General features: G+C 43.1%; 1 long non-coding RNA gene across 1 annotated transcript; it reads right to left on the reverse strand.

Moving 5' to 3' along the window:
* Positions 1–9,404: 9,404 nt before the first annotated feature.
* Positions 9,405–41,019, reverse strand: LOC122926737. Its single transcript, XR_006387705.1, has 4 exons — positions 40,898–41,019; positions 15,994–16,191; positions 13,217–13,508; positions 9,405–9,670 (listed from the first exon to the last, which is right to left on the reverse strand). It is a non-coding gene; the product is annotated as an uncharacterized LOC122926737 (long non-coding RNA).
* Positions 41,020–72,089: the final 31,070 nt, after the last annotated feature.

The raw sequence follows: 72,089 nt of genomic DNA on the forward strand, positions 1-72,089 counted from the left end.
TGGTGCTAATATTTAAAGTCTTCACAATTTTACGTTGAACATTTTTTTATGAAATTGTTCCATGTTGTAGATGCAGTTTTTCACAGACTGGTGAACCTTTACTCATCTTTACTGCTGAGAAGCCTGTCATGTGTCTTGGTTGCAAATTGCCCTTCCAGTAGTTTTTTTTTTTTTACTAGTCCCACTTACTTTTCAAACCTATTGTTGCACCCAACCCAAATTTTTTGAGATGTGTTGCTGCCATCATGTTCTAAATTAATTTGTTTGTTAATGAGTAAAAAATTTTCATGAAATGGTAAAATGTCTCACTTTCAGCGTCTGATATGTGTTAATTATAATATGAGTCTATGAGATTTTCAGATGATTTCTGTTTTTATTTACATTGTGTCCCAACTTTTTGGAATTGGGGTTGTCATATAAAGCTATACATGTGGCCCAAGCCTGGTACCACTTCATGGAGCTAGCACCATACAACGAGGACTTTCCCCAATGTGCCCCAATTATATCTTCTAACTGATCAATACCTAGACTGATGCCCAGAGCAAGGGAATTGGGGTGGGGTTGGTGTTGTGTGCAGCTACAGAGGATTAAGAATCTCTCTCCGGTAAGTGCAATGTCCTTCTGTGGTGACAAGGAACCTGCTTGTGGCAGCTGCAGGTAGCTAGTGTGTTTTAACATGGTATTTTAAGGTTGGACCTCTGTATCAGAAAATCAAAGCTCCAAACCCCTATAAATATATATTATGGAATTAAAATACGGTAGGTGTTGTGTTTCACATTCACAGTGTATTTTTAGACTGTTGCCTCTATTGCACTCTTTATTTTTGTGGCTATTTCACCTTGTGGAGCTTCTGATGTTTTTTGGGCCACTATTGATCACTATCCCCTCATGCTCCAACCCTTCATTCCAGGTGATTGCTTCTTGGGAATTTATATAAGAGAGACTTATGCTTCTTGTCATGAAACCTCAATATACAGGAGACAAAAAGTGAAATATCCGAGTCCCCCCTCCCCCCACAGTTTATCGCACCCTCTGGTACCAAACCTGAAGGCGGGGACATACAACCGATAAGTTCTCGGCCCGTCAGGAGACATTAGGGCTCTGAAGAACCTTTCAGTGTAAAGAGCTGTAATTCTCATCCTATTTTCTGCCTCTGAAATGTTTTCTATTCTTGGTCTCTGCTTCTCCTGGAGACTGCAGCACTGAGAATCAAAATGATATTTTCTAAAGGTTAAGAAGGGATTTTGTACTTATCTTTGGAGCTGCTGAATGGAAGCCGTACCCTTTTCAGCTTTCTGTTGCACATCAGAATCTTGAAGGTGTCATGAGTAGACAGAAGATCAGGATGAAGTATGGAACCTCAGAAGAGAGTGGATAGAGCCCAAAGGAGGCGGATTAACGGTAAACTGTGCTGAGAAGAATCCCACCAGCCTGGAGCCTTTACTTGGTAGTATTTGGGGTTCATTACAATGGGTAGCGTTCAACTATACCTTCTGGTTTCCCACATTAATCCCCTGCCTGAAGCTTTTACCAATTATATGACACGGGACAATTTGTGTCCTTCATGAGGACCATACAGCAGCATGTATTGGTTCCATAACTCCGACTCTTCACGTTACTCTTACATCTGGAGCTTTTATGTGGCATGATAAGGGGTACATGTGAATGCAAACTTTGGTGTTGGCATCTAAATTTTATGAGCTCAGTCCTGTGACATTTTTTTAGGCTGCATTTATGTAGGTCTGCATGTAACTTTTTTGCTGCAGTGTTTTCCTTTTCAGTTGTGAGCTTTATATCACCTGTTTCTCAATCTCCCTGTTTCTGCATCACAGTCAGTTTTTGGATTGATTAGGCTGGGTTCACACCTGAGCGTATTCAATAAGCGCTTTTTACAGGCATTTTTATCGGGCGTTTTTAATGGGCGGAAACAAGCAAACGCCCATTTAGGCGCGTTCCCGCTGAAGTCTATGGGCGGGAACGCACGACAATACGCCCCAAAGAATCTCCTGTACTTCTTGGGGCGTAGGGCGTTTTACAGCGCGTTCGTACGCGCTGTAAAACGCTCAGGTGTGAACCCAGCCTTACGGTATATCTCTCTACATGTTCTGTGTAGTGTTCATCATGAGTTCACCAGAGAAAATTTATTGGGGAACATGTATGTAAACTGTTTAAAACAAAATACCCCTTAGCAACCAATTACATTTCTTCTTTCATTTTTCAACAGCAGAATACCAAATAAAAGCTGCACTGTGATTGGTTGTTATGGGCAATATAGGATTGTTTATACAGTTTCATAAATCTCCCTGTATTTGTAGGACATGGAGAGGAGGCGTTCTACACCTTGTACTCCAATTGTCCCATCCATGTACTCCTAAAAGCCCCATTATAAAGCAGGGACCGAATTCCCCAGTGCCAGAGACCTCAAGCTCTTATTTAAAGCGATACTCTGTCCACGCCAACCTAATTTGCATGTGTGAAACAGACATGAAGTCCACACTGCGACAAGGATGTGACTCCTTCATTTTTACTCTCCGTTGTTGTTGCATAATACAGCAGGGGTTGGTAGAATATGGACTCTGAGTTTCCTTCTTTAACCTCCTCTTCAAAACAAACGTGTCCTAATAAATGTCATCAGTCTTTATAAAGAATAGAAAGAAATAACTATGGGGCACAGCTGATCTATTAGAGTGCAGGCCGCGGTATTAATATAAACCAAATAAAGCACAGAAGAACAGGAAACACCGCACATGGAAGGTGCACCTCTAAAAAATGTATGATTTATTAAGGACACACAAAGTTATAGACATCTAAAATCAATTGTATACAATTAACAAACCCATGTGTGGCCTATAGATCTGTCCACCACACAAACCTACTACCACCGCAAATAATTCATAGACACTGCCAGAGTAACAACAATATGCAAATAAGGCAACAAAAAGTACCAATACTCATCTAATATCAGGGCAGGCAGGTAGGCATGATGTGTAGGTAACGCAATATCCCCATGCGTATCGCCAGTAAGCTCTGGCTTCCTCAGGGGTCCATCATATCATTATAAAGAATAACTAGCAGAGCACTAAAAGCTGAACTATAAGGGTCCATTCACACATCCGCAAAATGGGTCCGCATCCGTTCCGCAATTTGGCGGAACAGGTGCGGACCCATTCATTTTCAATGGGGCCGGAATTTGCTGTCTGCATTTGCGGACCTGCACTTCCGTTGCGCAAAAAAATAGAACATGTCCTATTCTTGTCTGCAATTGCGGACAAGAAAAGGCATTTTCTATGAGAGTGCCAGCGATGTACTGTCCGCAAAATGCAGAACGCACATTGCCAGTGTCCACAAAACACGTGTGAATGGACCCTAATACAGTAGTTTAAGAGTGACCTTTCAAAAGCTAAAAATGGACATATTGATCTGAAACCTGAGTCATGCAGTACAATTCACTTTCTCGGTTCATGTTACTCTCTTTGGGATGATGATTGTGCCCTTCTAGAAATATATATATAGAGAGAGAGAGAGAGAGATTGTTGGTTATTTGGTGCCCTTTTGGAAATCTTAAAGAGATTTCAGGTCATTTTGTCTACAAGCCCAGTAGATGTAACCTTTTGGTAAATGTTGGATCAAGGCCCTGATTTTTGGAATGGCTATGGGCCACCATTAACCTCAGAGGCTCAGACCCCACAATCCCCAAAGGAATCTTTCATCAACTATCTAATGTATATGGCCACCGCAGCCTCTTGTAATTGGCTTTTGGTAAGAAGAGTCTGTAGCTGGTGCCATGATCTGTGATCAGAGGGTCATGTAATAATAAATCTGTGTGGGCTCTGTGCCTCTTCACATGGCACTGGAGTAAATGTCTTCTGGTGTATGATATTTGTCATGTTTGTGGTCAAGCTTAAAGGGGTTCTGCGGCTAAGCTCTGTTCACTTGAATAGAGCTTAGCCCCGCCCAGGCCATTGATACTAGTCGTGACTAGTCACTGGGCCTGCGGTAAAGAGTGAGAAGGCAGCGGCGCTCCTGGAGTGCCGCTGCCTTCCCAAACAGCTGATCGGCGGGGGTCCCGGGTGTCAGACCCCCGCCGATCAGATGCTGATGATCTATCCAGAGAATAGATCATCAGTTTAAACAAACTGCAGAACCCCTTTAAGTTCTGACGATGCCTATGATGTCGATTATGTATGGATGTCTGGCCTCGGCCCAGTCAGGATTGTCATGGACACGTCTAGTTGGTGAAGCTGCTATAGGCTGATCAACAAGAAGAGTAGAAATGCTGGACGTTAATAGAACTATGGAAGGAAATACGAGTGTGTACTTCTTCCCTTGTTTGCACTCATGTTGGAGGAACATGGTTGTGGGTGAGGTACAGGACAGTCTCTTCTGCCTATAAATCCTAATGTGAGGCATCATGGACCTTCTCAGCTGTCCGCCATCCCCATGGAAGTCTCTCTCCTTGTGTATGTACAGGACACTTCCTTGTAGCCTGTATTAAAAATACCTATCAACTTATAGGGATTAGTTTATCAAAGTTGGTGTAAAGTAAAACTGTCTTACTTGCCCATATCAACCAATCAGACTCCACCTTTCCTTTTTCAGAGTTTATTTGGAAAATGAAAGCTGGAATCTGATTGGTTGCTATGGGCAAGTAAGCCAGTTTAACTTTACACTAGTTTTGATAAATTCATTCCTATACGTTTATAGGTATTGTACTGTGGGATTGACCTCCCTTCAGTGACTGCACAGCTCCAGTTCACCCCTCTGCATATGTCTCACTGTTTTTTACTATGCGTACGTCTTATGCACTCTCTCTCCTCCTTCTTGCGTACATCTTGTGCTCTTCTCCTCTGCATATGTCTCGCAGTTTTTTCCTATGTGTACGTCTTATGCACTCTCTCTCCTCCTTCTTGCGTACATCTTGTGCTCTCTCCTCTGGATATGTCTCCCCCGCTATCTCTCCTTTGCATACGTCTCATGCTGTATCTTCTCTATGTACACCTCGTGCTGTCCTCTGCATATGTCTTTTTCTCATCCTTCCTTTTGATCTGCAGGATGGTTGGGTAGGAAATAATTCCCAAGCTGCCCTCTTTCCTCTACGTAAATCTTGTGCTCTCTTTCTTTTAGTCTTGGGCTCTCGTCTGCATGTCTCCCTCTCTCATCTGCATACATTCACCAGCTCTCTCTCCTCTACATATGTCTCTTTCTCCTGTTCATATATCCCATGTCGTCTCTCCTCTTTGTATGTCTGAGGCTCTCCTCTGTGTAAATCTTCTCCTTTTTGTCTTCTTTGTGTAGATCTTGCATGTCTCTTTTTCTCATCCTTCCTCTTAAAAGGCACTCTCTTATCCCCCTTTCCATCTCTTTTTCTTCCTCTCTCTCATTTTTTGTCTCCAGCAGGATTCTGGAGTAGGAGGAAATTTCCCAGCTGCCCTCTCTCAGGTTGACAAGCACAATTATTCTTGTTCATTGTAATTAAATGGTTTAATTAGGCAAACTTCTTGTCAGCGGGCTGCAGTCATTCTTCTGCATTTGGCGTTTCATGAGGAATGAGGTAAAGAAAACCACTCAGAGGAAAAAAGACACCTCCTGGTGCAGCCGACCCCTAGAGTGGATGTATTCTGGGATGCCCACCGGGGTAGCTTTCACTGCATCTCTTTTTTATCTTTAGGATGCCATGTTTTTCCATGTGCTTCCCTTTGACAGTAGATGTCAGTTTGGGAGTGTGGCTCAGGGTAGGTCCATACAATACAATGGAAAAGTCCACTGCGGATTATGCCGTGGATTCTTAAAAAAAAAAATAAAATGCATGAATTACATACCGGTAGTTTTTTGGGCTGTAAATTTACTTCTCTCCATAGCGAAGGGTGAAATCTGCGGTGGAGATTCACAGCATAAATTGACAAATCCACTTACAGGACGGTTTACACTGCAATTTTTACGCAGCGTTTGGATGAGATTTATTAAAATCTCAACCACTTTGCTGCTACAGTACAACGCTGAGGATTTGCCTGACATATCTGCTGCATGCAAAATTTTCTAGGTTTCATCTATCTATAATACATTTGTGCCAGGTTCATATGCTTCCATGTAATGACCTGGGTTACTGGCGGTGGTTTCTCTGCATAAGGGTCCATTCACACGTCCGTAGTGTATTGCGGCTCCGCAGTACACCCGGCTGGCACCCCCCATAGAACTGCCTATTCTTGTCCGCAATTGCGGATCTGCGGCCCGGGAGTCTGGGGCCGCGCTCCGGAAATGCGGATGCAGAGAGCACATAATGTGCTCTCCGCATCTCTTCCGGCCCCATAGAGAATGTATGGGTCAGCACCCATTCCTGATATTGCGGCACGGATGCAGACCCATTTGCAGACGTGTGAATGAACCCTAAGGGTATGTTCACATCTGCGGCAACCCGGATCTGGCAGGTTGTCTCGGCAGAGAACAGCCTGCCTGAGTTCTCCAGATCCATATAATGCCACTCACTGCTGAACCCCATAGACTATATTTTTTCTTGACACTCACTTTATAAATGGCTGGAGTTTAGCGAAAGTGGGCAGGGTCACCACAGTCCAACACGTTTACTAAAGTGTACACCATAAACTCCTTTCACTTCTATGAGAGTTACAAAAAAAGGCAAGTGTGCATGCTTAGAGTTGTAGTTTCACAGCAGCTGGAGTGCTCATGGTTGCTGATCCCTGCCATAGACTGTAATAGCACTTTCCAGCACGAGCGCCATCTTTCGGCTGTAAAAAAACCTGCTGAATGCAATGATTTTTGTCCTGTCAAAAGCTGGCATGTCACCGGAAAGCAGATGGATCCCATTATAGTCTATGGCAGGGATCAGCAACCATGAGCACTCCAGCTGCTGTGAAACTACAACTCTAAGCATGCACACTTGCCTTTTTTTTTACTTTCGCTAAACTCCAGCCATTTTTAAAGTGAGTGTCAAGAAAAAAATCTAAACCGAAAATGTTGCACTTTTATGCACAAAATGCAATTTTGTTTCTGGCCTGCTCATTTTATAAATGATCCCCAGTAGATTAAAGAAAAGCTTAATCATCATAATACTGGATCAGTATTCATCTCTGATTGTTGTCAGTGGATTGAAACATTCTTCTTACCTTCCAGAGGCTTTGAACACAGAGGCCCAGATTTACTAAAGTGTCTGTGCCTAAAATCTATCTAAAACCTGGTGGAAATGAGCACAATATGGTGGAGCCAGGGTTTCTAATCTTTTCTGACTTGTGCATGAAAGGGATATAAAGGGTCATTTACTAACCAGAAATATGCCTATATTAGGAGTATTTCTGGCTCACATTGCGACACAAAGGTCCATTGCGCCACAATCTGCGTCTTTCCCCGCTGGCGGGAAAGTGGATGGGCCGGTAGCGGATGGGTCTTATATACCATTTTCTTTACCTGGTTTAGGCGTGGAAAATTGTATAAATGTAAGACAGCTATGGTGGATCCGCAGTGGCGCCTCTACATAACTCCAGCGGATCCACCGCCAACTATAGGGGAATCTAAAACGCCAGTCTTGAAAAATGACCCCCTTTTAGTCAGAGAATAGTGGCTATCCCTGTAGGACACTTATCATCCATTTGGTACAGACCTAGACAGCCGGTCTAAAGGGACCCCATTTATAGGACTATTAAATCTTGGCCATAGTTCACACATATCTCAAGCACAGACCTTTTACGTAAATCCTTTTTGAAACAAGTTATTCGTCCGTATCCTGTACGACGTAGGACCTGCAGAATGCATTTCTGTAACAATGTTTGCTTCACTAACATTGTTACGACTGATGCTTATTGTGTTTATTTCCCTCTTCTCTTTTATTAGGCTGTTCATTAATATTTCAGTGGAAGCACCTATCATGCTTAGTGATGGCAATTACAGAATTACATTTCCTCAGTGCTGCAGTACCCTGCATTATAGTATCTTGTTGTATAGTGTGTTGTTCGGAAGTGGACTGTAGAAAGCGGTTAGAGTTTGTTTTACATACGAATCTCAAATTGCAAAAGAGCCGGGGTAATAATATCGCGGTGATGGTCAGGGGTGTCAAAATGGTGAATGTGGTCTTCCTAACATCACTCAATGTCAATCTGCAGTGCAACCAGCAAGTACGATTCGATCATTCAGAGCTGTCATAGGTGACATATACGAGGAAGTCTCTTACAGTCCCAAAGATAAAACTGCAGGGTTTCCATCCCTCTATAAGGACATCACTGCAGATGTTCTATATGGTCTAGGACAGGAGCATTACGTTTTATAGCGAATATAGGTTATCACATCTTTTATGCAGGCGCAGAAATCATTGTTTGTCGCCCGCCCTCGTGTCAACAGGGTATATACTTCCGTCATATGGAAACTGAATAGGGATGATGTCTGGCCTTGGAGTCGACAACCCCTGGGGTCTTAACTTGGGACACTTAACATAAAAAACTGTCTGCGGTTCTGCTGCTCAGCCGTTCCCAACTGCTTCTGGTCCCTTCAGACCAAGAAGTGGTCTGTTCTCATGACTGCTGCAGCCAGTCACAGGCCTCAGAAGTCACATCACTTGAACTACACATTACAACAGGTTACGAGTAGGAACCCAGGGGTTGTTAGCTCCAGATAATCCTTTTAAATGAGTGCCGATTGACAGGCTATCATTTCGAACCTCGTTCATTACAAGCAGGGAACCTGCCTATGTGAAAGGTCCTTTAAAGCAGTGGAAAAAACAATAGATCTGAGGAATGTCTGGCCTTCACAATTTATATCAGCATTTATAAGATAATGATATTGAGAGTTAGAATTTTTAAACAAAGTATGGACAAAATGGCCCAGATTTACTAATCCTATAGATGGCAGAAGCTTAGACGGTTTATCTAGACTTGCACCAGATTTATCACAGCGGCTCAAGCTGAACGATAAATGTGGTCATTTTGTCTAACTCTATACTAACTCTTTTGAGGGAGGGGACTTAACGTCCCACAGATTTTGGACTACATGTGTAGTACTGCAGATAAGGAGTACAGATTATTATTATTTTTTTCCTACTGCCCCCCCCCACCCCTTCCTGCTGTCAGCTCTCAAAGCTGCACTGACTGCCATGCTGTGCTGTGCTAACTTAATGGAGAGGGAGGACTTATGTGCACATGCACGGAAGTCTTGACATAGTGCTTCAACTGACCTCTGAGTGCTGAAAGCAGAAAAATGGGGGGCATTAGGAAAATAAAAATTTGTGATCTGGACTCCATATTTACAGTCGTACTACTGTAGATAATGGTCCAAAGCCAGGGTGACAGATTCCCTTTAAATTTAATATGCTGGTGTGTGCTGTGAGGGTGAGCCACTTCTCCATAACTGTCACAGCAGCAAGCAGTAAAGAGTTTTTGGAAGGTACTTACTGGTGGGTTGGAGTCGGTAAAAGGTATCGCTGTCATGGAAGTAGGTTTTTCTGGTGGTCCCCAGTGGTAAGCCGTCACGGAAAACAGGTGGTTCTGGTACCCTGACATATTTGTCAACACCGAGTCGAGTCGGTGCGGTGCGACTGTGGATCACATTTGTGACAGCTGGCATGAGGAGGTCTTAGATGGTACTGACTGAAGGGGTTGGAGTCAATAACAGATATCGGAAATTTTTCATGGTAGAAGTTTTTGGTGGTGGTCCCCGATGGGAAGAGGTCCTGAAAAACAGGTTTTGTAGAACCAAGATGTTGTGGTTCGATGACATATTTGTCAACACCGAGTCGATGCCATACGACAGGGGATCACATTTTTCAGTATTACAGAGTAGGGCTTTTCAAGAACTCCATGTTTAATTGCACTTCTCAAGAAGTTATATTTATGGAATTTTAATGTTAATTAGTTGGATGTTTATACCTGTTTGTTAATAAAGAAGCTGCCCTGTTGTGGCCTATATATTGCAGCAGCGTGTCCGTGTGTTTTTATTTGGTGGGGTAGGAGTTGGGGAGAGGTAGATTTGGAGTACAAGTGGAGGTAATCCTGACAACTATAGAATACCCTAGTCATGACTTCTTTGTACCTCCATGTTGACCACTCTGCAGTTGGTTTGGGTAAATCCATTAAAGAGTTTACATGGCTGCTGGTATAATGCTCTTCACGTACAACTATGAATTCTTTTTCCCATCTAATTGTTTTCGATCACGTGCTATAAATGTGGAAAGGCTGTTGACATTTCAGTTTTATTTGTCTGATTATGCCAGGAAAATGAAAAAGCATTGAGCGGAAAACCTATAATTACCCCAGAAGATTTTAATTAAAACAAAAACTCCTTCTCATATTTGTACTAAAAACTAAGAAATTAAGATTTCACTGTAAATATTGTTAACTGATCATAGGAAGATTGATGCTTTTCCATGGCAGTTGTAGGGGCTGTAGTCAGAGACAATATGGGTCAGTCGACTGGAATGGAACTACAGTTGTGGCCAAAAGTTTTGAGAATGACACAAATATTAGTTTTCACAAAGTTTGCTGCTAAACTGCTTTGAGATCTTTGTTTCAGTTGTTTCTGTGATGTAGTGAAATATATTTACACGCACTTCATACGTTTCAAAGGCTTTTATCGACAATTACATGACATTTATGCAAAGAGTCAGTATTTGCAGTGTTGGCCCTTCTTTTTCAGGACCTCTGCAATTCGACTGGGCATGCTCTCAATCAACTTCTGGGCCAATTCCTGACTGATAGCAACCCATTCTTTCATAATCACTTCTTGGAGTTTGTCAGAATTAGTGGGTTTTTGTTTGTCCACCCGCCTCTTGAGGATTGGCCACAAGTTCTCAATGGGATTAAGATATGGGGAGTTTCCAGGCTATGGACCCAAAATGTCAACGTTTTGGTCCCCGAGCCACTTAGTTATCACTTTTGCCTCATGGCACGGTGCTCCATCGTGCTGGAAAATGCATTGTTCTTCACCAAACTGTTGTTGGATTGTTGGAAGAAGTTACTGTTGGAGGGTGTTTTGGTACCATTCTTAATTCATGGCTGTGTTTTGGGGCAAAATTGTGAGTGAGACCACTCCCTTGGATGAGAAGCAACCCCACACATGAATGGTCTCAGGATGCTTTACTGTTGGCATGACACAGGACTGATGGTAGCGCTCACTTTTTCTTCTCCGTACAAGCCTTTTTCCTGATGCCCCAAACAATCGGAAAGAGGCTTCATCGGAGAATATGACTTTGCCCCAGTCCTCAGCAGTCCGTTCACCATATTTTCTGCAGAAGATCAATCTGTCCCTGATGGGTTTTTTGGGAGAGAAGTGGCTTCTTTGCTGCCCTTCTTGACACCAGGCCATCTTCCAAAAGTCTTCGCCTCACTGTGCGTGCAGATGCGCTCACACCTGCCTGCTGCCATTCCTGATGGTGGCACTCCGATCCCGCAGCTGAATCCTCTTTAGGAGACGATCCTGGCACTTGCTGGACTTTCTTGGACGCCCTGAAGCCTTCTTAACAAGAATTGAACCTCTTTCCTTGAAGTTCTTGATGATCCTATAAATTGTTGATTGAGGTGCAATCTTAGTAGCCACAATATCCTTGCCTGTGAAGCCATTTTTATGCAACGCATTAATGGCTGCACGCGTTTCTTTGCAGGTCACCATGGTTAACAATGGAAGAACAATGATTTCAAGCATCACCCTCCTTTTAACAGGTCAAGTCTGCCATTTTAACCCAATCAGCCTGACATAATGATCTCCAGCCTTGTGCTCGTCAACATTCTCACCTGAGTTAACAAGACGATTACTGAAATGATCTCAGCAGGTCCTTTAATGACAGCAATGAAATGCAGTGGAAAGTTTTTTTTTGGGATTAAGTAAATTTTCATGGCAAAGAAGGACTATGCAATTCATCTGATCACTCTTCATAACATTCTGGAGTATATGCAAATAGCTATTATAAAAACTTAAGCAAGAACTTTTTCCAATTTCCAATATTTATGTAATTCTAAACTTTTGGCCACGACTGTACACTCAACCTGAAGGTGGTTTTTATGTTGTCTGTTTGCTCTTGGGCCTTGTGCTGTGAGTGGAGAGGCTTGGGCTCAGTCACAGTGACTTTGTATTGTGTGCACTTATGGTATTTTCCTTATTTCCTATTTTGTGATATGTGAGCAGTACTATCAGTTGGTTACACTATTATACTTCAGACTGTGACACCATTGAATCGGTATGGGTATTGTAATTGTGGTTGGAGGTACTAAAGCTGACCAGTTCTCTAAAATACATAGACTACATGAAGGTCTGAGATGCTTCCTTTATGTGGGAATCAAAGGCTTGAAGTTCTGGAAGGTGTCATCCGTTCCCGGCAGGGACAATTCTGCTAGTGGATTGAGCCGAGTGTAACTGACATTTATGTAGGAGCTAGTGATGAGATCTTGTACCATTTTTGGGGTTCAGTTACCAGTCTTTAATCTTCCACACTTTCCCAGCACTTTTCAAGCTTTCATGTAACCTTGTTACATCCATCTTTGCTTCTAATCATTAGACAGACCACTTCAGACCCACAGTATCTTTACACAAAGACTAAGGCTGCTTTCACACTCGCGTTTGGTGCGAATCCGTGATGGATCTGCACAGACGGATCCGTTCAGATAATACAACCGTCTGTATCCGTTCAGAACGGATCAGTTTGTATTATCTTTAACATAGCCAAGACGGCTCCGTCTTGACCAACATTGAAAGTCAATGGAGGACGGATCCGTTTTCTATTGTGCCAGATTGTGTTATAGAAAACGGATCCGTCCCCATTGACTTACATTGTGTGTCAGGATGGATCTGTTTGGCTCAGTTTCATCAGATGGACAGAATAGTGTTTTTTGGTGTCTGCCTCCAAAGCATAATGGAGACGGAACAGAGGCAAACTAATGCATTCTGAGCAGATCATTTTCCATTCAGAAGGCATTAGGGCAAAACTGATCCATTTTCGACCGCCCTGAACGGATCTCACAAACGGAAAGCCAAAACGCCAGTGTGAAAGTAGCCTAAGCCTCAATATGTTGTGAAGAGGATGAGAATCTTCAAAACTTGTGACTTTGAAGTTTCTCTAGTAAATATGACAGCCACATCCCCTCCTTATGTGTCCTCACATTGCTGAGTGCTTTATACCTGTCTCACTACCCTCAGGGATTTAGTGTAAAGAATTGGGAATTGCCAGGAACATACAAAACCTTTCATCAAGGCTGCTGTGAGACTGAGAGGAATGCAGCATACGCACCTTTGTTCTTCCATCCTCACACATGGATTTACACTTTCATCAATGGAAGGTAATTACAGATGGTGACATGTGGGAGAATCTGAACTGGGATTTGTATGAAGTGCAGAGACCTGATCCTAGAATCCTTCTTAAATACATTAGGGTAGAACATGGCATCTAGGCAAGTGATGGCCAGATAGTGGCCACCATGAGCTGGCTATGTTGCCTAGTACCCAGCTTCCACAGGTTAGTGTTCAGGCAAAGGACTTTCTGTTTTGCTGGCCATTGTGACATCTTTACCATGTTGCATTACCTGTGAATAAATCAGAAATATGTTTTAGGATTCTAAGCTAAAAAAAAACACTATTCTCAATATAGAAAGGCTATAGCCCTTATAATTGGTAAAATTAGAATTCTAGATGTTTTTCTTCTGTTGTTTTTTTTTTTTTCTCTATCTTGAAACCTGAAATCTCTACATGTAAGACTGACCACTTTCTTCCAGGCTATAGCCTTGCCATTATAGAGAATGGTTTTATCTACAGGCTAATACATATTACTGGTTTCTTATAATCCTATACTGTTCCTGTGAATAAGCAAGTAATATGTATTAGCTTTCTAAGCATAGAAAACATCTCTTCTCAATATGGTATGGTTATAATGAGGAGTGTATATGATATGTACATACAGCTCTGCCCTCAGTTCTGATGTCTAGCCCTGTCAATCAAGGGGAGGGGGGTGTTCAGAGCACAGGGGTGTTACAAAAGCAGTGATCCGAGGATTCAGCCCAGTTTCCTGATACTACATTTGCATATGAATACGAATGTCTGGTTTAATAGCATTGATCGTGCTGACAGAGGCTCTTCAATGACTTACCCAGCCCCAATTGAATGGGATGTACTTTTTTTATTTTTTTTGTCAAGATCAACATTTAAAGGGGTTGTCTGCTTTATTCATATTGATGACCTATCCTCAGATCGCTAGGGTTCCGACTCCTGGCATCCCCACCTATCAGCTGTTTGAAGAGAAAGCAGCGCTGCCGTCTCTGCTCTGTTTACCTGCTCGCCGCAGCAATTGCAGTGGTGGGCACGTGTAATTACAAGTATGGCATCCCCATTGAGATACAGTAGTTAATAGGAAACGTGTTATGGGATTTGCATACTGAGCTGAGAGCTGGGCACAGATGGATAAGAATTCAGCATAGATTTAGGGATTTAGGTAGGGAGGGGGCACAGGAGCTTAGGGTGCTTTAATGTTAGGATGCTATTATTCAAATCCCTGCCTGAGAAGAACCTATATAAAACTTAGCTTATAATAGGTCCCCTGAAACAAGATAAACAAAATCACATAAGTATGCAATACAAGAAAGCCCCGAAATAAGTCTTAGTTCTAAAACAGTCTATACTTTCCAAAGTCCGAATTAAAGTAATAAACTGTAAAGATGATAATAAAATGATATTCAGGAAAAAACACTCAGTAAAGGCAGTATATTAGAGCAGGCAAAAAATAATCAGAACATAGATGTGACCGCCCTGTTCAATGAGTCAAGTGGCCTGTCCTACTCACGGTTTTTATGCTGATAAGGGCTGTATTACACCAATAGATTATCTGACCAATTTCTGTCCAATCAGTCCAATAGTTGGTGTGTTTAACAAAAGATCGGTGTGTGTAAACGGACATCTGACCAATGATTGATCAGAAAATCTGTCTGATAATCTGTTGATGTAATACAGCCCTAAAGGCGGTTTTACGCTGGCTGAGAAGCAGGCGATTGTCTGGAAAGAAGCGTTCCTTCCCGACAGTTTGCTGCTCGTTCAGTGAAGAAGATTCTCCTTCGCAGTCCTCATACAGCTGCTTTGTTTCTGGGCAGCAGATCTCTGTTTAGACAGCACAATCTACTGCCCCGAAACAATAATTGGTGTGCCTGCACTAACGACAGGACTACCTGATGAACGAGCGCTTTGCGACACTTTTATTCTACTTTCACATATGCGTTTGGTGCGGATCCGTCTTGTATCTGCACAGACGGATCCTCACTGATAATGCAAACACTTGTATCCGTTCAGAAAGGATCTGTTTGCATTATCATGAACAAAGTCAAAACGGATCCGTACTGAACACCATTGAAAGTCAATTGGGGACGGATCCGTTTTCAATTGCACCATATTGTGTCAGTGAAAACGGATCTGTCCCCATTGACTTACATTGTAAGCCAGGACAGATCCGTTTGGCTCTGCATCGTCAGGCAGACACCAAAACGCTGCAAGCAGCATTTTGCTGTCCGCCTCCAGAGCGGAATGGGGCGGAACGGAGCCAAACTGATGCATTCTGAACGGATCCTTATCCATTCAGAATGCATTGGGGCTAAACTGATCCGTTTTGGGCCGCTTGTGAAAGCCCTGAAACGGATCTCACAAGCGGACCCAGAAACACCAGTGTGAAAGTAGCCTCAGACGGGCAGATTGTTGGGGAGAATCGGGCCATCTAAATCCAACTTAAGGGTTCAAAAAACAGTAGAAGCCACTCTGAACTTGGGACTCTACTCGTACTTTTCCCTAATATGCCCCTGCATCTACCCATGCCTACAAGCAGAGCACCCGCCTCAAAAGGGGCGACCCTACTTCTCAGTGGCTAAAGTCACCTGTATGGTCCTAATAATTCTCTGATATCTTTGTAAAAGTCCCAGCCAGCGCATTTTCCCAGTTAAGATAGATAGTTCTTCAGGGGACCAAAGTATTGAGGATAATTATTGAAGACAAGAAGACGACATCCTGATAAGAGAAGCACACACATGTACTCACCGTAGCTGTTATTTATGCCCATAGAGCTCACATGTGTTCTGCCATAAAGTGTCCAGCCTGAAATGCGCGCCACTTCTGTAATCTCATTGGGCTGCTGTGAAGAGAGTTTCACGTGTTCCATCCTGAGTCCATGTATCTGTGACGTCACTTCTGGTCATGCATATTGGTTGGCTACCAGTTCCAGGCGCTGAATGTTGCCTAAGAGGTGTATCAAAATTATTTTTATGTCCTATCCCTAGCCCCACAATAGAAAAGCCATATCAACAAAAAACTAATATGCTAAAGTATAAAGTATAGGCTCGCATAGATGAATCGGGCGCAGCGGAGACGTCACTTCCACCCAAGAACTAGATGTGTTCCACATTGAAACACATACCTCAAATGGTCATATATCCCTTGTGTTCCAACCTGGAATGCACCAGTGATATTACATAGAACCATATAAGATAATATACCATATAAAAAGGGGTATATTTATAATTAATAATAATCTTATAATTAATATAGGAGGCATATTATACTAGAGACATGGTATATGACACCTAGATAATATTAGCCTCATCAAAATTAGAGAATGGTAACACTTTATCACACTAAAAAGGGGGGGGGGGGGGTATGCTTAACAAGTACACCTGTATATCATAACTTGTGCTGAGCAAACTTGTGTTTTAAATTCGGCGTCTAAAGTTCGGGTTCTGGTAATCGAAGAATCGGATTATGGATTCTAAATTCCGTTATGGTCCGTGGTAGCGGAATCAATAACGCGATTCTTCGATAACCCGAACTTAAAACACAAGTTCGCTCAACACTAATCATAACTTACTATATATGCCAAGAGGGAGGAGCATAATACTATAAATCAACAAGTGAAAACCCTGGGGATTGTATTACTTAAAGAAAAGTTATTCTTGCAGAAAAGCCTTCCTTATGTAGGGTACAAAAAGGGTACATCCAGTGGTGCCACTAAAAAGCAACACAAACAGATATAAAGTCAATAAACAGATTACATTCCAGCTCATCATATGATCCCACTGCGCGGAGCAGACCGGACAAGTCCTTGGTGCAAACACAGAAAAGAAGTTCCAGCATCCAGGGTTGTATATGTTGGCGTTATCTTTATTTGTCTTCGGTTAAAATACAGCTATACAGACATCAACTCCCTCCACCGCCCGATTAACATGTTTCGAACTTAGCAGTTCTTACTCATAACCCATAACACCACGCAACAAAAAAAAAACTTTTCGTCTGCTACAGGGCAAAAAACATTAGTCCTATACTAAATCGAGTGTGCAGATTACAAATCCGAAGTCAGAATTGTTGTAACACGTCACGAAATTTTGCTAAATGAATGAAGCATTTGGAAAGCATTGAATAATTTTGACCAAAACGAGTTTTACTCCAACAATTACCTGATCTACATCAAAGTTTGCGTAGTAAACAGTGTATGAAAATGTAATGGAATAACAAAATTTCAAAAAGCCTTGTTTTTCATTTTAAAAGTCTTACTTGAGCAAGGCCCAGTACTGTTAAAAGTGCTTCAGGCATCTGCTTTTGCTTTTGTGAACGGTCATATTTTCCAGTTGCAAAAACCAGCAGTTCCCCATCATGTTGGGATTCCAGCTGTCTTGATACCTGTTCTCCATTGCAGAAATATCTTTATGGAACTGCTCTCCAAGTTCGTCACTTACGTGTCCCAAATTGGGTGACACGTAAGTCAAGATAGGGATGTAAGGAATTTGGAAGCCAAGTTGTTCATATGCTGTAAGCATGTTGTCTACTAATTCAGCATAGTTTACAGCTTGTCTGTTCCCAAGAAAGTTCTGCACTACTAGCACAAATGCATCCCAAGCTGCAAGTTCCAGAGGGTTGAGTTTTGTTCTGAATGCGTCATCATGCATTGCTTTGTTGAATTTGGGGCCAATGAAAATTCCGGCCTTTATTTTAGCATCAGTTTTCAGTGTGCTAAATGTCTCCTTCAAATACTGGAAGCCATTTCCATCACGATCAAGGGCAATTACAAAATGTTTCATTAAACCACGTTTAATGTGACGTGGTGGAAGATAAACTTGAAGTGGGCCGACTAGTGATTTGTATTGTACATTGTACTGACTAACTGTGTGCTAGACTCTGAGAGGCCACTGTCTCATTTTGTAATGATTATTCTCATCACGACTGTTCCATAGGCACAAGAAACACATATGCTTTGTGTACTCTAACTGTAGGCCAAGTATCAGTGCTACCACTTTCAGGTCAGCACAAATATTTGATCATTTTCAAAATTAACTCCATAGAAGCATGGGTCTCTTTCATTCCAACCGCATGAGCCAATGGAACAGATGGTTTTTAGTTTAGCATTGTGCAACAAGACAGCTTTCAAACTTGTTTTGCTAGAGTCTATGAATAGCCTCCATTCATCGAGAACATGTGTACCATCTAACTACGCCATCATAAGACCATTTACATCAGTACAGAAACAGACATCGCTTTCCATTGCATAGTATGCAGCTAACTTGGTGTGTCAAGGACGAAAGTGTGAAGTTGAGGTTCCTCGTTGTAGCAAATTCCATTCCTGAAGTCTAGAAGCTAGCAGTTCTGACTTTTCTTTAGATAATGACATTTCTCTTACCAGATCATCTAAATCTGATTGGCTCAGCAAATGCAGCTAACCCTCCAGTTGTTCTGGACCAGGAAATACATTGTGACAATCAACATCATCTCAGGATCAGAACCGTCTGTTTCAATTGCTGTTCCTGCTGTGGAAGGGCCAGGCACTGTATTTTCTACATCGTGAGGTACTAGTTTAAGAGCATACTCAGAACCACTGCGTTAGCCCAGAGTAACACACAGTGCAACAAACATGAGGTGCCCAGCTTTTATCTTTATCTCCAATTTTACAGTCAAAGTAATACATGTAAGCAAGACGCACTCGCTTTGTCTGATCATAAGTAGTGTATTTGCCACATATGTAGCAGAAATTGTCTGGATCGTTAACACATTTTTCGTTTATCCATCTTAAGTTTCAAAACTGATAGCACTAGAACAGATCACTTTATCAAAATCTGTCCAGCTTGCCTTAAATACTTACTGCTGTGGGGTTTCGCTCTGGTAGATAGGGCGCAGTACAGAGGCAAAATACAAGTTCTTAACTTAAAACGTCAGTGTTTATTCACACTTGAGGCAATTGCACAAAACAGCACGCCACCTACCCCCTCCCCCCTTTGTTCAACCCTGAGGGGGTGGACACACATGAGACAATGCACTCGGGACAGGGCATCCGCTTTTTCCTCCAACCAGCCTGCTCTGTGTTGTACCAAGAACTTAAAGTACTGAAGAGACAATAACCGTCTGGTGACCCGGGCATTCCTGTCTTTGGCCTAGCTCATCCACTTGAGAGGGTACTGGTCAGTCACCAGGCGGAACTTTTAGCCAGGCACTCTCTCTCCACTATACTTTACCTGGTTTCGGCTGGGGTGATCTTGCGGCTTAGGAAGACAATGGGATGCTCCTCACTGTTGGTTTCCTGAGATAGTACAGCACTGTGGCCTACTTCGGATGCATCCGTATGTACCACGAATTCCCAAAACCGGTGACCCACACAGGGCTAACTTCAAAGCAACAAAAGCCTCTTCCGCCCGATCATCCCAGCGAATCATCACAGATTTTCGTCCCTTCAAGAGCCATGTCAAGGGCGCGGCTAGAGTAGAAAGTAGGGAACAAACCTCGTGTAATAGCCCACTATTCCCAGGAATTACTTTATTTGCCTAGTGGTGACAGATCGGGGCCAATTCCATATCGCCTCTATTTTGTTCACTTGCGGTTTGATGACATACCCCAGGTACTAACCCTATCGCACATTTTTTTGGGTTAGCGGTTAGGCCAGCTTTCTGAAGAGTGTCCACCACAGCCTCCTCTTTGAGTAGGTGACTTTCCCAGTCAGTACTGTGGATGACAATATCGCCCAGGTAAGCCGAAGCGTACCGACGATGTAGACGAAGCACAATGTCCATTAGTCACTGAAAAGTGACGGGGGCGCCATGCAGACCAAAGGGTAAGACCTTATATTGATACAGCTCTCGATGAGCTCATCCACCTGGGGCATGGGATACGCATCGAATTTGGAAACCTCGTTAAGTTTTCAAAATTCGTTACAATACCGCAACGTCCCGTCCGGTTTGGGTATCAATACTATAGGACTGGCCCACTCACTTTTTGACTCCTCAATGACGTCTAGCTGCAACATTAGCTGCACATCTTTCGATACAGCTTGTTGCCAAGTCTCGGGCACCCAGTATGGGACTTTTGCCTGAGGTTCAGTAACAATGTCATGCTGGATTGTGGCAGTGCGTCCAGGGAGGTCCGAGAACACATCTGTGTTCCGACTAACGAACTCCCTGGCCTCCTGAGTTTGTTTAGAGAAGAGGCTGTCAGCAATTATTACTGTGGCAGCCGCCTCTCTTGCATCAGACCTCTTCTCCTAGAAAACCCTGTACAGGTTTCCCTATCTTTCCACGATTTGAGTAAATTCACATGGTAAACCTGCTCTGGCTTTCGCTGCCCTGGCTGGTGTACCTTGTAGTATACATCTCCAATTTTCTCGGGTACCTTGTAGGGCTCCTGCCACCTAACCAGGAACTTATTGTCCATGGTCGGCACCATAACCAAAACCTGATCACGATCACCTGGGTTAAAGATCTGGACCCGAGCCTGCCGATTATAGACTCGACTCTGGGCTCGCTGAGCTGCCTCCATATGCTCTCTAACTAGAGGCAACACTGTCTCTATCCGATCTTGCATCTGGGTAACGTTCTCAATGACATTTTTATGTGGCGTAGCTTGTTGTTCCCATGCCTCTTTGGCCACGTCCAAAAGACCGTGAGGTTGTCTGCCATATAGCAGTTCGAAGGGCGATAACCCAGTAGAAGCCTGGGTTACCTCTCGCACTGCGAACATGAGATAGGGCAGAAAGAGGTCCCAGTCCTTCTCATCTTTAGACACTACCTTTTTCAACATAATTACAGTTTGGTTAAGCCGTTCTACCAGACTGTCCGTTTGCGGATGGTAAACAGAGTTCTCTCATAACCTTTGACATAAAAGGGGTCCCTTGGTTGGTCAGAACCACTTTAGGTAGACCTACTTGGGAAAACATCTCCATTAACTGCTTAGCTATGAGTTTGGCTGAGGTATGTCACAGTGGCATAGGCTCCGGGTACCGAGTGGCGTAGTCTAGAATGACTAAGATGTGTTGATGCCCTCTGGCGGACTTCGGCACTGGGCCTATGAGGTCCATAGCTATTCGGTCAAACGGTTCTTCGATTATCCGGAGAGGTACTAGGGGACTACAGAAATGTGGCTGGGGGCTAGTTATCTGGCAGGTTGGGCAAGACTTACAAAACTCTTCCACTTCTTTGAATATGCTTGGCCAGTAAAACCACAGTAGAATACGATCCTGAGTTTTCTGCAGCCCCAGGTGACCCCCGAGAACGTGTTGGTGGTCTAGATCTAACACAAGCTTGCGATAAGCCTTGGGGACCACTGTTCAATAGGCTCACCCCGTAGTTGGTTTACCTGATACAACATATCTTGATGTACCACAAAATGAGGAAACACTGACTCTGCCCCAGGTTGTTGTGGTTCACCATCTATTATTAACACATTTTCCCAGGAGCGGGATAGGGTTGGGTCCCGACGTTGGGCGGTACCAAAATAATCCCCGGAGACATTGAGGTATGCCAATTCAGGACTCTGTGGCAAGTCATCCACGACTCCCACCATCACACTTAGCAGGGTTGTCTCCCCCTCTTCCACCGAAGTGACGGTCACCCCTACCGCTGGCCCTTCGGTCTCAGGTTCCCAGGGTTCTGTTCTCCCCTCTGAGCTGGGCCACTCTGCTAGGGTTACCCATGTCTCATGGGTATAAGTCACTCTCATAGCAGGCCACAGTGCTGGGAAGCCCGGGAAATCTCTCCCTATTATAAGTTCGTAATGTAAATTAGGGCCAACTGCCACTTCGTGAGTCCATCTGCCAGCCCCTGTTAGAGAAACCAGGGCGGTGGGATAGCCTTTTAAGTCTCCATGAATGCACATGACAGCGACTTTCCGGCCAATATACTCTGCTGACCGTACCAGGGGAGCCTTTACAAGGGACACCAGACTCCCTGAGTCCAGCAGAGCCTCCGCTGGAGTGTCTCCTACCTCCACCTGGCACAGGTGGTTTAGAGTTTTTGGGGTACCTGCTGCACACAGCTTCCTGGCATATAGCGACTGACGATAGCCAAAGTTAGTATCCATGGGTTCCACCTGACAGGGACAGTCAGCTCTTACTTTTCCCAGCTCCTGACACAGCCAGCAGACTATCGGAGCCAGGTCCGTAGAGGGTACACCCCGGTGGGTTTGGTTGGTACAAGTGACCGGGTCTGGGATAGAGATTTACGGGGTTTAACTGCCCCCCTCCCAAAAGAACCCCTTGTAACAGTCTTAGTAGCTTCGTAGTGCTCCCCCAGGTCCACCATTTCTAGGGCGTTGCCAGGAGACACCTGGCCGATCCAGGGCTGGAGAGGGGATGGCAGAGCCCTCCAGAACATATCAGCCAATAGTCTATCCAGAATAGCTGTGGGACTCTGCACATCAGGCTGTAGCCACTTTTGCAAGAGGTGGAGTAAGTCATAATACTGGGTCCTCGCAGGCTCAGCTGACTTAAACCCCCATTGATGTACTCGCTGGGCCCGGACCAACACATTAACCCACAGTCTTGCCAAAATCTCACCCTTTACTTTTTGGTAGTCGGCCACTTGATTGTCCGGCAAGTCGAAATACACCCGCTGGAAATCGGATGCCAGGAATGGAGCAACGACCTCAGCCCACTGGTCAAGGGGTAGCTTTTCCCTGATGGCCACTTTCTCGTACATCGACAGGTAGGTTTCGATGTCGTCTGCGGGGGTCATCTTAGGAATCGCAGCGCGGACTGCTTTCCAGGCATCGTGGATGCTCTGGGTTGGTCCTACTGTCTGAAAAGCCATCATGTGTTGTAGCAGCAACTGGTTAGTCTCCTGCTGCTTATTAGCCTCGCGTTGCTGCAGGTTTGTCTCTCGCTGCTGCAGATTAGCCTCCATAAGGGCCTTCACAACAGCCTCCATTTTGTCGTGGGTCACTGGTTGTAATACAGCTGGTTTAATGTACGACATACAACCGTGCCTGAAAAATGCAGAAACCAAAAATATCATTCACGCCAGCCTCACTGCTGTTGCCCGCATCCTCCACCAATTGTGGGGTTTCGCTCTGGTAGATAGGATAAGGGGGCGCAGTACAGAGGCAAAATACAAGTTCCTAACTCAAGACGTCAGTGTTTATTCACACTTGAGGCAATTGCACAAAACAGCACGTAACTTTGCAGTCTTGGTGTTAATTCAAACACAATGGAAAGTTCATATAACACAAGTCACCTTGCTGGCAGTTCTGCCTCCAGTAGTCCACAGCAGGCTTTAGGGGGCCTGTTTCCTCAGCATGCGGCTCTCAGCCCTCCAGCACAGCACAAAGCCTCAGATCCCAAAAACAGAGACATCTCTGCTGAGCCCAGTTGCCTATTTAACGACAGCCAGGTGCTGCCAAAACCCGGACCGGCACTTAAACTCCGGTCCGGTATTTGACCTCACATGCTGGGTGGAAAATACCTGCCTTGCCAGACACAACCCCTCACTGTGTCACACTAGTCCATTGGAATATTTCTAATATAGTGCATTAATATTATAACTGAATAGGCTTTGCCTGAGTAACTTAAAATCTAGACGTGTGAGGCAAATTCCGAGTTCATATTTGGAATCAGCGCTCTCATTTTAGTATAAATCACATGTTTTTCTCTCAGTAGCAAAATTATTGTTGCGCGGTGTAATAGATAAACTAACCTGAACCATTCCCAGTTCGATGATTACAGATTTAATGTAATTAATAAAGTCCTCTAAAACATAATTCAACCATAAGGGGGAAAAATCTATGCTGACTGATTATCACTGTGATTTTACATTTGGAGCTTCTAGAGATCAAGATCTAGACTTGCACACTGCTGCTTATTGCTCTGCATTGAAATTTCCTTGTGATCCCTGTGTCTTCTGGGTAGACTCGGCTATAAAGCTGATAATCTTCCATTGTAACAAGAGGATATGCTTGCATTAGGGTTAGAAGTCCATGCAATGTATAACCCCAGAAGATGTGGGACAAGAAAGCAGAACATTTTACTTTATTGTTAACTTGTGTTGCATCATGGTTTGCCATTAACCTTAAAACAAGATATCCAGGTAGTTCAGTTACCCTCGCCAGGTGAAGCATTTTCTGTAGGGGTGGAGTTTCTTAAAGGTAAAGTCTATAGTCATATAATACGTACTGGCTTACTGCTTGGTGTATGTGATGATCAGCATCGTATCCAGGACCTAGAGCCTCCAATTTAGGAATGAGAATATGAAGGCCATAAAACCAAATAAATGTATCCATGTTGCCGTGACTTTGGCCCTTGTATTAACATGGCTTGGAGCCAGGACCTGAAGAAGCCGGCTTCGGGGTTCTGAGTATGTGAAGTCTTTGCTAGAACTGAGCAGAACACTTTGTATTAAGCTGCACACCAGCACAAGGCCAGATTTATGCCACTTTTATCCTTCTGAAATCAACCTGCAGAGACCTATTACAGCTTTACTGCAGTTTTGTGGCTGGAAGAAGCGTCAAGCGAGGTGCAGGCGAACGCTAACATTCCAGGCTGGGCAAGGGAAAGTGAATTCAGCAAGTTCTAGATATTTTTCTGTGTGTGCGGGTGTAAGAAGAAACTCCATACGTTGGTCCTTTCTGTCCAGAGCTTGTGCCCGTGTCAAACCCTACTGTGAAATTAGTGGTGACCTACTGCCAGCACAGAACTATTAAGACTTGTGGTTCCATCACATACAATGCTAATAGGAAAAGTCTCATTTACACGTCACCTCCCAGTCAGAATAACATGAACTGATTGTCTGGATTTTGGGGAAAACCCTTATCAGGTCGTGAAAGAATATCACAGCAGAGCCGTATGAGGATCATGTGAGGGACAGTGAACACTTCATTTCAATTTGTTTATGTGTAATAATGACATTAGCTCGGTAGCTGCTATAAGCTTCACTGATGCTTGCACGGAGGCTAAAGGGCTAAAACATTGTGGCCATTTATTAAAACTGGCGCCAGGTGGAGATCCTATTCCCTATACTACGTAAGGAGGTGAATCATTGCTCTAAATCTTCCATCTTTGGGGTTCCGCTCATGCACCTCCTATAAGGCTTGCTTTTTTATTCTAGCTTATTTCACTGTAGGTGAAATTAATGCGACTCTGCTGACTGGGGATGTTGTGCTTTACCACTGAGCCTGAACTCCAATGTTGGGGAACTTTAGACTATGATGGCGGCCTTCGAATGAACACTGAAAGATAAATATAAGATAGGGCAGGACCTTGTCCTGTTGTGTTATATGGATAACAATATATCAGTAAGTGGCTTATATTAACTTTCTCTACATAATAAATTTCACTTACTGAAGTAACACAACCCCTTTAAGTCACAAATTATGGTGCACGCTATAATTGCGCAATAATTTGCAAATTTTCAATTGTCTCGTCAATTGGATAATAACAATACATTAATAAGTGGCTTGTATTAACTTTCTCTACATGATAAATGCCACTTACTGAAGTGAGACAACCCCTTCAGCACTTTAGTAAATGCCCTGGATGTATCCCGCCATTCATAATTGACCATATGTGCTGACAATCTAATCTTTCCATGTCACATACTGGGGCCAGTTTCATAAGAATCCAATTAATCTATCGGTATGAGGTCTTTTGGTCAGATATGAACCTTGGGCCCCAGTTAGAGGACACATTGTCATTGCACTCAGGCTACCTGAGAAACCAACTACTTGGTCAACACCTCTTTCCCCAATGTGCCCTCCATCCACTCATCACAGATTTTTTTCATGTTTGTTGGTGCAGAAGAGATGCTATATACTGTAGTGTCCAATATAACATGGGCAAGTGCTGGTCTGCACTTGGATGGATTTCCTTTAGATGAATGGATACAGTCCTCTGATTATATGACGTCCTGGGGATTTTTGGGCTATAACGATCTGATGGTTTGTTTGGCTTCGACTGGTCTGATTTTTCTCGGGTAATATTCCACAGTGTGTTCATTGAATATCAATACAGAGTAAACCGGAATCTAGGAACCTTGTGCCTGAACTGTCTATAAGAACAGTACAGAGACAAAGAACGTTGAGTATCCAAAATCTCAGAGCGAGTGTCCTGTAGCCAATGAGAGTCTAGGATTTGTGTTTTTCAAGCAGTTTAGACAGTAGAACCTGAGCAGTGATTGGCGCCCCAGTCCCTGCTGTGTGAGCTGGAGGTCACCTCTGCTACCGGCGTCCTCATTGCTTCAGACTTCCATTTATAGTTGCTTTGCCACACGAGGGACATTTAGTTTTGACTCTAAAAACACCAATTACTTTCTACATTGTTATCAAAGGCTTTTTTTGTGCGTGAGATAAATTGCAGCCATTTTCTGCAAGGCTCCAATGCTGATAGGGTAACGGCATCCATTAAGAATTGACATGTTGGTCTTAACAAATTGTATCTCAGCCCATAATATCCCCCTGATTCATTTGCCTTAATAGCGTTATTATTGTTGTGCCAATCAGCTGAGGCCGCGACAAGTACAAATCAAAGTTCAAAGACTGCGGTTTTATTATTCGTTTACTCGTCTTGTTATTTTATGGCAAAAGGGAAACAAAAATCTGTCCAGGAGATAAATAACAACCGTTTCTGGAAATTAGAAGAAAACACAATTATTTGTGCGCAGGATTAAAGCTGCGATTCTCAGCACTTTCTAGATGAAGCGTTGAATTGTTCTTTTTCATCACATCTCGCAGCCGTAAAACTGATTTCTTAGGACAACTTTTTCTAAACTACAGAAATGGCTTCTTCTGGAACTTGAAAATATAATCCAGCTCAGCCTAATTCATACACGACGACTAGATAACTAGCCTCCAGATCTTGACAATTTATATTCCATCTTGGGCGTTTTGGCTACTTTGCCCATTCTACATTTCTCTGCCATGGTTCATACTTCAATATCCTCATTTTGTTTTCTGAGATTATAACTGATACCAACTAATATCTGGCGTTTTGAATGTTTCCTCTATATCTGCTGGGGTCAGAGCCCATCAGTATTAATGCCCCACATTATTACAAACATCAACCTTACTGGAGTATTGATGCCATCCTGTACAAGGCCCCACTGTGGAGCCTGCTTACGAGAGTAGCTCATGTGCTGAGATGTCCATGAGCTGCCCTATTAATGGATAAAACCTGAGGAGAAAACAGTGTATATAGAGGATTAGGCTACTTCCACATATGCAATTTCCTTTCCGGTTTTGAGATTTAGAAGAAACGCTGAACTTTACGTCGAGCTTGTGGACCTTAGGGGACGCACTAACACAACCGGTCATAGGCAGTATTTAGGTTTCAGCAATTTTCCGTTTTATTCATAGACAACGCGTTTCGGGGTACTAGAAACCCCTTTATCAAGTCTGGGTCGGATTAGCAGAGCAGGCGCCACGGCTGAATCCGAATGACTCGTGTCATTCGGATTCAGCCGCGGCACATGCGCTGCTGATCTGTGCCAGACTTGATAAAGGGGTTTCCAGTACCCCGAAACGCGTTGTCTATGAATAAAACGGAAAATTGCTGAAACCTAAATATTGCCTATGACCGGTTGTGTTAGAGCGCCCCCTAAGGTCCACACGCTCGCCGTAAAGTTCAGCGTTTCTTCTCTTCTACCGTTACCCGAGTGGCAGGGTGGCTCCTGCCGAAGGCGATCGGACGAATCTAGGCTGCACCAACCGTTGCAATTCTCTTCTTTTGGCCTTCATTGTGGTTGCGCCCAGTTGGTGCAACCTCAATAGGTAAGCAAACCATCTCTTATAGTAGATTTTTTTTTATTGAGCATACTCACCCTATGAGCGCCTTTCTCTATCCCATTCGCCACCATTTGCGGTTTTGAGATTTGGCAGAGGATCTCAAAACCGGAGGAAAACACTTCAGTTTTGTCCCCATTCATTGTCTATGGCAGGCATGTCCAAACTGCGGCCCTCCAGCTGTTGCAAAACTACAACTCCCAGCATGCTCTAATAGCTGTAAGCTATCCAGGCATGTTGGGAGTTGTAGTTTTGGAACAGCTGGAGGGCCGCAGTTTGGACATGCCTGGTCTATGGGGACAAAACTGAACAAAGCGGACACAATGTAAGTCAATGGTGCTGGATCAGTTTTTTTCAGACAGGAAAAAAAAAACGGATCTGGCACTAACACTAAGTCAATAAGCGCTGGAAAAAAACTGATCCAGCACCATTGACTTACATTGTTTTGTTCACTTTCGATTTAATACAACCACATCGGAACAGAACTGCTGCATCCGGTTGTATTAAATCAAACTGAAGAGTTTTCTTCCAATTTTGAGATTCTCTGTCGGATCTCAAAACCAGAAAGGAAATTGCATACATGAAAGGACTGTTTCATGGAGCTTTCCTGGTACCTCTGGCAACAATGAAATACAATTTGCGGTCATTAAAGGGAACCTGTCACCAGGATTTTGTGTATAGAGCTGAGGACATGGGCTGCTAGATGGCCGCTAGCACGTCCGCAATACCCAGTCCCCTTAGCTCTGTGTGCTTTTATTGTGTCAAAAAATCGATTTGATACATATGTAAATTAACCTGAGATGAGTCCTGTCCCTGACTCATCTCACACACAGGACTCATCTCAGGGTAATTTGCATATGTATCAAATCGATTTTTTGACACAATAAAAGCACACAGAGCTATGGGGACTGGGTATTGCGGATGTGCTAGGGGTGATCTTGCAACCCATGTCCTCAGCTCTATACACAAAATCCCGGTGACAGGTTCCCTTTAAAGAAGCACTCCATGGATGCATACATTATAAAGCTTTTCCTTATAGGAAACTGGTCATGTGATCTTAAGTCTAACTGCTCTAATGTGTAAACACAAAAGTACAGCTTGTCCCGCAAAAAAAAATGCCCTCATGTGGATATGTGAGCAGAAAAGTAAAAGTTATGGCTCCAGGCAGACAGGAATGAAAAATCCTCCGGTATCCTAAGGGTTAATAATGGCCTATGCTAAACTTGGTAGGCAAAGAAAAAAATACCAGAGTGCATCTTTACTGGAGCTGAATGTTCCATGTCTTGTTTCTCTTCATGGTAAATATAGCTCAGACGTCGCACACAGCAGCTGACAGACTTAATTGGTCAATCATTGTCATACAAGCATTTCTCTGCTCAATCACACGTTCTAATGCAGAACTTTCTGCAGCGGAATAGGCATGTAACCTTTTCACTGCCATCAGGATTGCATATGCATGGTCTGGATCACATATGTGCCAGCTGGACACTAGAATCTTCAAGCCATGACATTGTGATGAAGAAGCAAGGAACTGTTACAGTAATTCTGATTCAATGGGCAGAGAGCCTATGAGGGGGGACTTGTCTTATGTATGTGGGCATGTCTTATAAATCTGGACATTTCCTACATATGTGGACTTTGTGTATGTCTATAGACTTGTCCTTGATAAAGCAGAGTAATTGAATTATGTTAAAGGGGTTATCCCATGATTACGGTAAAAATAATAATCATACATCATACAATGCATGACAATCTCTTTCCAACAATGAACCAACCCTGTGCTTCATATGGAACCAGAGATCTACTCATCCTTCTTTCAGTTGGTCTGCTAGATTTATATCAACCTGGCAGCTCAGGGGTCATGTCCTTTGGACTGCAGTTCAGAGCCATGTCCTCTTTCTGGCAGCATATAATTTCTGCTGCAGCTTTCTCCCTATCACAACTCAGGAGGAAGTTAAAGGATGAAACTGACCATGTGCGTCCACCTCAGTGAGGTGGACAGAGAAAAAAGAAAAGAAAAAACGTCAGGTGGCGCTACAGATACATTTAATTTTGGTTTGAAAACTTCAAAATATTTTTTGTGGGATAACCCCTTTAAACCCTTAAGGACTTAGGGCATACCTGTACGTCCTAAGTTTAAATTCAGACCTGCAGTTTGCGGCTTTTACCTTATCTGGCGGGCGGCAGTGCCATCGGGTCCCCATGCGGCTGTGGGGGGGACCCGATGGCATAGAAGGCAGCGCGATGTCTAAGGAAGGCATCGCGCTGCCTTCCGGTGAAGAGCCTGTGAGATCCAGCCCCCTGGATCTCACAGGCCCCGGAAGCTGTATGAGTAATACACACAGTATTACTCATACAGCCAATGCATTCCAATACAGATGTATTGGAATGCATTGTAAAGGATTAGACCCCCAAAAGTTCAAGTCCCAAAGTGGGACAAAAAAATAAAGTGAAAAAAAAGTAGAAAAAATAAAGTTTTCCCCCCAAAAAATTTAGTTTCAAGTAAAAATAAACAAAAACGTAATTTTCCCCAAATAAAGTTTTAAAAAAATGGTAGGGAAGATACATATTTGGTATCGCCGCATCCGTATCGACCGGCTCTATAAACATATTACATAACCTAACCACTCAGATGAACACCATAAAAAATAAAAACTGTGCTACATAAACCATTTTTTTGTCACCTTACAACACAAAAAGTACAACAGCAAGCGATCAAAAAGGCAGTTTGCCCACCAAAATAGTACCAATCTAACCGTCACCTCATCCTGCAAAAAATGAGCCTGAGACAATCGCCCAACAAATAAGAAAAATATGGCTCAGAATATGGAGACACTAAAACATATTTTTTTTGTTTTAAAAAAGCTGTTATTGTGTAAAACTTACATAAATAAAAAAAAGTATACATATTAGGTATCGCCACGTCCGTATTGACCGGCTCTATAAAAATATCACATGAATTGTTAAATAAAAACTGTGCTAAATAAACCATTTTTTGTCACCTTACATCACAAAAAGTGTAATGGCAAGCGATCAAAAAGTCACACGCACCCCAAAATAGTGCCAATAAAACCGTCATCTCATCCTGCAAAAATCATACCCTACCCAAGGTAATCGCCCAAAAACTGAAAAAATTATGGCTCTCAGACTATGGAAACACTAAAACATGATTTTTTTTTTGCTTCAAAAAAGAAATCATTGTGTAAAACTTACATAAATAAAAAAAAGTATACATATTAGGTATCGCCGCATCCGTGATAACCTGGTCTATAAAAATATCACATGATCTAACCTGTCAGATGAATGTTGTAAATAACAAAAAATAAAAACGGTGCCAAAACAGCTATTTCTTGTTACCTTGCTTCACAAAAAGTGTAATATAGAGCAACCAAAAACCATATGTACCCTAAACTAGTACCAACAATACTACCACCCTATCCCGTAGTTTCTAAAATGGGGCCACTTTTTTGGAGTTTCTACTGGTGACATGGTGTAAAAAAAAACAACTTATGGGATTCCTTTCCTTCTGCGCCCTGCCGTGTGCCCGTACAGCGGTTTATTACCACATATGGGGTGTTTCTGTAGTTTTCAGAATCAGGGCCACAAATATTGAGTTTTGTATGGCTGTTAACCCTTGCTTTGTAACTGGAAAAAAATTATTAAAATGGAAAATCTGCCCAAACAGTTAAATTTTGAAATTGTATCTCTATTTTCCATTAATTCTTGTGGAACACCTAAAGGGTTAACGACGTTTGTAAAATCAGTTTTGAATACCTTGAGGGGTGTAGTTTCTTAGATGGGGTCACTTTTAGGGAGGTTCTACTCTGGGGGGCTTCAAATGGGACATGGTGTCAAAGAAAACAGTCCAGCAAAATCTGCCTTCCAAAAACCGTATGGCATTCCTTTCCTTCTGCACCCTGCCGTGTGCCCGTACAGCAGTTTACGACCACATATGGGGTGTTTCTATAAACTACAGAATCAGGGCCATAAATATTGAGTTTGGTTTGGCTGTTAACCCTTCTTTTGTAACTGGAAAAAATGTATTAAAATGGAAAATCTGCCCAAAAAGTGAAATTTTTTAATTGTATTTTCCATTAGTTCTTGTGGAAAGGGTTAAAAGTTTGTAAAATCAGTTTTGAATACCTTGAGGGGTGTCGTTTATAGACTGGGGTCATTTTTGGGTGGTTTCTATTATGTAAGCCTCGCAAAGTGACTTCAGACCTGAACTGGTCCCTAAAAATTGGGTTTTTGAAAATTTTAGAAACATTTCAAGATTTGCTTCTAAGCCTTGTAACATCCCCCAAAAAATAAAATATAATTCCCAAAATGATCCAAACATGAAGTAGACATATGGGGAATGTAAAGTAATAACTATTTTTGGAGGTATTACTATGTTATATTATAGAAGTAGAGAAATTGAAACTTGGAAATTTGCAATTTTTTTGGGTAAAAATGATTTTTTTTAACTTAATTTTACCAGTGTCATGAAGTACAATATGTGACGAAAAACAATCTCAGAATGGCCTGGATAAGTCAAAGCGTTTTAAAGTTATCAGCACTTAAAGTGACACTGGTCAGATTTGCAAAAAACGGCCTTAAGGTGAAATAGGGCTGAGTCCTTAAGGGGTTAAAGGAATTGGTCATCTTATAGTAAAATGGCCTAAAATGCCTTAAACTGTTATGCTGTGTCATGGAAAGCCTTAACTGGCCTTATGCTTTAATCCAGCTGTTCGTTTGAAGGTCCCCTGGTGTCCATGTATGAATTATATACAGTGCTGGGAAAAAGTATTCATACCCCTTGAACTTTTCCACATTTTTTCACGTTTCACCCACAAACTTAAATGTATTTTATTGGAATTTTATGTGATAGACCAACATATAGTAGCAAGTGTATGTAAAGTGAAAAGAAAATGATACATGGTTTTCAAAGTTTTAATTAATAGAAAACTGGAAAGTGTGGTGTGCATTTCTATTCTGCCGCCTGTACTTTGATACTCCTAAATAATTTCCAGTGTGACCAATTGCCTTCAGAAGTCACCTAATTAGTAAATAGAGTCCATCTGTGTGTAATTTATTCTCAGTATAACTACAGCTATTCTCTGAAGGCCACAGAGGTTTGTTAGAGAACATTAGTGATGAAACAGCATCATGAAAACCAAGGAACACACCAGACAGGTCAGGGATAAAGTTGTAGAGAAGTATAAAGCAGGGTTAGGATATAAAAATATCCTAAGCTCTGAACATCTCACAGAGCGCTCTTCAATCCATCTTCTGAAAATGATTGGAGTATGGCACAACTGCAAACCTACCAAGACATGGCCGCCCACTTAAACTGACAACTCGGGCAAGGAGAGCAATAATTAGAGAAGCGTCCAAGAGGTACATGGTCACTCTGGAGGAGCTGCAGAGATCCACAGCTCAGGTGGGAGAATCTGTCCACGGGACAACTATTAGTCGTGTACTCCACAATTCTGGCCTTTAAGAAAGGGTGGAAAGAAGAAAGCCATTTTTAAAGCAAACCATAAGAAGTCCCATTTGCAGTTTGCCACAAGCCATGTAGGGTCACAGCAAATGTGGAAGTAGGTGCTCTGGTCAGATGAGGCCATAGTTGGTAAACTTTCCCCCTCTGATATCCAAAATAATTGCAGATCTGGACAGATGGCAAAACTTGCCTCTCTCCTTTGTAGGTCGTTGCCATCTAGTTAAGATGATGGGAGTAACCAAGCTCCTGTATCCTCTGCAGACAATTCCGCTATTACTTAGACATGCTGATATTAAACTCCTGGAAAGCAGATTCCTGCATTTCATACGGCAGGGAAAGAAGCCGAGGATCTCACTGGACAAACTAAAATTAAGAAAGGACCAGGGAGGGCTTAATTTCCCAGATATCCGTGGTTACAACTTAGCCTGTAACAGCAGATACATACTAGACTGGGTAAATCAGACTATTCCAATCTTAATCTGGAGGTTCAGTTGGTGGGACATTGATACCTGGTGGCTTTACTGCATACCAGTGTATCTAGTCTCCCACCACTGATCAAACGATCGCTGGTCCTGAGGGACAAACTTTTGACCTGGAAAACATTGCAGAAGTTGTTTCACTTGCAATACCGAATAGCTAAGCATCTCCCAATAATGTGCAACCCAAATTTTGAACCAGGAAGGTACAGTGCAACTATACGAGAATGGGCACGTAAGGGAATTAAATAGATAGGGGACCTTTTCCATGATGAAGGAGGTAGATGGGCGACTTTACCAGAACTGGAAGACAAGTGGGGTTTGAGGGGCTCAACTTTCCTCCCATATCTGCAACTGAAAACTTATGGCAAAAATAAGGCCAAAGATCTCTCTAGGGAATGGAGACCTAATGATTTTGACTCATTTTTGAAAACCAAAACCAGACCGTCAATTTCACTATTGTACCAATGTCTCAGGGATAGGTGGGAGAGGAAAGATCCTAAGAAGGTATTTCGGAGGTGGGAGGAGACCCTTGGGATTAGGGAAATCTATAAGTCTTTGTGTTCGGGGATTGTGGCTCTACATAAATCAATACCTAATGAACAATGGAGGGAGACCCATTTAAAAATTCTCCATCACGCTATTTGTGGGTTTGATATCCCTAGATCTAAAGGCAACCCGGATAGACTGATTGCTTGCCCTAAGTGTGGCATGTCAAAGTCAGACTTACTTCATGGGTTATGGAGTTGTCCTAAAATAGAGGGCTTCTGGAAAGACATTAGCTCAGTTATGTCTAACTTAGGCGGAAAACAGATACATATCACGTCTTCCCTAGTAATCTTACATGTTATCATAGATAGAGATGACCAGACTGTTAGTGAATGTACAGTGGAGTCAATATCCCAGTTAAGTCACAAATTGCTGATGACAGCTAAACAATGTTTATTGAAGCTATGGCTCCAGCCGCCTGTCCCATCTGCATCCATGGTTATTGAACAACTTAGGCATACATTCCGCCTGGAATGGCTCAAAGCGCTCAAAAGAACGGAGGTGATGGGTAAAAAATTATATACCACCTGGCGCAAGTTCATATTGAATTATATAGAGCGCTCGGAATACTCTAGAATGATGGGTCCCTTCAGACTAACAACGTGGTACTTGCTGGAAGACCTGAAAGATAAACTGGGGGCACTAAAAGTTTCCTGAAAGTTTCCTAGGAAAATTTCCTGATATGACGTCTTTTTGGATAGTATGGGGTGGGAATTAGTCAAGAGGCTGATACAAAGGTTTTAGGGAAATGGGGTAAGGGCGAGGGGGATAATTCTTCAATGTTATTATGTATGACATATGCTTGATCTGATGTACACTGGAAATATTTCTATTGTATTTTGATCTCGGGTGTTATTTGGGGGGAATAAAAATTATATATACCGTATTTTTCGCCCCATAAGACACACTTTTTCCTTCCCACAAATGGGAGGAAAATGCCCCTGCGTCTTATGGGGCGAATGCTGACATGTTTAACATCGATGTGCGAGCAGAGGAGGGACTGGAAGGAGGAGCTGGGGGCCGGCAATTGCGGCGGGGCGGTGCAGTCACTTTACTATAGCCCCGCCCCGCCGCTCCAGTGCTACACAAATATAAAATGTATTATTCAATTAAAAGTTATTAAACATGCCCCACTCACTCCTAATAGTACCGTATATCCTAATTGCTTCTGTATAATGCCGGCAGGCAGGCCGGGCGGGCGGCAGCGTAACTCCCTGATGTCACGTGCCTGCGCCGCCTACTTTATGAATGAAGTTGGCGGCACAGGCAAGTGAGTGACGCGCCGGCCGCCCAGCCCGCCTGCCGGCATTATACAGAAGCAATTAGGATATACGGTACTATTAGGAGTGAGGGGGGCATGTTTAATAACTTTTAATTGAATAATACATTTTATATTTGTATACTGCGGCGGGGGGGGGGGGGTGACACACAGAATCTGTGGATGACACAGTTAAGGGGTGGGGGTCTGTGGGTGGCACTGTTATGGGCTGGGGAGTCTGTGGATGGCACTGTTATGGGCTGGGGAGTCTGTGGATGGCACTGTTATGGGCTGGGGAGTCTGTGGATGGCACTGTTATGGGCTGGGGGGGTCTGTGGATGGCACTGTTATGGGCTGGGGGGGTCTGTGGATGGCACTGTTATGGGGTGGGGGGGTCTGTGGATGGCACATATATAACAGTGCCATCCACAGATCCCCCTGTAACAGTGACAGCCACAGATCCCCCCTGTAACAGTGCCAGCCACAGATCCCACCCTGTAACAGTGTCTGTCATCCACAGATCCCCCCCATAACAGTATCCGTCATCCACAGACCACCATTAGTTCCAAACCCACCAAAAGCACACCTTTTGGTTAAAAATATATTTTTTCTTATTTTCCTCCCCAAAAACCTAGGTGCGTCTTATGGGCCGGTGCGTCTTATAGGGCAAAAAATACAAAATTAAAAAATAATCAGGACCTAAATCCCATAGAGAATCTGTGGCAAGACTTGAAAATTGCTGTTCAGATGCTCACCATCCAATCTGACTGAGCCTGAGCTGTTTTGCAAGGAATGACGAAAATTTCAGCCACTAGATGTGCAAAGCTGGTGAAACGTGGTCCTACAAAGTATTGACTCAGGGGGGCTTAATACAAATGGACGCCACACTTTCCAGATTGTTATTAGTTAACATTTTTGAAACCCATGTATCATTTTATTTTCACTTTACATATACTTGCTACTTTGTGTTGGTCTGTCACATAAAATCTCAATAAAATACATTTAAGGGCTCTTTCACACTTGCGTTGTCCGGATCCGTTGTGTACTCCATTTGCCGGAAGTGCCCGCCGGATCCGTAACACAGCAAGTGTACTGAAACCATTTGAAGACTGATCCGTCTTTAACCACTTCCCATCTGGGCCTTCCTGACCAGGCCTAATTTTGCAAAACTGACATATCTCACTTCATGTGGTAATAACTTTGGAACGCCTTTATTTATCCAAGTCATTCAGAGATTGTTTTCTCGTGACACATTGTACTTCATGATAGTCATAAATTTGAGTCAAAATATTTCACCTTTATTTATGAAAACATCCCAAATTTACCCAAAAATTTGAAAAATTCGCAATTTTCTAAATTTCAATTTCTCTGCTTTTAAAACAGAAAGTGATACCTCATAAAATATTTATTACTTAACATTCCCCATATGTCTACTTTATGTTGGCATCATTTTGGAAATGTCATTTTATTTTTTTAGGACGTTAGAAGTTTAGAAGAAATTCTTCAAATTTTTAAGAAAATTGCCAAAACCCACTTTATAAGGACCAGTTCAGGTCTGAAGTCACTTTGTGGGGCCTACATAGTGGATACCCCCATAAATGACCCCATTGTAGAAACTACACCCCTCAAGTTACTCAAAACTGATTTTACAAACTTTGTTAACCCTTTATGCGTTCCACAAGAATTAAAGGAAAATGGAGATCAAAATTTTAAATTTCACTTTTTGGGCAGATTTTCCATTTTAGTCCAATTTTTTCTTTAACACATCGATGGTTAACAGCCAAACAAAACTCAATATTTATTACCCAGATTCTGCAGTTTACAGAAACACCCCACATGTGGTCATAAACTGCTGTATGGGCACACGGCAGGGCGCAGAAGAAAAGGAACTCCACATGGTTTTTAGATGCCATGTCCCATTTGAAGCCCCTGATGCACCCTTACAGTAGAAACTCCCAAGAAGTGACCCCATTTTGGAAATTAGGGGATAAGGTGCCAGTTTTATTAGTACTATTTTTGGGTACATATGATTTTTTGATCATTCATTATAACACTTTATGGGGCAAGGTGACCAAAAAATTGGTTGTTTTAGCACAGTTTCTATTTATTTATTTTTACAGCGTTCACCTGAGGGGTTCAGTCAAGTGACATTTTTATAGAGCAGATTGTTACGGACGTGGCGATACCTAATATGTATACTTTTTCTCATTTATTAAAGTTTTACACAATAATAGCATTTTTGAAACAAAAAAATTATGTTTTAATGTGTCCATGTTCTGATAGCTATAGTTTTTTTATTTTTTGAGAGATTTTCTTATGTAGGGGCTCATTTTTTGCGGGATGAGGTGACTGTTTTATTGGTACCATTTTGTGGGACATACGCGTTTTTGATCACTTGGTGTTGCACCTTTTGTGATGCAAGGTGACAAAAATTGCTTGTTTCGACACAGTTTTTTTGGGTTTTTTTTTTACGGTGTTCACCCGAGGGGTTAGCTCTTGTGATATTTTTATAGAGCTGGTTTTTACGGACGTGGCAATACCAAATATGTCTATTTTATTTTTTCTATTTTTAATTTTTTTTTTTATTCCTTACTTGGGGACCTTTTTATTTTTACATGTGAAACTTTTTTTTTTTTTTTTTTTTTTTCAACCCTTTATTTTTTATTTTATTTTTTTACACTTTTCGTCCCCCATAAGGTCATACAAGACCTCTGGGGGACATTTGCTTCACTTTTTCTTTTTTTTTCACTATTGATTTCTCCTGTAACTGGGGCTGACATAGTAGCCCCAGTTACAGAAGAAATGCACCCCCCAGAGAGGCTGTACAGCGCAATACAGCGCTGTACAGCCTCAGAGCAGGGTTGATCGAGGTCTCTGTAAGACCTCACACAGCTCCTGCAGCTCCGGTCCCGACGGTCACATGACCGCCGGGCCGGAACAGGAAGCGCACAGCGCTTCCTGCTCTGCAGACACAGCGCTCGGTGAGCGCTGTGTCTGCAGCGATCCGGAAGGCAGGGACACCTGGGCACTGTCCCTGCCTTCTCTCTGGGTTGCCCTGCTGTCACTGACAGCGGGCAACCCAATCAGCAGCTGCACGATTAGCGTGCAGCTGCTATTTCTGAAAGGACGTTCAGAAACGTCCGTTCAGAAATAGAGGTCCACCCATAGGACGTTTATATCCTATGGGCGGACTTAAAGCGGTTAAAATGCGTTCAGTTTTACTATGGCAGCCAGGACGCTATTAAAGTCCTGGTTGCCATAGTAGTAGTGGGGAGCGGGGGAGCGGTATACTTACCGTCCGTGCGGCTCCCGGGGCGCTCCAGAATGACGCAATCAAGCAATCATGTCATCCATGCGCGTGGGGCGCCCTGACGTCAATCTGAAGCGCCACGGGAGCTAAACATCGGATCCGGTAATGCACCGAAACAACATTTAGCTTAAGGCCGGATCCAGATTAATACCTTTCAATGGGCATTAATTCCGGATCCGGCCTTAGCGGCAAGTGTTCAGGATTTTTGGCCGGAGCAAAAAGCGCAGCATGCTGCGGTATTTTCGGCCAAAAACCGTTCCGGTCCCGTTCCGGTCCTGAACTGAAGACATCCTGAACGGATTTCACTCCATTCAGAATGCATGGGGATAATCCTGATCAGGATTCTTCCGGCATAGAGCCCCGACGACGGAACTCTATGCCGGAAAGGAACAACGCAAGTGTGAAAGAGCCCTTAGTTTGTGGGTGTAATGTGGAAAAAAATGTGGAAAAGTTCAAGGGGTATAAATATTTTTCAAGGCACTGTAAGGCCCCTTTCACATGTGAGTATTTCGCGTGGGTGCGATGCGTGATGCGAACGCATTGCGCCCGCAGTGAATCTGGACCCATTCATTTCAATGGGGCTGTGTACATGTGCATTGGTTTTCAAAAATTGCAGTATGTTCTATATTCTGTGATATTCACGCAACTCTGGCCCCATCGAAGTAAATGGAGCTGCGTTTTCCACTGATGGTTGCTAAGAGATGTTGTTTGTATACATTCCGTTTTTTACCACGCGTGTGCAAAATGCATCAAATCGCATTGCACCTGCGCGATAATAACTGAACAACTTTGCCTGCGAAATCGCGCATTTTTCACACAACGCATCTGGACCTAATCCGGACACGCTCGTCTGCAAGGGGCCTAAGCATTTGAGAATAGCTGCCTCCACATCAGAAGGGAATAATGGTGATGGTCATGTTATTTACTGAATGCACCCAGAATGCATCCATTACGATAATGCATCTAGTACTGAATATAAAGAATCACAGTAAGGCCTCATGCACACGTCTGTAGCCATCTTTGCAGTCAGCAAATAGCGGATCCACAAAACACGGATGCCGGCCATGTGTATTCTGCATCATTATGTCCTGCAAAACAGACAAGAATTGGACACATTCAATTTTCTTGTGGGACGGGGGTGCTGTCCGCATCTTTTGTGGCCCCATTGAAATGAATGCGTCCGCATGTGATCCGTAGAAAATGCAGACTGGGCTATATCACTAGTGACACTACTAGAAAGTACTGCTTAGTCAAAAAACCGAGAACTATATCATTCTGAATGACTGCTGGATAGTAGTGCATACCCAGAATAACCTAGAACTATACCATTCTAAATGAATGCTGGATAGTGCGTTATGCCCAGAGGAACCCAGAACTATGCCACTGTAAATGACAACACTGGATAGAACTTTTCACTTAGAAGAAACTAGAACAATACCATTCTGCATGTCACCACAGGATCATACTGCATACCCATGTGAACCAAGAACTAGGGTAACTTATTCTCTATTAAAAAGCTGAGTACTAATGTATTCCCCAAACAACCTATAACTATACCTTTCTGGATGACTCTACTGAACAATGCTGTCTCCCCAGAAGAACCTAGAACTGCCCAGTATGGACATACACAATAATAATGTCAAATTAAAAGACCTTAGAACCTCGTAATACTAGATGACAGTCTGATTTCTATACCTTCCCTGAAAGGTTGAAACTTGCCCATGGCACATTTGTGGTGAATTTCTCTGCTGAAAGCTTTTTGCCAGGGGGTGTATGTTTGATTTAAAGGGGAATGGACTGGGACACCCTCAGGACCTGCCATACGGGTGAATAATTAATAGGTCTGCACAACTAACCTTCAGATGGCTGCACCTTGGGGACTCTATCGGCAGCTGTGTCTTGATATAATTGGGAGCTGGCCTTGATGGAAAGAGACTTTATGGTAATGGTCTGATAGCAGAACAGGGACTCTGGTGACTCTTCTGTTTCTTTTCTCTGTAATTTTGCAACCTGAAGCCTGACTGATTTCTGTAAACGGTTACCTGAGGAATGTGTTATCTGTCAATGAATGCTACATGCTTATAAAATACCAGCAGGCAAACACTCTGATAAAGAGGTGCAGCAAGCCCAGGAGAGGATAGGAGTGATAGACACAAAAAATGGGCTTGTAATTACTCACTGGGTATGATGCTCTCCAGGGCCGTGCAATGATGAGAAGACCCTGTTCCTGGTTATTCTAATTTCAGATAGTGTCCATGATACTGATGAATTTTGAGGTGCAAGGCAGAGTTCCCTGCAGCAGTGGAAACAATAATGAGGCCATTTTGCAGTAGAACAGTTCTAGACAGCTTATCTCCACAGAGCTTATCATGCATCTCTTCTCAACACTGGAATGCCTTTCATATATACAGTATCTCACAAAAGTGAGTACACCCCTCACATATACTTAATTATTTTATTCTATCTTTTCATGGGACAACACTAGAGATATGACACTTTGATAAAATGTAAATTAGTCAGTGTATGGCTTGTATAACTGTGTAAATTTGGTGCTTCTCAAAATAACTAATCACATGGCCATTAATGTCTAAACCGCTGGCAACAAAAGTGAGTACACACCTAAGGGAAAATGGCCAATTTGTGCCCAAAGTGTCAATATTTTGTGTGGCCACCAGTATTTTCCAGTACTGCCTTAACTCTCTTGGGCATGAAGTTCACTAGAGCTTCACAGGTTGCTACTGGAATTCTCTTCCACACCTCCATGAGGACATCACTGAGTTGGTGGATGTTAGAGACCTTGCACTCCTCCACTTTCCATTTGAAGATGTCTTACAGATGCTCAATAGGGTTTAGGTCTGGAGACTTGCTTAGCCACTCCAGCACCTTTACCCTCAGTATCTTTAGCAAGGCAGTGGTCGTCTTGCAAGTGTGTTTGGGGTCATTACCATGTTGGAATACTGCCCTGCAACCCAGTTTCCAAAGGGAGGGGATCATTCTCTGCTTCAGTATGTCACAGTACAGGTTGGCATTCATGGTTCCATCAATGAACTGTTGCTTCACACAGCCAGCAGCACTCATGCAGCCCAAAACCAGCTCACTCCCACAGCCATGCTTGACTATAGGCAAGACACACTAGTCTGTGTGCTCCTCATCTGGTTGCCGCAACACACGCTTGTCACAATCTGAACCAAATACGTTTATTTAGGTCTCATCAGACCACAGGACATGGTTTCGGTAATCCATGTTCTTAGTCTATTTTTCTTCAACAAACTGTTTGCAGGCTTTCTTGTGTGTCATCTTTAAAAGAGGCTTCCTTCTGGGATGACAGCCATGCAGACCAATTTGATACAGTGTGCGGTGTATGGTCTGAGCACTGACAGGCTGACCCCTTCTTTAACCCCTGCAGCATTGCCGGCAGCACTCATACATCTATTTTGTAAAGACAACCTCTGGATATGATTCTAAGCATGTGCACTCAACCTCTTTGGTCGACCATGGCGAGGCCTGTTCTGAGTGGCACCTGTCTGGGTAAACCGCTGTACGGTCTTGGCCACCGTGCTGCATCTGTTTGTAGAGCAACAATTCTTTTTTTCAGATCCTCAGAGAGTTCTTTGCCATGAGGTGCCATGTTTAACTTCCAGTGACCAGTAGGAGAGTGTGAGAGTGATAACACCAAATTTAACACACCTACTCCCCATTGACACCTGAGACCTTGTAACACTAACGAGTCACATGACATCGGGGAGGGAAAATGGGTAATTAGGCACAATTTGGTGTTAGGCACAATAGCTTTTCTCTTTGCTTCTCTCTGGCTAGTATTGTGATCCAGGGCTGTGTTCAGCTGCATCTGCTCTCACCACCATCGAGACTCTTTCTCCCAACACTGAACTCTAGCCACTCCCTATGGGGAGAGTGGCAACAGACCCACCTAAGGCATTTAGAGTTGAGCGAAGCGTATGCACTCTGGTGAGGCGAAGGGAGTTATCACCGAAGCCTCGCAAGACTTCAATGAATAACTTTGGTATTTGACTATTAAACTTGAAAAACATTTAAAACAGGTATCTGAAGTCGTCTTCAGTACTGATTGGTACTTTGGTACTGAAGCCGACTTTGGATACCTGTTTTAAAATGGTTTTCAAGTTTAATAATCAAATACTAAAGTTATTCAGCAATGTCTTGCGAGGCTTCAGTGATAACTCACTTTGCCTTGTCAACGCTTACAGCATTAAAACGAATTTTGGAACGAAGCAAGTTTGGATCTTGCATCCGAAGCTCTCTTCTCTCATCCCTGATGGCTATTGATGGCCACATAAAATACATATCTCACATAAAAGCACAGTTTTTAGCCCTTTTGCAGTATACAACTACTGTAGTAGTAGGACGCCGCAGAGGCACCAAACAATGAGCATCGATTACTGCTTTTACAAAATAACTTGGTTGGGGAAGGTTATATCTTTAGTCAGTAGCATTTCGTGACCACTCTGGGATAGTAAGCAGAGCTCACTATGGTGGTCACTCATCGCATGCTCACATTCAGTGTCACAGTTCTGGAAGGCAGAGACTTTTAAACTGGGACTGAAAGGATTCTTTGCAGCTGCACATACTGCATTTATCTCCTGCGGATATAATTAATCTGTCATAGTCCCCCCCCCCCCTTTAATTATCTCTGCACGTAGAGCTGTTGTCATATGACATGCTATGTGGTGACTAACAAATCTTATAACGACTTTCATATCCGGATCTGAGTCATCCATAAGGACCACAAGGTAAACTAAATTGGAGAAATAACACAGACTTCACCCAGCAGATTCAGAGAGGATGGGTATCATGGGCAGATGGCACCACCTCTTCAGCTGTCAAAAGTGTCAGCAGCCATTCTCTGGCTGTAAAGTCTGTATTACATCTCAGCATCTCATACAATGTCAGAACTGAGGGAGCAACATGAAAGCTAAGGATCCCATATCATGTAGTAGTCGGGGTCCACAAACTGCTCCTGCTGTGATTGCATGATGGTCCTCAGATGATTCCACGCATTAATATTCCAAACTTGGTTAGTTTAGCTTTTTTACTCTTCATTTTTCTTACATGAATCATATTTTAATGATTCGTCGGGGGGTTGGATAGGACCAGTCTTTGTATACTGCCTACAGTTTTAGCTGGATTTAGCCTGTAACAGAGGGATAATTCACACACACAACAATTAGGTTGGTTAATGTCTACATAAACACGTAGGCAGCATTGACTGTCCACATCTGAGGTCTGGCTGCCACCTTTACTTGCTCTGGCCAGTGTCTTCGGTTTTGGAGGATTGTTTATTCCTGTACCGTTCTATCAGGGATGCCTATGATTTATACAGTATGGGCTCTGCCACAGTGAATCATGCAATTCCCTCTTCTTCCGAACTAGCCAACGACTTAATTTCAGCGAGGTCATGTTTGTTTCAAAGGTTAATTGATTTCCAGAGTTTTAATTAACAGTATTCCATTTTGCCCTAGTAAGAAGGATTCCTGGATGATGAGTGTAAATTTTGAAGTGACAAGTGCTGGTCCTGATAAGCCAGGCAGTATCTATGTGGCCAGTGTATGCCTAAAAATATTCATTAATGAGGAGACGGTTATCACTTTCCACAAAACCAGGTGTCCAGGATCTACCATACTACCGGAGGGCGAAAGTTCACAGCAGTGGGCCAATACATATGTCTCATGTAAAGGTAGAGAATATCACATAGTGGGTGATGTCATCCTAAAGAGGCTTTGCATTGGACTTGTTAGAAGGTCTTCTTGACACGCTTTTCAGGCAAATTATCGGGAATGAGCGTTCATATGAATGCCTGTTCCCAATAATTCACCCATATATTCGAGCAGTTGATCAGCTGTGAATGAACATAGACTCATTTGTCGGCTGATGGGCATCTTTCATCAGGATGAAAGATGCCCAATTTTCGGCAGCACATCTCCCTGTAAATTCAGGGATATGCTGCTGGTAATGAACAGAAGGAAGTGGGGGAGGAATGACTACAGTACCAATCATTCCTTACACATTCAGTTTGCATCACACTGTGTAATCAGGCCAGTACCATCAAGCACCAATGCATGCATTATCATCCATCAGGCAGTGTAATAGGGCCTTAAGCAGATCACAAAGTGTCCCCCTGGTGGGACCCTCAGCATTCAGCGGTATTCTGTTGTTATTCTGCAGTACCACCACACAAGAAATGAAGCATTAAAGGGAGTCTGTCAGCAGATTTACCCCTTTTTAACAGTTGCCATTATGCTGTAGCCGCAAAACAGACGATTAACACGGTACCTTTAAACGCTTTGGTGGACTTTTAAATCTGCAAAAAACGAACTTTGATGAGGGCTCGCAAGTGCCCAGGGCGGAGTCCACCGTGTTGGAGCCCAGGCAGCTCTGCCTCTTCGGCTCTTATCCCCGCCCAGCCTCCTCCTCTGCTCGCCTATCTGTTGTCTCTCCCCCTCAGCGAGATCCCGCGCCGACGCGATGACTTCCTTGGCCGGGGCATGCGCATAAGCTACTGCGATGCCGTGTCAGCAATGGGCATGGCAGTGCGCATGCCCCGGCCAAGGAAGTTATCGCGTCGGCGCGGGATCTCGCTGAGGGGGAAAGACAACAGATAGGCGAGCAGAGGAGGAGGCTGGGCGGGGATAAGAGCCGAAGAGGCAGAGCTGCCTGGGCTCCAACACGGTGGACTCCGCCCTGGGCACTTGCGAGCCCTCATCAAAGTTCGTTTTTTGCAGATTTAAAAGTCCACCAAAGCGTTTAAAGGTACCGTGTTAATCGTCTGTTTTGCGGCTACAGCATAATGGCAACTGTTAAAAAGGGGTAAATCTGCTGACAGACTCCCTTTAAGGATTATACCGTGCTCACTGAAATCCATGAGCTGTCTGAGTAATACAGGTCAGTCCTAGAGAGGAAGAGATGCTCTTTGTGACTTCTCTCCCCTCTGGCCAAGAGACGTGCATCCTGAGCAGTCGACCCTCCTCTATTAACTAAGAACTTCTTAATAGGGTATATGTCTTACCTGGACATCCCCTTAAAGAGCATCTGTCAGCATGATCAACCCTATTAAACCAAGCATACTGCCTGTTGGAGCTGATTATGCTGTATGAAATGACCCCTTGATAGTTGAATCAGTGGGCCTGCTTTAGAGAACTCTAATATTCAGTGCACCGAGAGGTGAACCTAGCCCCTGGGAGCACTGCTTCACGACCACTCATGTGCTGGTCAATGTTGAATCAGCTCTTACGCACTTCAAGTCTCAGCTTCAGAGAAAGCAGACTGATATGTACCTTGCATGTGCAGATTGAGCAGTCACCGGCGCATGCACAGGATTACAGGCATCCTCATTGTGTTCCTGCCTGGTCCTATCTTTTAAGAAGGAGGGGCGTGGCTAAGGGGTACTCTGAGGGGCTAGGCCCATCCCTGAGGTGCACTGGACACCTCAGTAACAAGTGAACTATACTGCAGAATACTCTGACATGGTGCCACAAACTGCAATTAAGCATATTCAACCTTAACAGGTAGTATTTGTTGTTTAATAGAGTTGATCCTGTTGACAGATGCTCCTTAATGGACTTCCTACTAGTAAGGTAGAGTAGCTGCAGACATAGACCGGAGAGTCACTGAACTATTTCAGCCTCTCCCAGGCATGGATGATAATTCTCTTATTTTTCATTTGTTAATAATAGAATACAGGTAAGAGGGAACAGAGCACCCGCTGACGGGGAAGTGGCAGAGCAGCCATGAGCAGAACTGAGCAGCCACAACCAGTAGTGGTCAGAACATCCTCCTTCTCCCATAGGCGATCAGCAGAAACTGATGTTAGAAACTATAGGTGAGAAGGATAAATTTTCACACCAAAGATGCATATAAATGGCTTCCTCGCTGGGTGACAAAGTTGCTGGGGGGCTTCATATATTTAAGGTAATTGCCGTTGCTTGGTAATGCAGTTGTAATTTCACTGGGAAACCAATTAGATTCAGACTGGGGCCTCTTCGTAGCTGAGGAGTTAGTCATGGGGGGGGGTGTAGTTGTTAGAAGTCAAAGCTGGAAGCTCCATAGATTCTGCATCTTATTACTTACTGTCAGGGAATTTGTGCTGCTGTATCTACTTTGAGGTTCATAGTGGTTCATCCCTTCTCCACGGAGAGGTGGATGACCATTGAGCTGGGTTGTTACAGGCCAACTTTAACAGCGAGAAAAGGAGAAGCCGAGAGGAGGCCTGACAAGCAGGGCAGCATGTTGTAGGAACACAGACAGAATAACAGAACATAAAAGTAGAGGACAAGAGGGGGGAAGCGCTCCAGGGAAAAGTTCAGGGGGTGAATAGGAGATGCAAGGAATCTTTTCATCTGGTAAATATAAAGTCATTTCATGAATGGAAGAGATGACAAGAGGGTAAATGGGATGAGAATTCTAAATGCCATGAAAAGGAAGGGATTAATGGTTAGTCAGTATACCACCACAATGCATTATAGTCTCCTAAAATGGCTGCTTATAAATGGAAGCCACACAATAAAGAATATAAGCAATACACGCTTATTGTATTTGTTTTTATATTTTATTTTGCATGTCAACCTTTTATAATATGTACAGCGGCCTGAAATTAATTGCACTTTAAAGTAATTTAAAATTAAATTGAATGAAGGTCATGCAAGAAGTATTCATAAATGGTTCATATTCTGATGTTATAAGTGCAGGACCTTGGATCTGCACAATAGTAGTTGGACTAAGTCTACCTTTCTCTATATATGTAGATGACATACAGCTATTATATAACTTTATAAAGCACCTGTGTAACATATTTTCGGGTCTGCAATGAACCTTTAATTAAGCAATAGTTTGCCAAAAAGTTGCTGAAGAAAGTGGAAAGAAGTTCAAGTCAATTAATAAGGGCTATAGAGTATCTCACTCGTGAGGAAAAGTCTTCTGTATTAAGATTAAACGAGGAAGGGTATGATATCAATATGTTAATGGCCTTTATCAGAAGTTCTATGAGATTTTATTCCACTATGTTCAGAATATACATGGCCTCCAGTTCACTAAGGCTAGTGTCACACTTCCATTATTAGTTCTGGCAGGCTGTTCTGGCAGAGAACACCCTGCCGGTGCTTTCCAGATCCGGCATTGCCGAATGTTACTGGAATGGTCGCTAGCCCCGTTGACTATACGCAAGTGTGAAAGAGGCTTAATATTCTTGAGTTTGTGTCATGTGAGTGCCTTGTTCAAATCCCACCAAAGATTTTCTATGGTCCATTTCTGAATCTACCTGGATTTCTTCTGAAACCATGCCATTGAGGTATTACGACTCTGTTACGTTACTTCTCTCTGGCATCTATCCAGTTGGGTGCCCTTTAGGTTAACTTTTTGCTCTTATTTTTTCATTGTATGTATTTGCATTTAGTAATGTGGCCGTCTTACAGTTTGAAATGCAACAGTGGCTGTAGACTGTGACCTGCAGATAATGTTTGTCTGGCCATTGCACACATATGTAACAAAAGACAGACTAGCATGTGCAGTGGACTGCCACCCAGGGGGATCTGGTCCTAGTCTTTAGGAATGCCGAGTGGTATGTTGTGGCCCTAATAGTTTTGTGTCACTGTGCTCCTACCTGGATACTGTTGCTCCTAGGGGTTAGTCTCCATAGCAACAATAGAGTTATAGTTGGTGGAATAAGTAGAGTCCAGACTTGGTGAAGTTTAAAGGTTTTACTTGTATAAATTTGCGATAACCTTGTGTCATCCAAACAATACTTGATACCTCTCTTAGCTCCGGCAGGCTAAGAGTAAACTGGCAGGTAAACCTGCTTTCTCTTTCTCTGCTGTGCTATTCTCTGGCTTCAGTCTGGTTACTAGACTTTCTAGAGGTTCTTGTACCATTGAGTGGGGTTTCTGTGGCTGTTGACCCCCTTGTAATACTCCAGTCTATGAACTGCAAGGAGTTGGGGTGCTTTCAAAGCGGTTTCCCCTGGAAAATGCCCCCTCACTGCACCATGTTGACTAATCTCTTGCCAACTCTCAACTAACTTCAGCTTCCTGCAACCTGCAACCCCAACATTGGTGGGAAGCAGGACTAGCCCACTTCTGCCCAAAAAAGGGGAGAAAGGAATGGTAAGTTCCACCCTGACTAAAGATCTGTGCCAAATACACTGCCACCTGCTGGTGAACCAGGCACAGTACACGAACATAACAGTTTTTGTATATAACAAAATTGAGCATCCTGATTATGACATGGTGATCAGCATATAAATAACATCCCTATCATGTGCACAAGATGTCTTTGTGGTGGGTTTCTGGGTTAATCCCAAGGGCTTGGCTTTGTGATGGGCTCCAGTTATGGCACCTGTTTACATTGAGCAAACAGTGGATAATGAGTGCTTGCTTCATTTTCTCAGCGCAGATAAGATACTGCTTCTCCTGTTCCCAGGACGTGTGAAATATTTACAGCGTTCTTATCTGAAGACTTCATCTAACGAGCCAAATAAAATATTAAATCTGCCTGATTAAAATCCAATCTTTCCCGTCTGTTTCTTCACAGCTGATAATAAGGAAATGAATCAGAATGGCCTGTGTGACAGCTTTCAGTATTTAATTAGCAGGCGCAGCTTGGCCCCTTGTCCTGTCACACGCGCTCTCTGCCTCTGGTCTCAGGTGCATAGATTAAGGTATTAGATGGTGTGTGGACAAATGAAACAATACTAATAATAAAAATAATAAAATGAAGGAAACTGTAATGAAGCAGAGAGTCATCTTCAGGTAGCTAAAGAGAGTGTGAAGCTGATACCTTCTTAAGGTACAAACCCCAAAGCCTCATTCACACATCAGTGTTTCACAGACGTGTGCTGTACATGTTCTCCATGGACAGCACACGTCCCTATTCATTTTAATGTGTGTATTCAGACATCAGTGTTTTAACACAGTCCGTGGGTCAGTGTTTTTAGCACGGATGCATGCTCTATTTTGTCCGTGTTCACGGATTCATCACATCTATTATATCCTATGGGTCCATGAAAACCACGAATGCAACACAGATGCCATCCATGTTGCATCCGTGTTTCACGGATCATAAAGAAGAGATGCTTTGAAAATTATTTTTCAGCTGTTCAGTGTCAGCGAAACACTGATGCAACACGGACAGCAAAAAACGGACACACGGATCCTTCACGGATGCATCACTCACCAGCTGCTCACGTATTTGAACATGGACACGGACGTGTGAATGAGGCTTTAGACAGTAGAATCTTCAGTGTTTTAGGTTCCTAGATTGATCGGTTATTGGATTTAACACAATTTACACTTTCCAGATACATTGTCATAGAAAGTGAGAGAAGGTCTTAGGATTTCCATTTGTCCGTATATCTAGTGGAGGTAAAACCTGCCTGGTGATTCCAGGCCCCTGGTGTCGTCTGAAAAAAACTCTAGGGACCTGGTAATGGTAGGCTACCATGCAATGATACAGGGCAGTGTGCAGAGATATATGGTTAATGATAGGCTGCCATATAATGATACAGGGCAGAGTGCAGTGATATATGGGATGTGGTAATGATAGGCTACCATATAATGATACGGGATCCTGTAAACATCCGGAAAATTCTATTTATGAGCAAAGAAATCTCTTTCGAAGAAAGATCCATTCTCTATGACTGTGAATCTGCATGTGGTGAAACTACCAGTAAATTAGTGATTTACCAAGGGCTCAGCAGTTTATTACACATCTGGACAAAGAGATACTCTCTGGTTTGCTGACACATTGTCTGTGTATTGTAGGACTGTATGGCTGGAGATGTGAGATGATGGAGGTCAGTGTGGTAAAATGGAGATTAGACCTTTGCCCCTCATATAATTGTTGTGAGACTGCTCTTATATTGTGGCTTAGTTTGATCAGACTGATAAAGTATTCTATTGATCTGTACTATTAATAAGTATCTGACAGTGCCGACACCTGCAGAACATGTGTTATCAATCATCTTGTCACACTGCTGCCTGTGACTCCACAGAGGTCTTCAAAAGACAAAGCTTATCTGCTGCAGCTGGAATTGAAGAAAGCTTAAATCTAACATCTGTATGTGAAAATCAAGTCAAAAGTGACACCACTGAATGGTCTGCACAAAACAGCCTAAAAAGTGTCTCCTGACAGGTGCCATGACGTTTTATCTACTTCATCTGGTGGTGGTTTAGAACCCTGGAAGACCCCTTTAAAAGGATACACAAAACTATTTATATGTTTCTGATTGATTGTCAGATGATGCCTTCATAATTCAGAAGTAATTATGTTTCATTTTCAGTGTGATGCCCATCTCTGTGCTACACCTTTGTTTTGATGCTACTAGGGCTTGCTATGGATGGCATTACCATTGTGAAGGACTGTAGTTCCTCTTATTCCTCTTCACTCAGACAGATGTTGCCTCAATCCATATAGTATGACAATCATACCGTGCTCCTTATGGCTAAATATTATATACACTTCATTTAGATTAATTCGATTTACTTGACTTTCAACTGCATTCAGCATTGGTCTTTCCAGATAATTGATCAAACCCACACCTATAATTATTATCTAGATATCACCCCACCCCTAATACTACCTTTAAGACATTGCCCCATACACTAGACCAGTCCTGCATCCCTAATTTTATCCAGATGCCAGCCAATATATTAGACCGATTTTGGAACCCTGATCCATTATACAGATGCCAGTCAATATATTTAGTCAATTCTGCATCCCTAATCCTACTATCTAGATGTCATTTCATATATTGGGCCAGTCCTGTACCCCTAAAACCGCATTCACACATTCATTGTTTGTTTAGTGAATTGCATCAGTGATTGTGAGCCCAAACCAGGAGAGGAGGCTACACAGAGATTAGGTATAAGGGAAAGATGTGCACCTGGTCTGTGTTTTTGGAACAGTCACTAATGGAAATCACTGACCAAACAATGACTGTGTAATAGCGGCCTAATTTTACAACTACACTGAAAAACTAGACATATGTGCATGTATTAGGACTATTCCACAACCAGACTTATCCCAGGAGGAAAAAAAGTGCTAAAGAAGGGAAAACATTATTGGTTGAGGTTCATCAGAAGAGGATAACCCCTGTTAATGTCCGGTAGGCCTTTCTGTGTTTCTTGATCTGGAGCTGCTCTCTGTGGTAGATTTGGGTATTCTGGGCTGAATGCAGGGGCAGACCAGGCACTTAAAGTGGCCCTGAAAAAAAAACTAAAAGCAGCCCCATGTTGTAGACAGGTCCAAACTGAAAGAAGGTGGGGCAACTCAAGTTCGCAGGGACAACAGAAGTGGGTGGGCCAGCAGTACACTGCCCAGGAAGAAACACATATCATCATAAAATACTACCAGCATAAAATACTACCGCCTCCACTACCTGGGGACTTGAATTCTGGATGGCACATGCGGCTGCTGGCCAGGCGCATAAGTACCTGATGCTCTTAGCATAAATTTATGCTGAGAGCATCAGATCTTTACGTACCTGGCCAGCGGCATGAGGAGAGCCTGGTTGGCTCCCTGAGCATTGTCCCACTGGGAAATTTCCCTATTGGATCTATGGACAGCCCACCCCTGGCTGGATGCATCAGTTGTGTGCAATTTTCTGCTGTAGGGGGTTAACGGAGCTGCAGATAAAGGGTCTCGGGTAACAGAATTTGACCATTTGAGGAGACAAGTGTTGGATTTCAGATAACCTCAGACACCAACAGAAAATGCAGCTAAACAGGAGTCATTGATTGTAGTTATGGTCTAATGGAGCATAGTTGCAGTCATTGGCAATGGACTGAGCAGCTGCCTGGACTTCAAACATGGCAGGAGGCAGATTTCAGACTTTAACAGACCATGCAAGTAAGCTGAGTCACTTATTAGAGAACCTATTAGAGATGTGTCCAAATGAAGTAGAGCTAAACAACATTCGGTGCTGGAAGAAGTGAAAGTTCTGGGTTCCTCCTCTCATTCCATGCTAACTAATCTAGTCTGAAAATTATATTTTCTGTATATTTTTATTGTATTGTGCTGAATACCTGAAACTTGATGTTGGACAGGTTTGTAATGGACAGAAAAATTATGGCTGACAACATTATAAGATAGCGTTAATAATACAGTCCTGATCAAAAGTTAAAAAAAATCATATTTAGCATGGCTGGATCTTAACAAGGTTCCAAGTAGAGCTTCAACATGCAACAAGAAGAAATGGGAGTGAGACAAAAAAATATTTGAGCATTCAATTTAATGAAAACAACGAATAAACTGAAACAGACTGTTTTTCAGCTGATTAAAAAGTTTAGGACCACACCTCCAAAAAAAAACTAAACCCCCAAAACTGAAATCCAACTTCCAAACATGAACTCAGTAATGAGTAGCTCCGCCGTTATTATCACTTAAAAAATTTGTTTCGGCATGCTTGATGCAAGCGTTTCAATGAGGTGAGTGGGAACATTTCTCCAAGTGGTGAAGACGGCCGCACGAAGGCCATCTACTGTCTGGAACTGTTGTCCATTTTTATAAACTTCCCTTGCCATCCATCCCCAAAAGTTCTCATTTGGATTTAGATCAGGGGAACATGCAGAATGGGCCAAAAGAGTGATGTTATTCTCCTGGAAGAAGTCCCTTGTCCTGCGGGCATTGTGTACTGTAGCGTTGTCCTGTTGAAAAAAACAGTTGTTACCACACAGACGAGGGCCCTCAGTCATGAGGAATGCTCTCTGCAACATCTGGACATAGCCAGCGTCCGTTTGACGCCCCTGCACTTCCTGAAGCTTCATTGTTCCACTGAAGGAAAAAGCACCCCAGACCATTATGGCGCCCCCTCCACTGAGGCACATAGAAAACATTTCAGGTGGGATCTGCTTGTCATGCCAGTAACATTGGAAACCATCAGGACCATCAAAGTTAAATTTGTTCTCATCAGAGAATAAAACTTTCTTCCACCTTTGAATGTCCCATGTTTGGTGCTCTCTTGCAAAGTCCAAACAAGCAGTTCTGTGGCGTTCAAGGAGACGAGGTCTTTGAAGACGTTTTTCGTTTTTGAAGCCCTTCAGTCTCAGATTCCGTCTAATGGTTATGGGGCTGCAGTCAGCACCAGTAAGGGCCTTAATTTGGGTTGAGGATTGTCCAGTGTCTTGACGGACAGCCAATTGGATCCCCTGGCTCAGTGCTGATGAAATTTTTTGGGGTCTTCCACTTGACTTTTTTGTTCCATAACCCTCAGGATCATTTAAGAAATTCCAAATGACTGTCTTACTGCGTCCCACCTCAGCAGCGATGGCGCGCTGCGAGAGACCCTGCTTATGCAGTTCAACAACCCGACCACGTTCAAAAAGGGAGAGTTTTTTTGCCTTTGCCATCACAATGTGTGACTACCTGACAGAAAATGACAATGCATCCACATATGTGCACAGATTTGGCCTTTTAAAGGCATGTGGTCCTAAAATTTTGATCAGCTGAAAAACAGCCTGTTTCAGTTTATTCGTTGTTTTCATTAAATTGAATGCACAAAAAAAGTTTTGTCTCACTCCCATTTCTTCTTGTTGCATGTTGAAGCTCTACTTGGAACCTTGTTAAGATCCAGCCATGCTAAATATGATTGTTTGCCATTTTTCAAGTGGTCTTAAACTTTTGATCAGGACTGTATATTTTGGTGGCTCACCTATTGAATACAGCAAAATGGGTGCACACCTCCTGGACTCGCCCGTACCAAGAAAATGAGAAATGTAGAGAATTGTGAAGGGGCACTCACTATATGGGAATTATGCTACACCACAATTTTTTTTAACATTAGCTCCAATTAATTGCACTTATCTAAAATACATATCTTAAAACTCATGCGGTTGTTAAAACTTCAAAACAGGCACAAATGATGAAACGGTTCCAAGGGCATTGTTGTATCCTGATAACAAACAGCCAGTAGTTGATACGGATCAGGTAGTATCTACTTTAAATCATAGATGAGTCCGGACTAGTTCTAAATAACCGGCAGTTTATAAGCGCACAGCCCGACTCAATAGCGGTATGGCCGTATTAGTAGATATAATATTCCTCCCTCAATTCGGGTGGAAAGGTGTTAGTTAGTTTCACTACAATTGTAGTACTTTACCACTCTTGAGGTGTCCGGTTCGTGGAATAGACGGTTTCACGATGAAGGGGTGTAGACCCTGAAACGCGTTTGGTTTTGGACAATAGACTTGATATATCTCATACAGAGAATTCCAAGTACGGAGATTCATAGTATAATTCCATACATATCTTTGCTTCCAAGGCGGCTGTCCCGGAGGCTGAGGTGAATCTAGGACCCAGCGGACTGAAAGGAAGTTGCTGGAGGCGGCTGAAGGGTCACGTGGGACACTACGTTTGAACCCAGAGACCGCACGGGACGCTGCACTGGTCCAGCCAGAATTGAAACCGTCGATTGCACGAACCAGACACCTCGGGAGTGGTAGTGAAACTAACTAACACCTTTCCACCCGAATTGAGGGAAGAATATAATATCTACTAATGCGGCCATACCGCTATTGAGTCGGGCTGTGTGCTTATAAACTGCCATTTATTTAGCACTAGTCCTGACTCATCTATGATTTGAAGTAGATACTACATGATCCGGGGGACATATAAACTACTGGCTGTATGTTATCAGGATACAACAATGCCCTTGGGACCATTTCATCATTGGTGCCTGTTTTGAAGTTTTAACAACATTCTGCTTGTTTAATACCTCACTTTGGGACATGAGTGAAATTCTGAAGGAATATGCATGTTGTGTCAGATGCATGGGAAGAACAACTAGTTAATAAGAAATGCTGTTCAGGAAGATGCAGCCTCTGATCCACATAGGAGAGACCCAGTTTACCGCCAGTGGTCACAAAATAGTGCAGCCAGAGGAGGCTTGAACCTAGGAACCTGCAGGCCACATAAAAGGAGAGCACAACTACAAGCAGAAGGTATGATAACTGCACAATGAGCTAACAGACATGTCTCCCCATTCCACAACAATTGTGGTTGCAGATATTAGGCGATGACAACACATAAGCCCTCTTAGAGATATATCTATTTATACACACTATATGGAAAAAAGTGTGGGGAGCCCTTATTTTGCTGCAAGTTTCTTTTTATTGAAATAAGGCATGTAGAGTCACAGATCATTTGCCATTGCAGGAAAAATACGCATAAAATACTTCTGAAATACTGAAGTGAGAAATGAAAGCAGTAGTATAAATCCAAGAAAGCACAGAAAAGAAATACAAAAACGTAAACTGAGAACAAAACTATCTACATTGTTCCCAAATATATGCAGATGAAGTATACAATGCTTGTCTGGAAAATGTCATTTGTGGGTCATCTTGGTAAAATAAGTGGAAAAGGAGGCCTAGAAAGGTTTATGCTTGAGGTGAGTGTAGTTTCATGCACAGTAAAATAGGAGGTCAGATTTGTCAAGTGGTAACAAGGGAGGACTAAGTGGGGGAAGGTAAGTTTAGTTAGGGAGGAGGTCTTCAGTTTTTGAAATTTGCTATGTTTGTGTAATTCCCAGCTTAGAAGCTCCTCGATTCTGCATCTTGCTGAACATCTCAATAACCATAGACGTAAATGCAGCGACAACAGCCTCTACTCCTCTAGTAAGGCTTTTCAAAAGATCCAGGCCAGGCACTGATGTTGGGGATGGAAGTTCTGTCTGGCACTTGGCAGTGTGTACGGTGATCTTGGGCTGGTGTACAACTGCTTGACCATGGAAAACCATTTCATGACTCTCAAGATAATGTGAGTGTGTGTGTGTAGATATATATATATATATGCACACAGTGGCGATCTAAATTAGAAAACAACACACAATTTCCGTAATGTCAAGGTCATAGTGTAGTCCTATGTAAATATATCCTAACATGAGTAAAATAGCAGTATTTTAAGATTATTTCATAAATTGTATTTATTCTAAAGCACAGAATAAAAATGTAAATTAGATAATTGAAAAAGAACACTGATCAAAATTAGAGAACACTTTCAGATATCTGCAAATTATTGGTGTTAATCTGGCAACTGGTGTTAATTTCCTTAATGATCTGCCAAACCCTATTTAACTGGCAGCCTAACTTTCCAGTTTTCACTGACTTTGCCAAAATGGTGTGCCGTTCCAAAGTAACTGAAACCCCCTGGCAGCAGGTTTTCCAGATGAAGGCCAAAGAGGTGACCCTATCAGCCATAGCAATAGAAGTTGTTCGTTCCAAGTCTGTGATTTCTAGAATATTGCATCTTTACAACATCACAAACTCATTCAAGTCCCCCAAGAAGGCTGGTCGCCCTTGAAAGACAAATTCAAGAGAGGACAGTATAATGCGGAGAATCTCCATGGGTAAAACTCACCTTTTCTGAGGAGCATTTTGTGTGGACAGAGAAGTGGTCCAGAGTTCACTTTAGTGATGAAAGCAAGTTTAATTTATTTGGGTCTGATGGGAAACATTATGTTCATCGACAAACTGGGGAAAGACTGAACCCAAAGTGTGTAAAGAAGTCAGTGAAAGGTGGAGGAGGAAGTGTCATGGTTTAGGGAATGTTTTCTGCAGCAGGAGTTGGACCTCTCATACAGCTACATGGCAGAGTGAATGCAAGTGTGTATAAGAACCTTCTTCAACAACACATGGTTCCTTCCTTGCATTCATCAGCCAGCAATTTTCATGCAGGACAATGCCCCCTGTCACACAGCAAAACGGGTAAAGAAGTTCCTTGAAACTGAAAACATTGAAACAATGAAATGGCCAGCCCAGAGTCCTGATCTAAAGCCAATAGAAAACCTCTGGAAAATCCTTGGTGACAAAGTTGTGGACAAGAAACCCACAACAGTCACAGAACTGTTGAAGAGACTGGAAGAAGAGTGGACCAAAATCACACCAGAGCAGTGTGAGAGACTAGTGATGTCCTGTGGCCGCAGATGTGCTAAAGTCATTCAAAGCAAGGGCGTGTACACTTCTACTGATTGGTGACTGGTGTAACCTTCAGAAAATGTAGTTAGAATCTTTCTCTGTGCTACAGTCATTGCTGTTCTCTAATTATGATCATCAGGTTTTTTGAAAAATAAAGGTTTTATGTTGATATACTTTGGTTATTTTGGAAAACACTGTTCTAATGGCATAATGGCATGGTGTACCCCTTACGAAAAATCAGTTAAATGATGATCAATATAGATTACATTATTTCTGAAAAAACTGTTCTCTGATTTTGATCGCCACTGTGTATGTGTATATATATATATATATATATATATATATACATACTAGGCGTGGACTTGTATTTCTCCTGGGCGTGGTTATCTTCTACCTGGCTGCGAGCACATCCAATCAGAGCGCCCCGTTCCTAGCCAGGTCGAAGGAGCTCAAGTTCTCGAGGGAGAAGGAGCTGTGATTCTCGTGAGAACTTGAGCTCCTTCTCCCTGGCTAAGATCTGTTTTCACCAAGCTGCTTGGCAATTGCCCCGTAGCCCTTTCCAGCCTTGTGAAAGTCCACAATTTTGTCTCTGGTGTCTTTTAACAGCACGTTGGTCTTGCTCATGATAGTAGTTAGCGTCTGACTGACTGTGGGGTGGACAGGTGTCTTTAACCACTTCAACCCCGCTAGCTGAAACCCCTTTAATGACCAGGCCACTTTTTACACTTCTGCACTACACTACTTTCACCGTTTATCGCTCGGTCATGCAACTTACCACCCAAATGCATTTTACCTCCTTTTCTTCTCACTAATAGAGCTTTCATTTGGTGGTATTTCATTGCTGCTGACATTTTTACTTTTTTCGTTATTAATCGAAATGTAACGATTTTTTTTGCAAAAAAAAATGACATTTTTCACTTTCAGCTGTAAAATTTTGCAAAAAAAACCGACATCCATATATAAATTTTTCGCTAAATTTATTGTTCTACATGTCTTTGATTAAAAAAAGATGTTTGGGCAAAAAAAAAAAAATGGTTTGGGTAAAAGTTATAGCGTTTACAAACTATGGTACAAAAATGTGAATTTCCGCTTTTTGAAGCAGCTCTGACTTTCTGAGCACCTGTCATGTTTCCTGAGGTTCTACAATGCCCAAACAGTAGAAAAAACCCACAAATGACCCCATTTCAGAAAGTAGACACCCTAAGGTATTCGCTGATGGGCATAGTGAGTTCATAGAACTTTTTATTTTTTGTCACAAGTTAGCGGAAAATGATTATTTTTTATTTATTTTTTCTTACAAAGTCTCATATTCCACTAACTTGCGACAAAAAGTAAAAAATTCTAGGAACTCGCCATGCCCCTCAGGGAATACCTTGGGGTGTCTTCTTTCCAAAATGGGGTCACTTGTGGCGTAGTTATACTGCCCTGGCAATTTAGGGGCCCATATGTGTGAGTAGTAGTTTGCAATCAAAATCTGTAAAAAATGACTGGTGAAATCCTAAAGGTGCTCTTTGGAATGTGTGCCCCTTTGCCCACCTAGGCTGCAAAAAAGTGTCACACATCTGGTATCGCCGTACTCAGGAGAAGTTGGGGAATGTGTTTTGGGGTGTCATTTTACATATACCCATGCTGGGTGAGAGAAATATCTTGGCAAAAGACAACTTTTCCCATTTTTTTTATACAAAGTTGGCATTTGGCAAGATATTTATCTCACCCAGCATGGGTATATGTAAAATGACACCCCAAAACACATTCCCCAACTTCTCCTGAGTACGGAGATACCACATATGTGACACTTTTTTGCAGCCTACATGCGCAAAGAGGCCCAAATTCCTTTTAGGAGGGCATTTTTAGACATTTAGATCCCAGACTTCTTCTCACGCTTTCGGGCCCCTAAAAAGCCAGGGCAGTATAAATACCCCACATGTGACCCCATTTTGGAAAGAAGACACCCCAAGGTATTCAATGAGGGGCATGGAGAGTTCATAGAATTTTTTTTTTTGGCACAAGTTAGCGGAAATTGTTTTTTTTTTTTGTATTTTCTCACAAAGTCTTCCTTTCCGCTAACTTGGGACAAAAATTTCAATCTTTCATGGACTCAATATGCCCCTCACGGAATACCTTGGGGTGTCTTCTTTCCGAAATGGGGTCACTTGTGGGGTATTTATACTGCCCTGGCATTTTAGGGGCCCGAAAGCGTGAGAAGTCTGGAATATAAATGTCAAAAAAAATTTACGCATTTGGATTCCGTGAGGGGTATGGTGAGTTCATGTGAGATTTTAATTTTTGACACAAGTTAGTGGAATATGAGACTTAGTAAGAAAAAAAATAAAAATAAAATCAGTTTCCGCTAACTTGGGCCAAAAAAAAATGTCTGAATGGAGCCTTACAGGGGGTGATAATGACAGGGGGGTGATCAGGGAGTCTATATGGGGTGATCACCCCCCCTGTCATTGATCACCCCCCTGTCATTGATCACCCCCCTGTAAGGCTCCATTCAGACGTCTGTATGATTTTTACGGATCCACAGATACATGGATCGGATCCGCAAAACGCATACAGACGTCTGAATGGAGCCTTACAGGGGGGTGATCAATGACAGGGGGTGATCAGGGAATCTATATGGGTGATCACCCGCCTGTCATTGATCACCCCCCTGTAAGGCTGCATTCAGACGTCCGTATGCGTTTTGCGGATCCGATCCATGTATCCGTGGATCTGTAAAAATCATACGGACGTCTGAATGGAGCCTTACAGGGGGTGATCAATGACAGGGGGGTGATCAATGACAGGGAAGTGATCAGGAAGTCTATATGCGTGATCACCCCCTTGTCATTGATCACCCCCCTGTAAGGCTGCATTCAGACGTCCGTATGCGTTTTGCGGATCCGATCCATGTATCCGTGGATCTGTAAAAATCATACGGACGTCTGAATGGAGCCTTACAGGGGGGTGATCAATGACAGGGGGGTGATCAGGGAATCTATATGGGTGATCACCCCCCTGTCATTGATCACCTCCCTGTAAGGCTGCATTCAGACGTCCGTATGCGTTTTGCGGATCCGATCCATGTATCCGTGGATCCATAAAAATCATACGGACATCTGAATGGAGCCTTACAGGGGGGTGATCAATGACAGGGGGTGATCAGGGAATCTATATGGGTGATCACCCGCCTGTCATTGATCACCCCCCTGTAAGGCTCCATTCAGACGTCCGTATGTGTTTTGCGGATCCGATCCATGTATCCGTGGATCCATAAAAATCATAGGGACGTCTGAACGGAGCCTGACAGGGGGGTGATCAATGACAGGGGGGTGATCAGGGAGTTTATATGGGGTGATCATGGGTGATCAGGGGTTCATAAGGGGTTAATAAGTGACAGGGGGGGGGTGTAGTGTAGTGTGGTGTTTGGTGCGACTTTACTGAGCTACCTGTGTCCTCTGGTGGTCGATCCAAACAAAAGGGACCACCAGAGGACCAGGTAGCAGGTATATTAGACGCTGTTATCAAAACAGCGACTAATATACCTGTTAGGGGTTAAAAAAAATCACATCTCCAGCCTGCCAGCGAGCGATCGCCGCTGGCAGGCTGGAGATCCACTCGCTTACCTTCAGTTCCTGTGAGCGCGCGCGCCTGTGTGCGCGCGTTCACAGGAAATCTCGGCCCTCGCGAGATGACGCGTATATGCGTCACTCTGCGCAGGGCTGCCGCCTCCGGACCGCACATCTGCGTTAGGCGGTCCGGAGGCGGTTAAAGAGCTCAGACAGGTGCTACTAAGTTAGATTAATGAGTGGAGTAGAGGTGGACTTTTTAAAGGCACAGTAACAGGTCTTTGAGAGCCAGAATTCTTGCTGTTTGTCAGGTGTCCAAATACTTATGTTCAGCAGTGCAAGACAAATAAATTCTTTTAAAAATCTTACAATGTGATTTCCTGAATTTTTTTATTTATTCTGTCTCTCAGAGTGGAAATGCACCTACAATGTGAATTTCAGACCCCTCCGTGATTTCTAAGTAGTAGAACTTGCAAAATTGCCGTGTTCATTCTGTTCCTTACTGTGAATATATATATATATATATATATATATATGGATTGGTTTCTCAAGCAGGACGGCGATTACAGATTTCTTCGCACACAACAGGATTAAAGTCCAAACGCTTTATTTTATGGCACTTTGGCAATTACAAGTGAACCCAGTTATAACTCACTGGGTAAGGTGAGGTTCCAGCACCACCAAAACATAAACCAAACAAAATAAACTCCTGCCTGCCTGGGCTCTAGCTAATACAAATTTGTTTCTAGCTCACCTATTGAGCACAGGTCACACATGGGGAATCAGGCTTCACTAGCCAGCAAGGCAGCCAGCTTCCTAGGCTTATTCCAGGCATTACTCCTTCCCAGACTGACAGCCTGGGATGTTCTTTTATTTCCCCCTAACGATCCCAGCTGGACTACACCTGGGGACCCCTCAGGCTAGGGGGAAACATGCCCTGGAATGGGGGTGGACTGGGGAGGTCCCACTACCAAACCTACCTTCCTAGTCCAAATAAAATCCAGCCCTTGAACTTTAACAGAAAATAGCTCCAGCAACTACGTTTGTTCCTGGATTATACTTATCTCACCCAGTAGACCTGGGTGGGATATACACCCCTTCCAGGACTTTACCATACACTTTAACACTATATATATATATATATATATATATATATACAGGGCTTTTTTCTCAGAGAAAAGGTGGTGGAACTCACCCCCCCTCCCTGCCACACCCCTACCCACCCCTAGGACCGCCCCCTAAAACCGCCCCTTTAGAGAACAGGGATGCAAGTAAAATTTGGGGGGGGCTATAAAAGTCCAGCCCAGCAAAGAAACCCCCAAATGGGGATGGCACTGTTAATGGGGGATCTGGGGATGGCACTGTTAATGGGGGATCTGGGGATGGCACTGGTAATGGGGGATCTGGGGATGGCACTGTTATGGGGTGGAGGATCTGTGGATGGCACTGTTTTGGGGGATCTGTGGATGGCATCCACAGATGCCCCATCCTATAACAGTGCCATCCACAGACCCCCCCATCCTATAACAGTGCCATCCACAGACCCCCCCACCCCATAACAGTGCCATCCACAGACCCCCCCACCCCATAACAGTGCCATCCACAGACCCCCCCACCCCTTAACAGTGTCATCCACAGACCCCCCATTGCCGCTCTAGTACAGTTATAAAATGTGTAATTCAATTAATAATGATTCATGCTGCCCCCTCTGTAGTATAACATTCAATATATCCTACTCACAGGGCCACTGTTATATCGTAATGCAGGCCGGCCTCGCAGACGAGCGGCAGCGTGACTGACTTTACGTCATGTGCCTGTGCCGCCTGCTTCATTCATAAAGTAGGCCAGGCAGGCACGTGACGTCAGTCAATGATGCTGCCGCTCGTCTGCCCGGCCGGCCTGCATTACGATGAAGCAGTAGCCCTGTGAGTAGGATATATTGAATGTTATACTACAGAGGGGGCAGCATAAATCATTATTAATTGAATTACACATTTTATAACTGTACTGGAGCGGCGGGGCCGGACCACAGTGAACGCACCGGCCCCCAGCTCCTCCTCCCCGCTGATACATCGCCGCCTGCGATGCTGGAGCATGGCAGGCTGCAATGTCAAAAGGTGGCGGAACGCCGTTCCAGTGCGTTCCGCCAGAAAAAAAGCCATATATATATATATATATATATATATATAGTATATGCCCTGTGCAATAGAAGTCCATAGCAGATGAGCCTAAAGTAAGATATTCCTGTATACATACACTTGATGTGAACAGAGCCTTAACAGGACTGAGCACCCTGCCGAACTGAACAGTATTCATTTTATCCATAGCCTATGCCTCAGTATTGGGAGGAGAAGTAACCAGTGGCTAGATTAAAAGGATACAGAGACACTTGAGCATGGCCGCATGAGAAGTACCTTTGCTACACAAACAAACAGTAGTATTATAAATTGCAAATGATAAGTGGGGGCCCCATCACAGATTTTGTTTTGGGTTTCTGACGAGCTGCAAGCTATACCTCAGGCAGAGACACTAGTATTTTCAACCTTTTTGGGTATGTGAGATGCTCTGCAGGATGTAATATTTTCTCAGTGGTGATATATCCCACTACACCCAACCAGTCAGTAGTGAGCTAATGTTCAGTCAGGGTGAAGCCTTATGCACACAGTCTGTTATTTACTCCTCAATTCCTCAGAGTTATGATATTGCGGCACTTGGAGGACCATATTACCCCCCACTAAACACTCCATGTGCCACTTTTCGGGGGCTGCATCTGCTGTTACACTCGCATCAAACCACTGGTTCTAGCCTTCATTCCTTACTTTGCTGATCAGATGATTTAGCAGTTTTAATCTTTGGGCTTCTGGTCTTCACAGATCAGAAGAGGTTCATTGCGGAGCTGATGCTCTCCCCTACATTGTGCACCCCTCAACTGCACAGAGCCCTACATCCAGGTATCTAGCCAGCTAGCTATCAGTTCTTAGTGGAGACAAGCAGCTGTGGCCACATGATCACTTGTCGCTTCCCACTACATCACAGAAACACACATTGGCAAAAGATCAGCATCATGTTGACCTTTCACTAAGGGCTATTAGGAAAGGACTGGATGCTCGTCTTAGGCTGTGCAAGCACATTAAATCGAAGAGCAGCAAGCACAATCTAAATGCTAAATCACTTCATTCTAGAACGTCTGTAGGAAGGGTCAGCAGTGCCATGTCTTAAGTCTTCATCCCCTCGTATCTGCTGTCTTTGAGTCATAGCACAAGATACTCCAGCGACAAGAAGCAGGTCCATGGATGTAACTATAGCCATAGCCCTTGCCCAGTGGTTTAGGGGGCCCAGTGAGGTACTGTACCTTTTAGTGGAGAATTACAATATGGCGTTTTTTGCTTTAATGTGGGTTTTATGATCTATTGTGCTATTATATACCTTTTAATTATTGCTTACACCAGGTAGTGGGGGCCCTATCTTATTTTGCTATGGGCCCTATGAATTATAGTTATGCCCCTGGGCAGGTCTGTTGTCCTTCTATTGAGAGGTTCATTCTCCTTCCATTATGATGGGTCCATTGTCCTTCTAATGGATCTGTTGTCCTTCGCTCGTGATGGATATGTTGTCCACGTGTATGGCGCAATCAGCCGAATTTGGCTAATCTTTTGTGCTGAAGGACCAAGAGTCAGGTTTAAAAAAAAAAAAAGATGGGCTCTGTTTGGCCAGTTTAGTCTGGTAGGTTGCTGGTGAGATTGGTTGTGCGATCGATCCCACTGTCGGTCATTCTCTAATTTGTATTCCAGGCTTTATTCTTTCATTGTTCTACCCCTATGTCATATCCAAGGTCATGTAAGAATGGAATCCAAGAGCCTGGTGCAAGCAAAGGCTGAGGAGGGGACAAGGATTTGGGAGATTGATTGAGGCAGAGCGGAGGGAATGAGATAATTCTGTTCCTTTCTTCGCTCATTATCAGCCGTTAATTAATGCTTCTTCCTCTAATTAATACATAACACTGACAACTCATTAGGCCTCATATTAAACTACAGCTAGCTCTGTTACCCAGATATGTCATGGTGTCACTGTGTCAGCCTGCCCTTTATTCTGTCCAAAGACTCGATCATACTGAAAGTAAGCTCAGTACACATCCATCTACTCAAACCCACCCACCCTGTATGTTTGTCATCTTACCTGCTGCCTGTCTAAGGGTGCTGGCACACAGTGCAGTTCTGACATGCAGTTAGGCTGCAGTTTTTTTTTCGTAGCTAGCTGAAATTAAATAATTTCCACTATGCAGAACACCAGGGTTTAATGAGACTGCTAAACTGGCTGAATCGAATACTGCATCCGGGATGCATGTCAGAACCCTCACCCTTAGGATCTCTGCAGTCCCAGGTGTCACATTCCAGGCCATGGGTAGGGTGCATGGGATTATAGATCATATACCACTCTGCATACAGCAAATCCCTCCTTCACTAATAGCCCAAATCAAAGATATAAATAAATAAGACACGTGGACACTTTATATGGTCTAAGATTTTGGCCACGACCAGCTTTATTAAAGAACAGCTTAAAACCAAATAAACATTAAAACCATGTACCAAAATAACTTAATAACCACATAATGGCCCAGCCATAAGCTCTGCCTAAATACCAGAATAAAACTCGTCCGCTCACCATTTCAGTGAGCGACTTTACCCCTGCTTCTGATAAAGCAGTCGTGACAATACCGTGAAAATGGGCGGGCGGGTGCAGCTCCACACTTGCGGCTTGGCTGACAGCTAAATCACCGCCAGCCACCTCAATATATATACAAACAATCCCCCTCCCCACAATTCAGCACCCAATGCCCTAACTGTTGCTGGGCATCAACAATTAATCTGCCAAGCAACTACCCCTCATAGGTGTCCTAACTAACCAATCCCAGACCCTTGACCTTCATCCAGCAACAATGGCTAAATTTAGCCACCCTGACCACCAATTATGGCGGGAAAATTCCCACCAAAACCCTCACATAATGACATGGGATGATCAAAATCCCATGAGGATCCCTCCATATTAAATTCCGGGATCCTAACATTCTAATAACTGGGGCCAATTCTGGATCTAATTGATATAGTACATGTTTTGAGTGTACTTGTCAGTGGCGACTGCGTTCTCAGCTGCTTCTCTGCGGTTTGTGCTAGCAGCTGTAGTTGCGTCTTCATCAGATGGCTGAGGACACTTGAATTCTTGGGGCTGACTATAGCAGGAGGGGGGGAATGCAGATTTGGAGATGACATTTTGCTATTGCCGCCGTTCAGTAGACGCACAGACAAATGTGACTTGTTTTGACAGTCGAGTTTTGACAACTTAACAGAAATAATTCCTATAATTATCAGATCCCAGGGGCTGCTGCTGTGCAGATATGTGCTGTAGAGATAATGGCGTTTAGTTTGTCTGTGATTTCCTGGGAGGGTGTACATATGTGACCACATGGCGTCTAGGACAACCAACAACACGGACAACTCATGGATGGTCCATTAATTAGGACCTGGCAACTAAAAGAAAGGGATCGCCAATTTGGTCAGAATTCAGTGAGTGTTTATGAGCACTCAGGAGAACAGAAAGACTGGCTGCAGTCATCAGGCATCTCACCTGACAGATTTAATTGAGAATGGGACAGAGCAGCCTGCAAGTGTGTAAAAACATGCACGATTCAGTATAAAAATATGTGCGTTGTAAAAGGCCGAACTGGCATTAGGGGTAGAAAACTAGACAATTGATTAAGGCCTCCATTCCAGCGTGCATCCAGAGCTCTAGACTTTGGCCACATGCTCCAGATCCCTGAGGAGTGTTCCTTTCAACGGTGTCCGCATCCTAAGGTAATGGACTCAGTTGAATTCTATGGCAGAACAGTGAGCCATAGGCTATTTTCTTTGCAGTTTTCAAGGCTTCAGGCTGCTTTAGCCCAGCGACTTCCAAGAGCACAGGAACGAGAACAGGACATCAGCTATCCAGCGCAGGTGGCATGTTCACTACACAGGTCAGAAAAGAACTACTCTTCTTTCTTTGTGGTCATGAGATTGGGGTAAATTGAGTATAAGTTTTACAATGAGGGGGCATTACTGTCTATTAGAGGACACTATTACCAACAAAAGTTTTTTTTGTGTAGGGCAATAGTGGTTTGCTACTGTTTTGGGGCATAATTTGGGTATTAATAATAAAATTCCTTTTTAGTCTAAAACAGTCATAACAAACTCTTTTGTGCCCCCACACCATAAGACTACATGCACACGGCCTTTGTTTTGGTCTGCATCCGAGCCGCTTTTTTTGGCGGCTTGGATGCGGACCCATTCACTTCAATGGGACTGAAAAAGATGCGGACAGCAGTCCGTGTGCTGTCCACATACGTTGCTCCGTTCCGTTGTCCGCAAAGAAAATATAACGTCCTATTCTTGTCCGCGCTTTGCGGACAAGAATAGGCAGTTATATTAAAGGCTGTCCGCGCACGGACGCCATCTGTGTGTTGCGGGTCCGCAATTTGCAGACCGCAAAACAGACAACGGTTGTGTACTCATAGCCTAAAACTGACAACTTTTATTATTTTCTGGAGGCAAAAAGGTGACATTATTACTTTGTAGGAGACACAACAGTGGTCATTAGTACTATGTGGGGGGTATTATTACTGTGTGAAGCCACAAAGATGGATATCATTACTGTATGGAGCATTAAGCATTAAGCTAAGCACTATTACTGTGTTTGTTTTAAAAAGAGCTGTAATACTGTTTAGTGACACCCTATGTGTAGTACAAAATGTGACACTATTGGTTTGTGGGGACGCAAAGGGTGCACTTGTATTGTGTAGTCAACATCCGGGGCATGTCTAGGGCATTATCTGGAATTATTATTTTGAGGGCACTATCTGCCACTGTTATTTTCAGGTGTGCTCCCTGTGTGACACTATTAGATATATCTGAACTACAGTATTTGGGGGCAGCGTGGCAGGAACAGTAATAGGAGAAATGTGGCAGCCACAAACACAGAATTGGGAGTAGTAGCAGAATGTGGAGTTTGGGGTGTAGGTGGGTAAAAAGCAGGACGGTTTCTGGAAAAGTTATTAGTCAAAGATGTTTAGGCAGCAAAGTGTGTCTGGAAGAAGTTTTCATGGCAGACCGGGCCTGATGGAAACAAGAGTGAAAGCAAACAACTACAATCACAAAAGATGACACCTACGAGTCATTGCATTCAACTGTAATGTAATCACAGGGCGCTCTGTGTAGTTATAATATTGGTTTTTGTGTAGTAGTTGTTCTTCAATAACAGTATGGTAATATTATTGAGTCACCATGTACTGGTCATGGTGTGGCGTCATTATGGCTGGGTATAGTTGATATTAGTCTTTGTATCATGTGCTTTCTTTAATAACTGTGTGGAGGTAATATTCAATTACTCTTTGCCCCTTGTGTCTATTACCCAAGGAAGAAGCAGCTTTCCAATTTCATTAAAGGGGTACTCCCATCTTGGATATTGGGGCCATATCGCTAGGATTCGCCCCCCAATGTCTGATCGGTGCGGGTCCCACCTCTGAGACACGCACCTATTCTTAGAATGGAGACCACAAAGTGCCAGAGGGCGCACCGTGTATGCACGGCTGTCCACTATCCATTTTTATGGGAGAACTGAAAATAGCCGAGCGGCGTGCTTGCCTATTTTGAGAAGTCTCACTGAAATGAATGGGAATCACACCGCGCAAGCGTGGCCACCACTCCATTCACTTCTATGGGGCTTATAGAAATAGCCGAACCAATGCTCGGCTATTTTTGGCAGTCCCATGAAAATGAATGGCAGGTGGCCATGCATGTGCCCTCTGCGACTTTTCAGGCTCCGTTCTATGTATAGATGCGGGTCCCGGAGGTGTGGAGGTCCCGGACATATCACTAGGAAATGCCCCCAATGTTTAAGATGGGAATACCCCTTTAAGTAAAATCCAGTGGTTTACTGACCCAATGACTAGCAACATTTCAGTTCCTCTATGGAACCAGAGAAAATGAAACTTTAATTCTCAATGCGTGGTTAAACCACTGGATTTTACTTTATGAAATGTTCTCTTGTTCTCTCTTACTACACTTTTTTCTCCTAGCAATCATCTGTCCTGACCTCATGTTAATTAGATAAAAAATGCAGCAGCGCTCAGAAATTTTCTTCTTTCTCCTTGTTGTAACCAAGGGCAGTGCAGGCAAGCGCTCCTTGCGTTGTTAGAGAGACGTCGCCACATGGAGGTCAGGGAGCTTTTATTATCGGCTTTTGTGTTCTTTCAGGCAATGGTCCCCTCGACGCAACAGAAAACTACAAAGGCAGTCTAATGTAATTAGCTGCAAATGGCGTCATTAAGTGTGCTAACCACTGGACTTTTTAATGATGTATTTGATTAGTAGGTAAATCTCATGCAAGGTGAAGCAGTTGGGGGCAGGAGTCCTTCTGTTTGTCTCTTGATGAAGGTCTACATCCACAGGGTCATATTGTGGCCCAGACATGGTTTGTGACTGTATCTTCCTACCTACAACATGTGTCGGGCTCTATCCATATCGTTAGCTCAGTTGTGGCTGCACAGTAATGTCCACCTGAGGTGTACAGAAACGTCTATATGAGATGTACAATAAGATCCACATGAGATACACAATAACTTCTAGATGGGGGGTATAGAGTAAAACTCGTATGAGGTGTACAATAATGTCTATATGGGGTGTATGGTAACATCTATATGAGGTGTACAGTAATGTCTATATTGAGTATACCGTAACATCCACATGAGGTATGCAGTAAGGTCTATATGGGGTGTATAGCAATATACATATGGGGTGAACAGTAACATCTATATGGGCTATACAGTAATGTTTATATAGGGTGTACAGTAACATCTATCTGGTGTGTACAGTAATGTCTATATATGGTATCGTTTAATGTTTATAGGGGGTACAGTAACATTTATATCGGGTGTACAGTAATGTCTATATGAGCTATACAGGGTGTACAGTAACATCTATATAGGCTGTACAGTAATGTCTATATGAGTTGTAATGTCTATATGGGCTATACCGTAATTAGGAGTCCTCTCCTGCATAACGGAAACGGGACGGATCCGTTCTGCAGCCCATAGACTTCTATTATGACGTAATGAATAATGGAATGCCTCTAAAGACATTCCGTTATGCATTCTGTCATAGAATTGAGTTATGGTCCGTGGTAACGGAATCCATAACGCAATTCTGCTTTTACCACCAAACAAAGCGTGAACGAATGTCAAAATATGAAATTCGCTCATCTCTAGTACTCATGTCTGAAAGCACCATTAAAGCATGTTTGCCCATAGGGTCACCTCCCCCAAAGGATGGAGTCAGGGAGCTCAGGTAACTAAAATCAAAGTAGCAAAGCCCATCATGAATGATTGGATGTTGCTATAGCTGCAAACAGTTTACTCAGGGAAACAAATCAATGGACAAAACCCATAGCAACCAGACATTTCTGAAATCAAAAAATCTGAAATGTTTTGGTACATTTGAAACACATAGCTTTTTATGTCTTATTTTTTTGTATTATTTGATGGTTTTAAAGCACTATAAATAAATACAAGATGTTTTAGGCTACTTTCACGTATGCGTTTTTGCTGTCTGGTTTTGAGATCCGGCATGGGATCTCAAAACTACAGCGAAATGCATCCGTTTGAATAATACAACCGGCTGCATCAGTTCAGAATGGATCCAGTTGTATTATATAAAAAAAATTAACGTGATGAATCCGGCACTAAAACCATTGTAAGTCGCCGAATCCGGCATGTTCCGTTTCCCATGCCGCAAACAAAAAAGCTGCTTGCAGCAATTTTGTATCCGGCATGGGAACGCTACAAATCGGAACGTAATGCATTCTGGTTCACTCCATTACGGTTTATTCAGTTTTGTCCCCATTGACAATTGTGAGATCCTCTGCCAGATCATTGACATTTTTCTCCAGTTGTGAGATCCTCTGCCAGATCTTAAAACCTGAAAGGAAAACGCAGATGTGAAAGTAGCCTTACATGAGTGCCTAGGGATTATTCCAGGATTTATCCTTTTGCTGATGGAACTGAGCTGACACAGTAATTTCCAGTTTCCTTTTGAGCACCGTGTGAACTGAGGAGGTGCGGCAGGATCTGATGTGGATGAGTAACACATCGGTTTTACTTTTCTTAGACAAAGTTAATACAAGGCACTTACTAATGTATTGTGATTGTCCATATTGCCTCCTTTGCTGGCTGGATTCAGTTATACACTTCTCGTATCCAGTGGTTTCAACAACCCTGTAATCCAACAGAAATAGCCGTGCTTATACATTATAGGAAAAAGCACTATCCTCTCTGGTGGCCGACACTGTGGGAACACACAAAGGCTGGTGCTTTTTCCCATAGTGTGCAAGCACGGCCACCGCTCTGGTTTGAATCCAGCCAGCAAAGGAGGCAATATAGACAATCACAATACATTAGTAAGTGTATTGTATTTGTCTACATAATACAGGCTACTTGCTGAAGTGAGAAAACCCCTTTAAGCAAGTTGAAAATGAAATGA

Source organism: Bufo gargarizans, chromosome 2, assembly GCF_014858855.1.
Source record: "Bufo gargarizans isolate SCDJY-AF-19 chromosome 2, ASM1485885v1, whole genome shotgun sequence".
In the NCBI taxonomy this organism is placed as follows: Eukaryota; Metazoa; Chordata; class Amphibia; order Anura; family Bufonidae; genus Bufo; species Bufo gargarizans.